At 35.6% G+C, this 72,089-nt stretch overlaps 1 protein-coding gene across 1 annotated transcript; it reads left to right on the top strand.

Annotated features, from left to right (window-relative positions):
* The first annotated feature begins 29,695 nt into the window (after positions 1 to 29,695).
* Positions 29,696 to 68,612, top strand: LOC141582945 (gamma-taxilin-like). The gene is made up of 10 exons (XM_074392398.1): positions 29,696 to 29,755; positions 46,388 to 46,682; positions 49,014 to 49,105; positions 51,569 to 51,739; positions 53,160 to 53,354; positions 55,770 to 55,889; positions 57,439 to 57,513; positions 63,518 to 63,610; positions 65,947 to 66,042; positions 67,810 to 68,612. The coding sequence occupies exons 2-10, from the start codon at positions 46,403 to 46,405 to the stop codon at positions 68,143 to 68,145; spliced, it is 1,458 nt and encodes a 485-aa protein (XP_074248499.1). The 5' UTR covers positions 29,696 to 29,755; positions 46,388 to 46,402; the 3' UTR covers positions 68,146 to 68,612.
* Positions 68,613 to 72,089: the final 3,477 nt, after the last annotated feature.

Below are 72,089 nucleotides of genomic sequence, written 5' to 3'. Positions count from 1 at the left end.
AAGCAAACACAAGTTTTAATAGCCAAATCAGTCAAGCAGAAGGAAGGATATCAGAGATTGAAGATCGACTCAATGAAATAAAAAAAGAAGTCAAGACAAAAGAAAAAAAGAGTGAAAAGAAACTAACAAAACATCTAAGAAATATAGGATTATGTTAAAAGACCTAATCTATGCTTGATCAGTGTACATGCATATGACAGGAAGAATGAATCCAAGCTGGAAAACATGCTCCAGGATATTATCCAGGAGAACTTCCCAAGCCTAGCAAGACAGTCCAACTTTCAAATCCAAGAAAAACAGAGAACTCCGCAAAGGTATTTCTCAAGAAGAGCAACCAGAAGGCACACAATACCCAGATTCACCAGTGTAGAAACGAAGGAAAAAATGCTAAGGGCAGCCAGAGAGAAAGGTCAGGTCACCCACAGAGGGAAGCCAATCACGCTGACAGCAGATCTCTCAGCAGAAAACCTACAAGCCAGAGAGAGTGGGGACCAATATTCAACATCCTTAAAAAAAGAACTGTCAACCAAAAATCTCATATCCAGCCATACATAGCTTCTTAAGTGAAGGAGAAATGAAATTCTTTATGGACAAGCAACTACTGAGAGATTTCATCACCACCAGACCTGCTCTACAAGAGTTCCTGAAAGAAACAATAAGCACAGAAAGGAACAAATACCAGCCAGTGCAAAATCATGCCAAATGGCAAAGAGTAAAAATGCAATGAAGAAAATAAGTCAACTAATGGGCAAGAAAACCAGCCAGTAACAACATAGCAGGATGAAATTCATGCTGACTATAAATGGCCTAAATGACCCAATCGAAAGACACAGACTGGTAAACTGTATAAAAAGTCAAAATCCATTGGTGTGCTGTATTCAGGAAACGCATCTCACATGCAAAGACACACGTAGACTCAAAGTAAAGACATGGAAGTAGATTTATCAAGCAAATGGAGAAAAAAGAAAAGCAGGGGTTGCAATCCTAGTCTCTGATTAAAATGAAATTCAGACCAGCAAAGATCAAAAGAGACAAAGAAGGGTATTACATAATGGTAAAAGTATCAATCCAACAAGAAGAGCTAACTGGCCGGGCGCGGTGGCTCAAGCCTGTAATCCCAGCACTTTGGGAGGCCAAGGCAGGTGGATCACGAGGTCGAGAAATCGAGACCATCCTGGTCAACATGGTGAAACCCCGTCTCTACTAAAAATACAAAAAAAAAAAAAAAAAAAAAAAAAATAGCTGGGCATGGTGGCACATGCCTGTAATCCCAGCTACTCAGGAGGCTGAGGCAGGAGAATTGCCTGAACCCAGGAGGCGTAGGCTGCGGTGAGCCGAGATCGCGCCATTGCACTCCAGCCTGGGTAACAAGAGCGAAACTCCATCTCAAAAAAAAAAAAAAAAAAAAAAAAAAAAAAAGAAGAGCTAACTGTCTTAAGTACATATGCACCGAACACAGAAGCATCCAGATAAATAAAGCAAGTTCTCAATGACCTAAAATGTTATTTAAATGCCCACAAAACAGTAGTGGGAGACTTCAATACTCCACTGTCAATATTAAACAAATTAATGAGACAGAAAATTAACAAGGACATCCAGAACTTGAATGCAGAGCTGGACCATATTGACCTAACAGATATTGACAGAATGCTCTACCCCAAATCCACAGAATATACATTTTTCTCAGCACTACATCACACTTACTCTAAAATTGACCACATATTTGGAAGCAAATTACTTCTCAGAAAATGCAAAAGAACATAACAGTCTATCAGACCACAGCACAATCAGATTAGAACTCAGGATTAAGATACATGCTCAATCCACACAAGCACTTGGAAACTGAACAACTTGCTTTTGCATGTCAACTAGTTAAACAATGAAAGGAAGGCAGAAATAGAGATGTTCTTCGAAATGAATTAGAATGAAGACACAACTTACTAGAATCTCTGGGACACTTTTAAAGAAATGTTGAGAGGGAAATTAATAGCAATAAATGCTCACATGAGAAACAAGGAAAGATCTAAAATTGACACCCTAGTTTCAAAATTGAAAGAGCTAGAGGAGGAAGAAAAAAAAAAAAAAAAACAAAAAAAAAAACCTCAAAAGCTAGCAGAAGACAAGAAATAACTAAGATCAGAGGCAAACTGAAGGAGACAAAGACACAGAAAACCCTTCAAAAAAATCAACAAATCCAGGAGCTGGTTTTTAAAAGATTAACAAAATAAACAGACTGCTAGCCAGATTTAAAAAAAGAAAAGAGAGAAGAATTCAAATAGATGCAATAAAAAGAGATAAAGGGGATATCACCACTGATCCCACAGAAATATAAACTACCATCAGAAATATAAACTACCACAGAAATATAAATTACCAATATAAAGACCAGTTTATGTGCATAGAGATGTTTGTAGTAATGAATAAATTCCTGGACACTTGTACTCTACCAAGACTAAACCTGGAGGAAGTTGAAACCCTGAGTAGCCCAAATACAAGGGCTGAAGTTGAGGTAGCAATCAATAGTCTACCAACCAAAAAATGTTCAGGTCCAGACTGAACATAGCAAAACCTAGTGCAAATGAATATCATCTTAGACACATAAAACCTACCAAGATTAACAAAAGAGAAATCAAAAATATTAACAGACCAACAGTAAGTAATGAGATGACATCAATGACAAAATGCCTGTAAACTAAGAAAATTTCAGAAGTGGATGGCTTTACTGCTAAATTCTACCAAACTTACAGTGAAAAATTAAAACCAATTTCTTTTTAAGTATTCTGAAAATTTGAAGCGATGAGAATTTTTCCTGGCTCATTCTGTGAAGACAACAATACCATAATTTACCACAACTAAAAACTAAAACTTGTCCCTAATAAGCCACAATGCAAAAGTTTTCAACATAATTTAGCAAACCAAATTTGCCAACACGTTAAAAAGATGATACACCATGAATAAGTCTATTTTATTCTACATAGGGAAGAATGTTTTAACACACCCAAGTCAATACATGTGATACATCACACCAGCAGAATGCAGAACATGAAGCATATTTTCAAGTCAATAGATTCAGAAAAAGCATATATAATATTGAACATGCCATTATGTTCAACAAATTAGGCATAGGAACAGATCTCAATATAACCCACCACTAATATGCTGAATGGTGAAAAACTACAAGCCTTTCCTCTCAAACCTGGAATAAGACAAAGATGCTCACATTTTTTATACATGTTCTATGTATTACAAGAAGTTTTAGCCAGGACAACAAGGCAAGTGAAAGATAGAAAAGACATTCATATTAGTAAAGAGACATCTTAATATTTTCCTTTTTTCAGATGATATGATGTTACACGTAAAGAAAAAAAAAACTTAAAGACTATATGAAAAACCTCTTAGAACTGATAAATAAATTTACTGAAATTGAAAGTTACAAAATCAACATACATAAACCAGTAATAATTCCTGTATATCATTAATAAACTATCTAAAAAATCAATTGAAAATCAATCCCATTTATAATAGCTATCAAAAATACTTAGAGATAAATTTAACTTAGAATATAAACATCTCTAGATGGAAGTCTGGAAAGCATTTTCTAAAGAAATTGAAAAGTGCACATACACGCGTGCACACGCACACACACACACACGCACACAAACAAATGGAACGACATCTTCTGATCAAGAAATTTATATTATTAAAGTGTCCATATATCACAAAACAGTCTACAGATTTTATACAATCCCTATAAAAATACCAATAACATTTCTCATAGAAATAGAAAAAGCAATTATATTTTTATTGGGCTACAAAATACCCCAAATATTCAAAGCAATACTAAGTACAAGAGCAAAATAGTAAGCTTCACACTACTTGACTTCTACATATATTTCAAAGCTATAATAATCAAAATAGTGTGATACTGGCACAAAAATGACAGATAATGCAATAAAACATATTCGTAGTTCACTGATTTCACAGAGGAAAGGACACCCTCTTTAATAAGTGGTTCAGAAAAAATCGTATACACATATGAATAAGCATAAAGTAATACCTCTAAATTTTACTATTTACAGAAACTAAGTCAACATGCATTAAAAACTTAAATGCAAGGCTTAAAACTATGAAATAACTAGATGACGATACGAGGAAAATACTTCAGGGCATTCATCGAGGAAAATATTTTACAGATAAGATTTCAAAAGCACAGTCTACAAAACAAAAAATAAATGAAACCATATTAAACTAAAAAGCTTCTTCACTGCAAATTTAATTATTAACAGGAGGGAGAGACAACACATAAAATGGGATTAAATATTGACAAATTATTCATCTTTCAAGAAACTAAAATTAAGGACATATAAGAAATTCAATCAACACAACAGTAAAAATATAAATAATTCCATTAACATATAGGTACAGAATCTGAATAGATGTAACTCAAAAGAGAACATACATATGGCCAGATACATGAAAAAAATTGTCAACATTAGCAATCATCAGGGAAATCCAAATCTAAATCACAATGAGATATACTCTCATCACAGTCAGAATGTCTATTATCAAAAAACAAAAATAATAAATGTATGTGCAGAAAATAAGAAAAGCATATAGAGAAAATTTAGCATGTGTACCCTGCTGTTGGCAATGTAGGTTAGCATATAGTTTATGAAAAATAATACAGAGATCTCTCATTAAACTGAAAATAGAAGTCCATTATTAGCCATCAATATCCCTAACAGGTATTTATACAGAAGAAAGGAAATCAGTACATTAAAGAGATATCTGCAGTGCAATCTTTATTGCCACATTAATCACAACAGAGAAACAAACTATTTTCATTAATAGCTGAACAGATTTAAAAATGTGATATGTATACACAGTATTATGCAGCCTTAAAAAAAAATCCTATGATCTCAACAACATGGACAGAAGTAGAGGTAAATTATGTTAAGTGAAATAAGCTTAACAGGTACAGAAAGATAAATATTATCTCTTCTCACCCATACACAGGGCTTAGAATGTTGAACTCATTGAAATATAAATTATAACTAGTGTCTGGTAAGAACGGTGAGGATAATGGAGACAGTTTGGTAATGGGTATACACATACAGTTAAGTTCTAGTGCATAATAGTATCACAAGATGACTGTAATTAACTATAATCTATTCACATATATCTAAATTGATAGAGCAGAGATTTGACATATTCCCAACAGAAATAATGATAAACATTTAAACCCTTAGTTGGTCTTTACACATTATTTGGGCATATCAAAATATCACATGTGCCTCCTCAATATGTACAATTATTATGTATCAATAAACATTTTTAGAAACAAATATATGAGAAAAGTACAAACTTTTGGTAAAAAAAAAATAAATGAGTCAAATTAATGGATATTCTATATTCAAGAAGAAGACTTAATAATGTTAAGATGTGAGTTTTTCTCAAGTTGTTCTACAGATTAAATGTATTCCTGGTAAAAATCTCAACAGGTATTTTCTGAATATTGGCAAAGTGATTCTCAAGTTTATGTGGCAGGGTAAATGATACAAAATATCCAGAATAACACTAAAATATAAAGTAGAAGATTGATATTATTAGTCTTCAAGATTTACTATAAAACTACAGTAATCAATACAACATGACACTGGTAAAAGAATAAATAATCAAAAGAACAAAATAGCCAGTCAGAGGTAAGCACATATAAAGTCAACTTGTCTTTGAGAAAGAAGCAAAGGCAACAGAAGTAATAGAGAAATAATAGTCTTTTTAACAAATAATACCAGAACTACACATCCGCATTGAAAAAATTGTTTTTTTTGGCTGAATATAAAATTCTGGGTTGAAAGTCCTTTCCTTTAAGGATGTTGAGTATCAGCCCCTGCTCTCTTCTGGCTTGCATGGTTTCTGCCAAAAGATACACTGTGGGTCTCATGGGCTTCCCTTTGTGGGTATCCTGACATTTCTCACTCACTGCCCTTAACAGTTTTTCCTTCATTTCAGTCCTGGTGAATCTGATGATTATGTGCCTAGAGGTTGCTCTTTTGTAGGAATTTCTTTGTGGTGTTCTGTGTATTTCCTGGATTTGAATACTGGCCTGCCTTGCTAGGTTGGGGAGTTCTCCTGTATAATATTCTGAACAGTGTTTTCCAGTTTGGATTCATTCTCCCCATCACATAACCAGCCAAATCAAGCTTAAGAAGTGAAGGAGAAATAAATTCTTTACAGACAAGCAATTGCTGAGAGATTTTGTCACCATAAGGCATGCCTTACAAGAGTTCCTGAAGGAAGCACTAAACATAGAAAGGAACAACCAGTACAAGCCACTGCAAAAACATGCAAAGTGGTAAACACCATTGACACAATAAAGAAACTACATCAACCAACATGCAAAACAATCAGCTAGTATCAAAATGGCAGGATCAAATTCACACATAACAATATTAACCTTAAATGTAAACTGGCAAAATGCCCCAATCAAAAGACACAGACTGGCAAATTGAATAAAAAGTCAAGACCCATCAGTGTGCTGTATTCAGGAGACCAATTTCACATGCAAAGACACACATAGGCTCAAAATAAAGGGATAGAGGAAGATTTGCCAAACAAATGGAAAGCAAAAAACAGCAGGAGTTGCAATGCTAGTCTCTCATAAAACAAACTTTAAACTAACAAAGATCAAAAGAGACAAAGAAGGGCATTACATAATGATAAAAAAGATCAATATAAGAAGAAGAGCCAATTACTGGAAATATATATGTACCCAATATAGGAGCATCCAGATACATAAAGTAAATTCTTAATGACCTACAAAGAGAGTTAGACTCGTGCACAAAAGTAACAGGAGACTTTAACACTCCACTGTCAATATTAGACAGATCAATGAGACATAAAATTAACAATCATATATAGGATTTGATCTTATATCTGGGCCAAGCAGACCTGGTAGGCATCTACAGAACTCTCCACTAAATGCCCATAAGAGAAGAGAGGAAATATCTAAAATCAATACCCTATCATAAAAATAGTAGCAAGAGCCAACAAATTCAAAAGCTAGCACAAGACAACAAGTAACTATAATCAGAACAGAACTGAAGAAGATATGGACACAAAAAACCCTTAAAAAATCAGTAAATCCAGGAGATAGTTTTTTAAAAAGATGAACAAAATAGACCACAATCCAGATGAATAAAAGAGAGAGAGAAGAATCAAAAATATGCTATGAAAATTTATAAAGAAGGTATCACCACTGATTCCACAGGAATACAAACTACAATCAAAGGTTACTACAAACAACTCTATGTACATATACCAGTAAGTCTATTAGAAATGGATAATTTTCTGTACACTTACAGGAACTCAAGACTAAACCAGGAAGAAGCTGAATCAATGAATCCCTTGTTATTCAAAAAATAACAGGTCTGAAGTAGAGGCAGCAATTAATAGCCTAACAACACCACCACCAAAAACAAAATCTATGTCCAAATGGTTTCACAGCCAAATTCCATCAGATGTACAAAGAGGAGCAGGTACCATTCCTTCTGAAACTACTCCAAACAATACAGAAAAAGGGAATACTTCCTAACTCATTTTATGAGACTGAAATCATCCTGATGCCAAAACCTGGCATAGATACAACAAAAACAACACCAAAAAAAAAAAAAAAAAAAAAAAAAAGAAAAAAGAAAAGTTCAGGCCAATATCCATAATGAATATTGATTCAAAAGTCTTCTATAAAATATTGGCAGACTGAATGCAGTGCATATCAAAAAGCATATCCATCACAATCAAGTAAGCTTCACCTTGGAGATGCAAGGCAGGTTCAACATACACAAATCTGTAAATGTAATACATCACAAAAACAGAACCAAAGACAAAAACTATATGGTTTTCTCAGTGCATGCAGAGAAAGCTTTCAAAATAATTCAACTGCCCTTTATTTTAAAACCACTCTCAAAAAACTAGGTATCGATGGAATGTGTCTCAAAATAATAAAAGTTATCTACGACAAACCCACAGCCAATATGATACTGAATGGGCAAAACCTGGAAGCATTCCCTTTGAAAACTGGCACTAGACAATTGTGCCCTCTCTCACCATTCCTATTCAACATAGTATTGGAAGTTCTAACCAGAGCAATCATGCAAGGAAAGAAAATCAAGGTAATCAATTAGAAAAAGAGGAAGGCAAATTGTCTCCAACATGATTGTATATTTGGAAGATGCCATTGTCTCAGAGCTAAATCTTCTTAAGCTGATAAACATCTTCAGCAAAATCTCAGGATTGAAAATCAATATGCAGAAATCACAAGCATTCATATACACCAATAACAGAGTGCCAAATCAGAAGAAAACTCCCATGCAGAATTGCTACAAAGAAAATAAAACATCTAGGAATACAACTAACAAAGAATATGAAGGACATCTTTAAGAAAACTACAAGCTACTACTCAAGGAAACAAGAAAGGACACAAAGAGATGAAAAAAACATTCCATGCTCATGGTTGAAAAGAATAATGCTGAAAATATGGATTCAATGCTATTCCCATCAAGCTACCATTGACCTTCTTTATGGAACTGAAAAAAAAAAACAAACAAACAAAAAAAACAAAAAAACAAAAAAACAAACAAAAAAAACACCTTAAACTTCATATAGATCCAAAAAACAGTGTGCATAGCCAAGACCACCCTAAACAAAAAGAACAAAGCTGGAGCCTTCATGATACCTGACTTGAAACTTTTCTACAAGCCTACAGTAATCAAACTAGCATGGTATAGGTACCAAAACAGAGATATGAACCAATGGAACAGAAAAGAGGCTTCAGAAGTAATGCCACCTACCTACAACCATCTGGTGTTTCACAAACCTGACAAAAACAAGCAATAGAGAAAGTTTTCCCTGTTTGATAAGTAGTGTAGTGATAACTGGCTAGCCATGTGCAGAACGCTGAAACTGGATTGCTTCCTTACACCTTATACAAAAATTAAGTGAAGATCAATTAAAGATTTAAACAGAAGACTTAACACCATAAAAACCCTAGAAGAAAACCTAGGCAATACTGTTCAGGACATAGGTATAGGCAAGGACTTCATGACTAAAGCACCAAAAGAAATGGCAACAAAAGTCAAAAGAGACAAATGGGATCTAATTAAACTTAAGCGTTTCTGCACAGCAAAGGAAACAATCATTACGGTGAATTGGCAACCAACAGAATGGGAAAAAATGATTACAATTTACCCATCTGACAAAGGACTAATATCAGGCATTTACAAAGAATTAAAACAGATTTACAAGAAAAAAACAAACAACACCACTATTTCCTTTTCAGCAGGCTTCCAAACTTTACATTAAGTAGGCTGCTTTTCCTATGGGGCTCACTGTGGGCTCACTGTGCCCATATCCTATCCATTTCCCTCCCAACCCTCCATTACACCACCTCCATCACCCACACACATACCAAGTCATTCTAGCTCTTTTTATCTCCCTGGAAGGCTTCTGGGGGAACAAGAAATCTGTCTTGTTTTAGTTAACAAATGTGTGGAAAAGAGGACATTAAGATGTCTAGACACTCTTGCAAGAACCAGAATTCAGAAGAGGGAGTTCCCAAGTTAATAGTTGCTTATTCAGATAATTGTGTATCCAGAAAGAAATATTCTCTTCTTTATCAAAGCATAAAAACACAATTTGTCCTACACTTAGAGAGAAAGAAAATTATGATAAACCAATGGAGTAGGGACAAAAGACAATACATACAAATATCTGAAATACTCAGATTTTTCCCAAACAGAAATGTAAGAGAACCTGAGTTGAAGAATTTTCTTCTGCTTTATCGATTCAGCTGTTAAAACTTGTGTATGCTCCACAAAATCCTTGTACTGTGGTTTTCAGCTCCATCATGTTGTTTATGTTCCTCTCTATGCTTGTTATTCTAGTTAACATTTCATCTAAATTTTTTCAACATTCTTCACTTCTTTGCATTGGGTTAAATGATGCTCCTTTAACTCAGAAAAATTTGTTATTACCCACATTTTGAAGCCTGCTTCTGTCAATTCTTTTTTTTTTTTTAATTGCATTTTAGGTTTTGGGGTACATGTGAAGAACATGCAAGATTGTTGCATAGGTACACATATGGCGATGTGATTTGCTGCCTTCCTCGCCTTCACCTATATCTGGCGTTTCTCCCCATGCTATCTCTTCCCAACTCCCCACCCTCTCATCCCTCCTCCATTTTCCCCCAACAGACCCCAGTGTGTAGTGCTCCCCTCCCTGTGTCCATGTGTTCTCATTGTCAATTTTAAACCCATTCTTCATTCAGCTTTGTTCCCTTGCTGGTGGTGAGTTAATGAACTTTTGGAGAAGAAGAGGTGTTCTGGGGTTGTTATAGTCTTAATGTACTATTTCTATAGTGTTAGTATAGTTTTACTTTATTCATGGCATGTATGCACATTTTCTCAAAATAGTGTAATATTTCATGATTTTTTTCCATCTGGAAAAATTCTATTTTTGTGTAAGATATATTATTCGGTACATTATTTGAAAATAGTCGTTTTTATTTCTGTAGACATTTTGTTTAAACCGTTTTTGAATTGTTGGTTTTGCAAATCACAAAAGCAATTACATTTCCCTGTCACTGGCAATTCATGTCAAACTTGTGAAGACAGTCATACCAGACCTAGGAAGATCAGCCTTGTTTTATGATCTGAAATTATTTTTCTCTGAAAAGTTAAAAAAGTCAATAGGAGAGACCCTTTTTATGAAAATTGCATGTTTACGTACAGCACACACTTCTTATAATCTACAGTTCTGAGCCTCTTCTCTTCTTCCCTGTCTTCCCTCCCTTCCCTTCCCTTTCTTCTCTCATCCTTCTTTCTTTCTCTTTCTCTTTTCTCTTTTCTTTTTTCTTTCCTTTCATTATTTCTTTCTGTCCTTCTTTCTTTTTTCTTTTTCTTTCTTTCTCTTTCCTTCTTTCTTTTTTCTACTTCTTTTTCTTCTTTGTTTTTTCTTTCTTTCTCTTCCTTCCTTCCTTTCCTTCCTTGTTTCTTTCTTTCATTTTTCTTTCTTTCTTTCCTTCTTTTTTTGTTCTTTGTTTTTCTATCTTTTTATTATTATTTTGAGACAGAATTGCACTCTCTAATGTGATCATGGTTCATTGTAGCCTCAATTTCCTGGACTGTAGTGGTCCTTCCACCTCAGCCTCCTGAGTAAGACTACAGTTGCATGCCACCACGCCCAGAAATTTTTTATATCTTTTCTACAGACATATTAATCTATTATGCTTTCAAATTCCTGGGCTCATGCAATCTGCCCACTTCAGTTTCCCAAAATGCTTGGACAACAGGTGTGAGCTACTGCCCTCAGCTAGTAGGTATTTTTTACATCTAGGTTTGTATTATTTGTCTCCTTCTACATAGTTCACTATTTCAGGAAACCTGCCTGAGAAGATAAAAGTATCATATTAATTTGATTACAGAAAGTCAATGAAAGATGATTCCACGTAAAGCATCAAATCTGTTTATTTGTGCTTCTCTCTATTTAGGCAGCTATAACAAAATTCAGGGATGACTTAAAAACAATGGAAATTTATTTTTAAAGTTCTGAAGATGAAAGTTCAATATTAAGGGAACTGATTTAGTTTCTGTTGAGTGTAGCTTTCTGGCTTTCAGATGGCCCAGGAATCTTTTTCCTGTGTGTTCATTTGGCCTTTCTTCAGGTCATCAGGTGGAGACAGATCTTCCTTCTTCTTCTTATGGAAGACGAATCCCTTGAGGTCCCCTATTCATGACCTCATGTAAACCTAATCATCCACCAAAGGCTTCATCTCTAAATAATATCACACTAAGAAATGTGGGGTGGAGTGGGGGAATTTCAACACATGAATTGGAAGAGAGAGGACACAAACATCTAATGATAATATCCTTGAAATATTTTTTGAATATCTTTAAAATTTTCCTCAGTATCCATTATTTTTATGATATTAAACTGAAATATGTATCTTTTCTTAAACAAGCCCCATTCCTCTCCTCATGTATTAAAAAAAAATGTCAATATTCAGACCACAGTGCAATCCAATTAGAACTCAGGATTAAGAAACTAACTCAGGACTGCACAACTTCATGGAAACTGAACAACTGGCTCTTTTTTTTTTTAATTGCATTTAGGTTTGGGGGTACATGTGAAGAACATGCAAGATTGTTGCAGAGGTACACACATGGCAGTGTGGTTTGCTGCCTTCCTTCCCCTCACCTGTATCTGTCATTTCTCCCCATGCTATCTTTTCCCACCTCCCCAAACCCCATCCCTCCCCCATTTCCCCCCAACGGACCCCAGCGTGTAGTGCCTCCCTCCCTGTGCCCATGTGTTCTCATTGTTCAACACCCGCCTATGAGTGAGAACATGCGGTGTTTGATTTTCTGCTCTTGTATCAGTTTGCTGAGAATGATGGTTTCCAGGTTCATCCATGTCCCTACAAGACAACGGACTCTTGAATGCTGAATGGAGAAACAGTGAAATGAAGGTAGAAATAAAGATGCTTTTTGAAATCAATGAGAATGAAAACATAATATACCAGAATCTCTGGGAGACATTTAAAGCAGTATCTAGCAGAAGATTTATAGCAATAAATGCCCACATGAGAAGCAAGAAAAAATCCAAAATTAACATACTATCATCAAAATTGAAAGACCTACAGAAGCAAGATAAGGAAAAAAAAAAAAAAACTCAAAAGCTGGCTGAAGACAAGAAATAACTAATATCTGAGTAGAACTGAAGGAGATAGAGACAGAAGAAACCCTTCAAAAAATTGATGAATGCAGAAACTGGTTTTTGGAAAAGATCAATGAAATACACAGAGTACCAGCCAGATTAATAAAAAAAGAAAAAACAGAAACATCAAATAGATGCACTAAAAAATAATAAAGAGGATATCACAACCGACTCCACAGAAATACAAGCTATCATCAGAGATTACAACAAACAACTCTGTGCACATAAACCAGTAAACCTAGAAGGAATAGACAAATTCCTGGACACTTACACCATCCCCAGCCTACACCAGGAAGAAACTGAAATCCTTGATAACAAGGGCTGAAGTTGAGGCAGGAGTTAATAGCCTGGCAACCAAGAAAAGCCAAAGTTAGTGGGTTCACAGCTGAATTCTACTAAATATACAAAGAGTAGCTGCTACTACTTTTTCTGAAACTATTATTCTAAACAATACAAAAAAAGGGAATCCTTCCAAGTCATTTCTTGAGACCAACATCATCCTGAGAGCAAAACCTGGTAGAGACTCAACTAGAAAAGAAAACTTCAGGCCAATAACATGAAGAATGTAGATACAAAAATCTTCCATAAAATACTGGCAAACGGATTACAACAGCACATCAAGAAGCTTATTCATTACAATCAAGCAGACTTCATCCTGGGGATGCACTGCTGGTTCAGCATACACAAGTCTATAAATGTAATTCCACATAAACAGAACCAAAGACGAAAACCACATCATTATCTCAATAGATGCAGAGAAGTCTTTTGACAAACCTCAGTAGCACTTTATACTAAAAACTCTCAATAAACTAGGTATCAATGGCTTGTATCTCACAATAGTAAGCTATTTATGACAAGCCCATAGCCAACATTATACTGAATGGGAAAAAAGTGTAAGTATTCCCTTTGAAATCTGGCAGTAGACAAGGATGTCCTCTCTCACCACTCCTATTCAATATAGTATTGGAAGTTCTAGCCAGAGTAATCAGGCAACAAAAAGAAACAAAGGATATTCAATTAGGAAAGAAGAAAGTCACATTGTCTCTATTTGCAAACCACATGATTTTATATTTAAAAGACCCCATCATCTCAGCATAAAATCTCCTTTCACTGACAAGCAATTTCAGCAAACTCTTAGGATACAAAATCAATGTGCAGAAATCACAATCATTCCTACACCCCAATAACAGACTTAAAAAGAGCCAAATCAACAACGAACTGCCATTCGCAATTGCTACAAAGTGAATAAAATACCTAGGAATACAACCTACAAAGGAAGTAAAGACTTTTTCAAGAAGAACTACAAGCCACTGCTCAAGGACACAAACAGATGGAGAAACATTCCATGCTCATGGTTAGGAAAAATTAATATTATAAAAATGGCCATACTTCCTAAAGTAATATAGATTCAATGCTATCCCCATCAAGTTACCTATGATGCTCTTCACAGAACTGGAAAAAAACACCTTAAACTTCACATGGAACCAAAAGAGAGCTTGCATAGCCAAGTCAATTCTAAGCAAAAAGAACAAATCGGGAGGCATCACACTACCTTACTTCAAACTATACTACAAGGTTACAGTATGACAAACCAGCCAAAAACAAGAAATTGGGAAAAGACTCCATGTTTAATAAATGGTGTTAGAAAAACTGGCTAGCCATGTACAGAAAGCAGAAACTGGACCCCTTCCTGACACCTTACACTAAAATTAACTCCAGATGGATTAAAGACTTAAACTTAAGACCTAACACCACAAAGACCCTAGAAGAAAACCTAGGCAAAACCATTAAGGACATAGCCACAGGCAAGGACTTCATGACTAAAGCACCAAAAGCACTGGCAACAAAATCCAAAATAAACAAATGGGATCTAATTAATCTCAAGAGCTTCTACACAGCAAAAGAAACAATCATTACAGTGAATGGGCAACCAACAGAATAGGAAAAAAATTTTGTAATCTAGCCATCTGACAAAGGGCTAATATCCAGAATCTACAAAGAACTGAAACAGATTTACAAGAAAAAAGCAAATCAACCCATTTAAAAGTGCTTGAAGGATATGAACAGGCACTTTTCAAAAGAAAATATATATGAGGCTAATGAACATATGAAAAAATGTTCATCACCACTGGTAATCAGAGAAATGCAAATCAAAAGCACACTGATGTACCAGCTTATGCCAGTTAGAATGACAATTATTTAAAAATCTGGAGACAACAGATGCTGGAGAGGATGTGGAGAAATAGGAACACTTTTACACTGTTGGTGGGAGTGTAAATTATTTCATCCATTGTGGAAGACAGTGTAGGCACTCCTCAAGGACCTAGAAATAGAAATTCCATTTGACCCAGCAAACCCATTACTGGGTTTATACCCAAAGGATTATAAATCCTTCTGTTATAAAGTCACACACACACGTATGTTCACTGCAGCACTGTTTACAATAGCAAAGACGTGGAGCAAATCCAAATGTTCATCAATGATAGACTGGACAAAGAAAATTTGGCACATATACACCACGGAATACTATGAAGCCATAAAAAATCATGAGTTCATGTCTTTTATAGGAACATGGATGAACCTGGAAACCATCATTCTCAGCAAACTGACACAAGAACAGAAAATCAAACACCACGGCTTCTCACTCAGAGACAGCTATTAAACAATGAGAACACATGGACACAGGGAGGGGAGCATCACATACAGGAGTCTGTTGTAGGGGACTAGGGGAGAGACAGTAGGAGGTAGGGAGTTGGGGAGGGATAACATGGGGAGAAATACCAGATATAGGTGATGGGGATGGAGGCAGCAGAACACATTGCCATGTGTGTACCTAAGCAACAAATTTGCCTGTTCTTCACATGTACCCCAGGACCTAAAGTGCAATTAAATATATATTTTAAAGAAAAGTCTTAATTCAAACTTCAAATATTTAAAATTTCATCTTAACTTAGTCTTTTCAGATCTCCTTTTCATATTATGGCTAATACTGTGTTGAGGTTAGTGCTCCCCCTCTGGATGGAATTATGAATCAAGATTTCTATTATTAACAGACTGCTCAAATGATATTTTTCAGGAGCCAGCATTCAACCTTGGGGAGAAGGTCTGGGGATAGACAAGGTCCAGGTAGAAGGATGGTGATGAAAGGTGGGTATAGTCTGAAGTACCTTTGCTCTTATTTTATGAACACTTGTCCCATTGTTTCCCAATCCAGTTCTTCAATTTTCTGGCTTCTGAGACTAATTTTACAGTTTGTAACATGAGCAGGCAAGAGGAGAAATTCTACCCTGGGAATTATGCGTAGGTAAGGGGACACGCAAAAGTAAACCTTAAATTGACTCACCAGGTGCCTTTTCTGCCCAACCACCAATCCTTACGTAGGCTTTCCGGAATTCTAGGAAGGAAAGCCTCCAGCATCTGCGGAGCTCTTCAGGAGGAGCTTCCCTCTGCCTCTGAAGTGCAGGTTCAAAGCGAGGGTTTCTACGCTTTCCTCTAGGATCGCTGTATTTCTAAACTGCTGCTAAATTTCTAATTTCACCGAAAAGCTCAGAGAAGCTAAGAGAAAGCATGCTGCTATTGTGTAAATGAAGATCAGCAGCAGCCATTGCCACTGCTCAATTTTAGTGACACGAAGCCACAGTGACAGGCAGTGGCTAGGGTGTGCTAGCATTGTGGAGGACTGCAGGAGAACAAGCAAATTTGGACAGAAATATCCTTCTGTTAGCCTTCCCTGCTCTAACTTACTGGTCTTCCAACTTCAGACATATCCTTCTACCTTTCATAAATTTCCAAAGCAGAAAGCAACACAAACCTTGAAGACCACTGCATTGTTAGCATCTTTGGACCTTTCAAGCTGTCCTAGAGTCTTCCTGTAATGACTGGCTTTCATTGTGAATACAGCTTATACATTCTTTCAATATTTCTAGCAGCTTTGGAAGTAAACATCTTCAGATTGGCATTTCAAGAGCTGGGTGCTTGATCGCAGCAGGGTACTACAACTACTACTACTAATATTGGTAATGAAAATAAAGGGTACAAAACTCAAGTTGTCCTTTCTAAGTAAGAACAAATTTTCTGAAAACCCACTGCTAGAAATAATCTTTTCAAAGGCTGTTAAAATATGGCAATATGGGCTGGCCATGGTGGCTCATGTCTGTAATTCCAGCACTTTGGGAGGCAGAGGTGGGCAGATCGCAAGCTCAGAAGTTTGAGGCCAGCCTGGCTAATATGGTGAAACCCCATCTCTACTAAAAACACAAAAATTAGCTGGGCATGGGACTACACCTGTAGTTCTCTCTACTAGTGAAGCTGAGGCAGGAGAATTGCTGGAACGTGGGAGGTGGAGGTTGCAGTAAGCCAAGATTATGCCTCTGTATTCCAGCCTGGGTGACTCACTCCATCTCAGGAAAAAAAAAAAAAAAAAAAAAAAAAAAAAAAAAAAAAAAAAAGGCAATGTTTGGAAAATAGTGCTTTATTGGAAAACCTTGAATTTGGGGGAATCTACTCTTCTGGGTTATATGATTCTGATGGTATGAAAGTGATTTTACAACAGTGTTTAGTGCAAAGAGTGATAACTGTGCAAAATAATTCATGTGCTGATACACACATGAATTATATTATCACAAAGACATCCCTTGCTAAGAGTCATTTTTGCCGTATTCCTTTAAATATTTCTTTATAGCATATAAATTCGTCCTTCTTTGGCTTCTCCTTGAATCTTCCTTGTTGCCTAATTTTGATTTATATGGTTTAAGTAAAATTATAATACATATTTATGTTTTATGTGTGAGAGAATTATAATTTTACCTTGTTTTGAAAATTCTCATTTACCACTAAGTTTAGATACTTTTGCTTCTTACCAACCCCACTTCGGAAAACCCCTACTTGCCTTGCAAGAGGAGTAGGCATTCTTTTGTCTTTAGAGCTTTGAGGAAAGTGAGTTTTTGTTTCTGTTTTTTTTGTTTTGTTTTGTTTTGTTGTTGTTGTTGTTGTTTTTAATTTTCATACTTACATACTTGCTCTTTATCACTCTTTCCTCTCCTTCTATGCACATGTAGTTAAGAGAGTTTTGGTGGCCCCCATGCTCTGCCATCAGAGCACACAGACAAGTACAGGTGCACAGCCAGGCACCAGCAGCATACCTAGAGAGTCAGTCCTGGCTGCTTTTTCTTTCTTGTCTTCTTCAACTTCTAGCCTTCTTTTTTTCATGTCATTTGTTACTTGTGTGGTCCTTTACTACAGAGAAAGGAAGGTTACCTTAAGGAAGGAACTCTTTTGCTGGGCTCAGACAACTTGAGATGATATGCATGAAAGAGCAGCCCAACTGCTTTATGTACTATACCTGAAAGAAGTACAAAAAGCTTTTGCCCAATTGGAATATACCTGCTATTTTATAGAGGGTGGGTTGGGGTCAGGGAGCTAGTCTTTCACATTCCACCAAGCTGAAAAGTGAAATTTCATACTTGCGGTCCTGGCATTTGTTCCTTAAAAGGACATCTTTGAGAAGGCATAGTTCATGCAGGCCCCAACCTTCAGAGAAGGTCCTTATCCACAAATGGGCCACTTTCCAGAGACAATTGTACTGGCTCATTTTGCTAGAGTTCTAGGGAATATTCCTGTATATATATATAAATTGTAACCAGGAACTCCTGGTTGCAATTTGCAAAGACGGTAGGCTTAATCAAAGGGCTGAGATTTCCAGGTGGCTGCTAGGGTCCTCCTACTCCTTTTTGTGATCATGGCTAACGAGGCTGTGACTGCTTCTTGTCTTTCTTTTTGGTGTCTAGCAAACTCGCAGACACAAATATGCAGCTGTGACATGGTAAAAGCCCCATAAAACTGCATACCTCAACCATATCTTGGCTTTCTGTTGAAACTGCTCTCTGTAACCCAAATGTGACAGGCAAGCAGTCCAAACCCATGCCATCTTGGCCCCTACGACTTGTAATAAGCAATTAAGGACTGTGATTTTCACCCTACCCAGACAATGTATATACAAATGCTAATCTTGACTTTTGTGAATCACTTAAGTAACAATCAGAATGTGCAAAGTCCCCTGGCCCTTGGAGAATCCGGATACCCTCACCCTCATCTTTGCCCAGGAATCCACTGGAATGTCCAGAGCCACTCACCCTCATCTCCTCCCAAGAGGTGATTTACAGAATCCACTGGCCCTCAGAACGTCTGAAGCCCCTCACCCCTATCCCTGCCCCTCACCCTCATGCCCAAGATGGTTTGACAGGTATAAAAGGTCTTGACACCCTCCTTTCAGGGCCATGGGTTGGAGAGATGTGAGTCCTCCGTGGCCACGGGCAATAAAGGCCCTGCAATTTAGCAGAATTTTGTCTTGATGTTGACTTTCTTTGCTAGCCAGTATAACATAGCTACCACAATTAGACCTGTGTGACCAGCTGAAGATGATACAACTTATTTACAATCATATGAAAAATGTATCTCTATTCAGGCCCTAGGGTTCAGTGCCTCTTGCTTACTCTCAGCCACTAGTTCCCACCATTTCAGAAAGAAAATGTGCAAGATCTCTAACTGTAAGCGTCTCTGGTTATCTGGGATAGAGTTCCAAAAGGAAGGCTGAACGCTAAGCTTTAAAGAAAGTTGTGTGAGATTTTACAGTTCATTCCATATTTTTTAGAATATCACTTCCAGTGAAGTTGAAAGGTTTGCTGAATCAGAGGTGAAAAAAAAATAGTGAAGAAATTTGAACCAAACAGATAGTCTCCTTCTGAAAGTCAGTATAGACTGAGACTCCCTGACTGCCCACTAGAATTTTTTGTAGTTTAAATTTGTCCTCCAACACCAGAAATCTGTGTTTGCTGAAGCTGCTGTGGGCAAGAACTTGTATCTACATATATATATATATATACATACATATATATTATATGTATATGTATATGAGAAAACAGCTGTTTTACTTTTCTGTTTCAGATTATTCATGTTAGGAAAAACTTTCTGTGTTTATGTATGTACATTTGTGGATATAGGGGTTGTCAAGAGGATACGAAGAACAAACAGAAGAAGAATTAATTTATCCACAGGACAAGGCTTCTCTTTCCTCTCGTCTTCTTCAAGTAGTGTGAACCAGCTTAGGAGTTAGATACTAGCCAGTAGCTATACACACTTTCTGCATCACAGTCAAATGGATCATGAGGAACATGGGGAGAAAATGAGGACTCAGAATCATAGTTGGGTGATCGAGTAGGAAGGATGCAGCATCCACTAACCAGTGCAGAAAAGAAAAACCAATAAAGTAATCCCTTGCTATCTGCAGAGGATTGATTCAAGAACCTTGCTGGATACCAGAATATATGAATATTTAGATAGCCTTAAGTTATAAAGACCCAGAAACCCGATGAAAATTGTGAATATTTGTGCTTCAGTGCTGTCAGATAAAAAAGATGGGGTCATAGTTTTGTATTGAGTTCCAACACTAGGCTACAACAGACCACATCAAACTAAAACAGAGTCACTCATGCTATGTACCATATAATTTCAGATTAATTAATCTGAAGTTTGAGAGAAGCAGATAGTTTTTGTTTGTTTGTTTGTTTGTTTGTTTGTTTTTCTGGAAACAAGAGATTACAGTCTATCTGTCTCAGTGTAATAAGGAAGCATCTTCTGTTTTATCCCTGTCAAGAAACAGACCTGAAGTAATCTCACATTAACCAGTTATTTTGTTGTTGTTTTGTAACTTTCCTCTCACTATACAAAATCCACTATTCTACTACTTTACAATGGAAACTTTCATTCAATTTTGTACAAGGAAGACTGTTCCTCCATGAATTACAAATAAAAGCCAATTACACATATACATAAATGTGTGGTAATTTTCTCTTTTGACAGTTTCAGTGGCTCATACCTGCATCTTTTCCTCAGTATGTAGAAGTATGGCACGGTGAGGGAGGGGGATGGCTTGAGGCCAGGAGTTTGAGACCATCTTGAGCAACAGGGCAAAATCCTATTTCTACAAAAACTTAAAAATTATCTGGGCATGGTGGCATATACTTTAGGCCCACCTATCTGGGAGACTGAGGTAGCATAATGACCTAAGCAAGGGTGTTTGAAGGTACAGTGAGCTGTGATCACACCACTGTAGTTCGTCATCCATCATGGGTGACAGAGTAAGTAAGACCTTGTATAAGAAAAACAGAGGAGCGAGAGAGAGAGAGAGAGAGAGAGAGAGAGAGAGAGAGAGAATAGACAGCTAACAGAACAGAGAAGTATTATAGGACAAAAAAAATGACAGAATGATAACAAACTGGGTAAACTTCAAAGCCTATTAATTTAAATTCTTTTAGCCTCTCTGTATTGTATTATTTTCCTTTGTGTATAGTGCATGCCACATGGCACATAAGAGTCTTATGAACTACTTTCAGGTGAGGTATGTCAGACAACAATTTTATAGACAGCTCTCACACAGAAAGGTTAGATGTCAGTGACTGACCTGCACGATGTCATATTTGGGGATACTAAGTCCTAAGCCCCAATACCAGTGAAAGCAAGCCAGTGGATCCTATCCCTGGGCAGAGAAGTCCTAAAGTTGGGAATGGGAAACAAAAACCAGTGCACAGTCCCAACAGAGTCTGGGCTCAAAATCTTGCATCTCTCTATCGCAATTTTAACATCTCTGCATCTATGGGGAGAGAAGCAGCATAGGCATTTTTTTCTAATATTCATTTAAGACAAAGTATTGTCTAGGCACAGTGACCCATGTCTGTAATCCCAACACTATAATCCGAGCTGGGTGGATTGCCTGATGTCAGAAGTTCAAGACCAATATCATGAAACCTGTCTCCACTAAAAATATAAAAATTAGCCAGGCATAGTGGCAGGTGGCTATAATCCTAGCTACTTAGGCGGCTGACACAGGAGAGTCACTTTAACCTGGGAGGTGAAGGTAACAGTGACCCGAGACCATACCATTGCATTCTAGGCTGGGCAACAAGAGCAAAATTCTGTCTCAAAAATAAAAATAAAAATAAAAAAGACAAAGTATTACCCTTTTCACTATCCCTGTCCTGCCTGCCAGTGTCTCCTCTCATTTAGCTGACCAACGACACAGGGATACTTCAAATATCCAGAGCAGGGTAGACTGCTTATACACAAACATACACACATACATATCAGCATCTGCCCCCAGAATAATAGAAGAGTACATAATCAGAAAGCCACTTTGAATTAATATTCTTCATAAGCACTTATTTTCGAAAATGAGTTTTGACAACACGACCTTTAACTGTTGATGTGACCATCCAACTGGTTCATCTTATCCACAGACCAGACATAATTGAGTTATCAACATAAGGGAATCACAATAGAGAAAGAAAATAAATACACATAGATGTGGATAAATCAGAGTCTGGTTTTTGTTGTTGCTGTTTTGTTTTTGTTTTTGTTTTTTGAAACAGAGTCCTGCTCTGTTGCCAGGAAGAAATGCAGTAACACAATCTTGGCTCAGTGTAACTTCCACCTCCTGGGTTGAAGTAATTCTTTTGCCTCAGCCTCTCAAGTAACTGGTACTACAGGTGTGTGTACCCACACTTGGATAATTTTCATATTTTTAGTAGAGACAGGGTTTCAACATGTTGGCCAGGATGGTCTTGATCTCCTGAACTTGTGATCTGCCAGCCTCAGCCTCCCAAAGTACCGGGATTGTAGGTGTGAACCAACTCACCTGACCTGGAGTTTTATTATTACTTAAATCAGCCTTCCTATCAACTTGAAGGCTAGGGTTTATCAAAGACATTTTGGCAGGTGGGGGCTAGGGAATGGGTGCTTCTGATTGGTTGGGTATGCAATCACAGGGATGTGCAAATGGTGCTCTTGTGCTAGTCTGCTTCTGGGAAGCAGGAACAGGACTGGCTGATTCTAGAGTCACCTGTCTAGTTGGGCCATCTGGTAGTTGAAAATGTTAAAGCTGCCCAGGTGCAGGGCTCACACCTGTAATCCAGCACTTTGACAGGCCAAGGTGGGTGAATCACAAGGTCAAGAGATCAAGACCATCCTGAGCAACATGGTGAAACCCCATCTCTACTAAAAATACAATAATTAGCTGGGCATAGTGGCACAAACCTGTAGTCCCAGCTACTTGGAAGGCTGAGGCAGGAGAATTGCTTGAATTCAGGAGGTGGAGTTTGCAGGGAGCCAAGATTGCACCACTGTACTCCTGCCTTTTGCCTGCCTGGTGTCTCACTCTCTGGAAACAGAGTGAGACTCTGTTTAAAAAAAAAAAAAAAAAAAAAAAAAAAAAAAAAAAAAAAAAAAAAAAAAAAGAGAGAGAGAGAGAGAGGGAGAGAGAGAGAGATAGAAAGAAAATGACAAAGCTTTAAGAAGTACATCAAAAGGCTAGTCATAAGTTCTACAGAAGTGATTTTATTTACAGGAGTAATTGGGGAATTTGCAACTTTTATAACTTCTAGAATAATGACTAGTAATTTATAGAGTTATAAAATAGTTCAAGACAATGAAAGGATAATTTTCTCTGATAACTAAGAAGAATATGAGCTCATCATTACTCAGTTTCCACTGAGGCATCCTTAAATCTTTTTGTTTATTCCCAGTAATCTTAAGAATTTGTAAAATTTTCACATTAGTTAAAAAACACAAAATTTGAAGTGAAGAAAACAGAAGTACAAAATATTAGATTCCCCTTTTCTCTTACATTCCTTCATGGATTTGCAAAAGGCCTGGACTTAACTTATAAAATAAATCAGCAAATGAGTACTTTTTCTAGAATAAGGGAGACCAAATATTTACTATAGTGAAATACAGAGATTAGGACCCATATGCACAGCACTTCAACATGTTCTGTCTTCTGAAACTTGTGTGAGGTACACAAGCTAGTGCTATTTTTTTGACATTAAAGATTAGGAGATTTCTCAGATTCATTTTAGTTTGCTAATAAATATTTCTTATGGAATTAGAGCTAGCAGCAAGGTGAAACTGCTTCCTTTTGTTTCCACCATTGCTGCAGGTCAATGTCATTTAGTAAATGCTGTATTCTTTTCTGAGTTCTTCCTACTGAGACCAAAATAACATTACTGTCTCAGATTTTAGGCAGCTCCTTGCACAGCACAATTTTTCAACTACAGAATTGGTCTTTTAAAATCTTCTGTTTTCTCACTTAACTGATGAATTTTGTTAAATTGTTCTTGGGGGAACAATTTTAAAGTATTTCTGCAGGCTATCCTCTGCTTATGCTGAAAGAAGGGACCTGTGAGTCTATTTAAACATAGGAGGGTCAATAAGATTAGTCGCTGGGTTGGAAGGGTTCCATGTTTAGATATTATTCCTGTGGAGAATAAGATGAGGGGTATTGGTAATTTACATAATAGTCTTTTTCTCCTAAGAATCACTTTTTTTCTCTACTATTTTATTTTAGTTTCAATTTTAGAAATTTTTGCCTGAGCAGGGTAAACTCAGCTGTATGGTACTGGATATGTCTCCCTTCTGAGTGGGGCACTATTCTGGGAGACAGAGGACATCCACACTGCAGAAGGACATCCACACTGCAGAATGCTGAAACATCAAAATCTCAAGGATAACTCAGTTTTCCCACATTTGTGGAATGAAGAGCTGTAACTGGATTAACAACATAAAAATAATAACCTTATGTAGTTACTAGCTAAGGTTGTAGTGCTAGCCCTGGGCTTTCAGGTTGCAAAATCTTGGTAGGTTTTATGCTTAGAAACTCAAGAACATCTGTCAATGTAGGCAATCATGGCTCTGCTGTCCTTTCCCTTCAGTAGCTTTTTTCTATATGTCGCACTAGATATCTGTCCTTCTAGGTATTCAGATTTCAGAGGTAAACCACAACATCACATTGCAGAGATGGTGTGTTGGTTTATCCTATCTGACATCAGTGTGAATTAGTAGGTATTTGGGAACTAAAGCTACTTTGGGGGAAGTTAAGGGTAAAAGCCCATCTCCTTACTGGCTATGAAGCACCTGGAGGCTCAGGAAAGCATTAGGTAATGTTCTCAATGTTAACTCAGGAAGTGAAGAGCAAAGACTAGCACAGTGTTAACAAGAGGTTGAATTAGTGCTCTCAGAAAAAGGAATTTTCTGTCACAGCTATCCCCATCTGTCTGCAGACTCCAATAGACAGCTCTTTTGTCGGTTCTCAGTGACAAGATAAAATACTGAGCACAGATCCCAAATCCTGCAGAGCACAGAGTACAACTCCTGAACAATCGCTATTCCTATTGTTTGGTGGGTGCACGGGCCTGATCTCTGATCTGGTTGCATGTTGAGGGGGTCTGTTGACACACTGTACCTAGAGAGAGGGGCATTGTAGTACTTTTTCTCTACTCCTCCTGTACTCAACACATGTGAGTGTATATGTGGTGGGGTAGGACTATAAGGTGAAACAAGCCTAGAGTCAACAAGCCAAAAAAAGATGCTTCTACTTGAACAGAAGAGCTAGAATTCTTTTCCAGACACTGAATTCACCGGGAAACTTTAACCACATGCTTTCAGAGACGCTGTGTAGGTGTGGCCAATGTCAGGAGGTAGTGTACCCAGTGTACCCTTCATTGTGGTCACTAGCGATTGGAATTCCTTAGTAATCGAGCTGGGAAACTGACCTTTGGAAGCCTTTTCCTTATTTCTCCTTCACACAGCAAGGACTATGCAAATATCCTTTTAGAAATTAAGGGTTGACTATTCATCCCTGTGTTTCTTAAGGTACTACATTACTTTTATTTTGGAAAGTTGAATCCAAGTTGTTTGACTTAAAACATCCCTCCAACAGTTGAGAAACAGTACAACTACAGGTATCCAGATTTCAAAGGAAGATGTAATATTAAATATTCATGTGTCACTTAACAACAGAGAAACATTCAGAGAATGGTATTCGTAGATGATTTTGTCATTGTGCAAATATCAGACTGTACTTACACAAACCTAGATAGTTTAGTAAACCACACACCTAGGATATATAATATAGCCTAATAATCTTAGGTTACAAATTTGTGTAGAATGTTACTAAAATAATTACTGTAGGCAATTAGGACACAATGATAAATATTTCGGTACCTAAACATACTTATACATAAAAAGGTGCAGTAAAGTTATCATCTTATAATATAATGCAGCCACCATTGTCTATGTAGCCCTGTTAACTGAAGTGTTATGTGGAAGACAGTATTTGCAAGACCTCATCTTGCATATAGCAAATACTAGGAAACACATACTTTGCACATCTATCAAAGCTAATAAATCAACTCTGAAATGTTGAAGTAAATAATATCAACATACAAAAGCAAGTTGTACTTCCATACATTATTAATGAATAATTAAAAAGTGAAAGCAAGAAAGCAATAGATATCATTACAAATAATAAACTAGATAAAAACAAATCTAACCAAAGAAATACAAGATTTGTACAAGAAAACTATAAAATAGGTTGGGTGTGGTGACTCCTGCCTGTAATCCCAGCACACTGGGAGGCTGAGGTGGGTAGATTAAGAGGTCAGGAGTTCAAGATCTGCCTGGCAGAGATGATGAAATCTCGTCTGTACTAAAAAAAAAAAAAAAAAAAAAAAAAAAATTAGCTAGGCCTGGTTGTGGGTGCCTGTAATTCCTGCTACTCAGGAGGCTGAGGCAGAGAATTGCTTAAACCTAGGAGGCGGAGTTTGGAGTGAGATTAAATCATGCCACTGCGCGACAGTCTGGGTGACAGAACAAGACCCTGTCTCAAAAAAGCAAAGCAAAACAAAACAAAACCAAACCCTTACAGAAAGAAAACTATAAAATAATGTTGGAAGACATTAAAAAATATTAAAAATATATAAATAAAATTAAAAAAAAGAAAAAAGCATCTGCATTTGTGGATTGAAAAATTTAGTAACATTAGAATGCTAATACTCCCCAAACTAATCTACAATTTCAATGTGACCTATGTCAATATTGCGAACAGCTTTTGTTTGTCTTATTTTCCCAGAAATAAACAGATAACATGAAAATTCATATAAAGTTTTAAGAAACCCAGAAAGCAAAATCAATCTAGAAAATAAGCTGGAGGACTCATACTTCCCAATTTCCAAAATGGCTACAAAATGACAATAAGAAAAACAGGGTGGTACTGGTGTAAGGATAGGCAGATAGATGGATAGTGTAAAATTCAAAGTCTAGAGATGAGTGCTCACATCTATTTGAGCTGACTTTCAACAAAGGTTAGAAAATCATTCAATGATTCAATGCAGGAAAGAACAGTTTTAACCAAATGGTGTTAGGATAATAAATACCAACAACTAATGAATAAAGTTGGATCCTTCCAAATTAATTTAAAATGGTTCAAAGTTATAAATGTAAGAACTAAAATTATGAAACTTTCAGAAGAATAAATAGTGGTAAATCGTCATGTACTAGGATCAGACAATGGCTTCTGATATATGGCATCAAAAGTACAAGTGCAGAATAAAAACTGGATTCATGGAACTTAAGAACTTTTACAAGGCAATGAATACCATGAAGAAAGTAAAAAGAAAAGTCAGAGAATGAAAGAAAGTATTTTCAAACCATATCTACCAAGGGACTTATATTAGAATGCATAAGGAAATCTTAAATGTCAATAGAAAAAGACCAATAACTTGAATTTTAAAAAGGCAAGGTATTCCAATAGGCATTTTCCCAAAGAAGATATATAAATGATGAATATGCATACAAAAGGATGCTTAATGTCATTAACCATCAAGGAAATTCATATCAAAACTATAACAAATACACAATTATGATTTTGTCAATTAAAAATGATTATAAAGTATAAAGCTACAACAAGATAGACTCATTAAAATGGCTAATCCAAAAGATGGGGGGAAAATATGGTAAATATGTTGTGAAATTAGAATCTGTGTATGTTGCTGGTAGGAATATAAAATTGTGCAGCTGCTGTGAAAAACATTTGTCAGTTCTTCAAGTTAAACATCAAATTACTACACGATCCAGCAGTTCCAAACAATTCAAAATAGGTACTCAAACAAATATTTGCATATGAATGTTCAAAGCACCATTATTCAAAATAGCCAACAAGTAGAAACAACTCAAATGTTTATTGATGGACAAGCAAACAAAATGTAAATCCAATCAATGGAATGTTAGAGCTGTAAGAGAAATGAAGTCCAGTTGTCTCTGGTATCCAGGGAGATTGGTTCCAGGTACCCTCATTTCTAAGATAACAAAATACATGGTTGATCATCTTCATGATATAAAATGTGAAGCCTGAATAACATAGCAGACACCTGTCAACCAAAAAAAGGTATAAAATTTAGCTTGCCATGATGGCTAGCTAGTAGTCCAAGCATCTATGCTGAGGTGGAAGAATTGTGTAAGCCCCAGAAAGGTGGTTGTGAATTGAGATTGTATCTTCACTATCATTGTATCGTCTGTCGTTCAGCATGGACAAAAGGGTCAGATCCTGTTTTTCTCCTCCCCCATAGAAAGGTGTAGTATTTGCATGTAACCTATGCACCTTCTTCTGTGTATTTTAAATCATATATATATATATATTACTTATACTATCTAATACAATGAAAATGCTATGTAAATAGTTATTATATTTTTACAGAATAAGGACAAGAAAAAATGTACATGTTTGGCACAGATACAACTATTTGTTTCGTTTTTTTTTTAATTTTTTTTTTATCTGTGGTTGGTTGACTCTACAGATGTCTAAGAATTCAGAACCCCCTAATACACAAGGTTGATTATACTGATATGCTACAACTTTGGAAATAAAGCTGTCATGATGAGCAAAAAAAGTTACAATAAAGGCCACTCTCATCAGTATTACATTCCCAAAACTGTTTAGAAAAGGCACATTTATAAATAAAGAAGATCAGCAGTTGCCAATGTGTAGGTGGAAAGAATAGGAATTGATTTCTAATGATTATCTTTGTGATGGGAATTATATAATAATGCTAGTTAAACTACCTGACGGATATGGTAAAAAATAGTGAATTGTACATTTAAAAACGGGGCATTGCATGGTGTCTGAATTATCCTGATCCCCTAAGTTTTGATGACTGAAACTGGAATTTTATCGAAAAGAAATAGATGATATTTTTTCAGGGAATTCTCCCTCGCCTCCAGTGCTAACTGTTCACATAAAGGAAAATAAATGGATTTAACAAACGTATAAACGTAAGAAAGAAAGTACAGCAGAGAAAGTGGAGTTCATTTAAAGGATATTTGGTGCAAAATAGCTGCGGAGAGTTGCTTGAAGCCTGGGTGAAGAATCAGCGGGAAACAGTACTTTGTCTCCTTTACAGTGGACAGGCTGTAGTCTGGTTCGGCGTCAAAGTCTAAAAGCATATTCTGAAAACCACTGCAACTACCTTTTAAAGTCATGTACTTTTTATCCCTACATCACTGATGGCTAGGCACAGCAGGTGACATCCTCATAGGATGAAGCAACAGCAGACAACTTTATCTGTAATGTCACGTGTTGTTGATTTCGTACATTCTGTTAACAAAAGAATATCGTTTAGAATAAAAATCTACACTTTCCCAGCACGGTAATGAGTATCTTACTATATGAGAACACCTCTCTGGAAACTACAAATCCCAGTTGGCAGCACTCGCAAGAAATACTCTCTTTCCGGGAATGCTGCATTACACTCCAATACTGAGACGGTCCAGAGAGCCGTAGCTGCTCAGCCTGCTGGTACTTGTAGTTTTTTTTTTTTTTTTTAATTTTTTTTTCTTTAGCAGGCATGGGATCTGGCAGCCACTTCGCACTCTTCAGCTCGGGATTTAATGTTCCCCACCCTCTGGCGCTCCCCAAGAGAGGGTGGGAGGGTTAGCAAGAGTGGATGGTGGAGGTCATCCTCTTCCGGTCACGTGGGACACCTGGCATGAAGCGATTGGTTGCCAGAGTTCTAGGATAAGGCGTTAGGCCCGCGAGCTTCCGTGATGCTACTCTGCGGGGGTTTGCTGCTGAAGTCACCTCGTGGCGAAGTAGGGGAAAGAGGTAATACCGGGAAGAGGGAGCGGCGGTCGTCCAACATGATTGATGCCAAACAGGGCAGAAATCAACTCAGCTCTGGGGTGGGTTCCTGTTGAGGGGCAGAGAATGGCAGAGGGTGCACCCTGGTTTCAGCGGGCAGCTATGCAGCCCCAGGGACGCGCTTGATATGAAAAGCCACGTGTGCCCAGCACCGCGGGGACCAACGCACTAGGTGTTTCCTCTCCGGTCCCCGCCGTCACCGTACTCCCGATTTTGGTCACCGCCGTCTAGGGCTTACCTGGGACACAGGCTAGTTCTCCCATCAAGCTAGCGAGCAAGACTTGTTGGAGTGTGCTACACCAGTGCAGGTGAAGCTGTTACGCAGTGTGAAAACGCGGCTTTGTAATTGGGGTTGCGCTTTGCACCCTCTGCCTGCAGTCTCCGTTCCCTCTTAGCCACAGGGCCTGATGGTACGCGGCCGCAGCCAGTCGCTGAGACCTTTTGGGCTCTAGAGGTTCAGTTCTTGGCGCTACCTGCACGCTTAAATGTCCAGCCAAGGATGAGAGGTGATGCCAGAGGACCTCTATCTAAATTGGGGACTATTATGACAACTTTTATTGCAAAATATATATTTTTCTATTTCTCCCTTCTTTATCTTTCTCTGTCCTTGTGTACCCCAAAGCAGAAACTTAAGTGCAGGGTCGTTGATCTCTCAATCCTAGGGACACAGGAGCATTTTCTTTTTGTCTTACTTTACTCATTTATTTCCTTTGAATACCCCAAAATCAAGACCGCATTTAAAACACTTGAAATCCTTTTTCTTCTGATGTTCCAGATGCCCGAAAGATTAGGAAACTTTACACAAGGAATGCGCTGCAACGTATACAACTTTCATGACCCTGAAATTCAGAACTGCAAAGAAACAATCTAAGAACGTTGAAACTCCTTTGTTTTTTCTTCTTTTTGGACACTGCAGCATTCAGCGTCCTAACCCAACACTTAAAGTTATTTCATTATGCATTTCAATACTCAAAAAATCATGCTTTTGTGAAGTGATCAAATATTTTATATTTGTTTCATAAGGTTCAAAAAGCAGGAAAAAAGATTCAATTTTTTTTTCTTTCTTTTTTTTTTTTTTTTTTTTTTTAGCAAATTTATGTTTACTTAACATTTACAGTACGTTTACACTTGAGCAAAATTCGGTTTTGAAGACTTGCTTAGGGTCTTTTTATTTATTTATTTTTTTCTTTTGGTTTGTGCATGAAAATTTATTTCAATTTCTTTCTCTCTCTGTTTCTCCCTCATCTCCTTTTTGAATTCTAACAGAAAGGTCCAGTACTTGAAGAATTACGAAAGAAACTCTTGCCTGAACTTACTGTAGGGATTCAGCATTGTCATTTTGGTCACATCACTTATCTTCAGTATTTGCTTCCCCCAAGAGAGAACTATAGTAAAAAAGCATTGCGATTTAGTAAGTTCAGTAAGTTCCTGTTTATGCTCCTTGGAATGAGAACAAAAGTTTTGAAATAGAAACAAAGGTTTAATCAAGTAGCATTTTTGATGACCCAGTTAAAAGCAGTTGATGACGCTTTGAAGAGCAGAGCTCTAGTTAAGAGTTGGTTGTGAAAAATCAGAATGTACTTCTGTTTCTGTCTTACTTTTCTTTACTTAACTCATATTTCTTTCTTCTTTGCTCATGTTTCTGGCCATATTTTTATTTGAGGTTTCTTTCTTTTGTTATTCAATTAACTGAGATGGAATTGAAATACATTGCTAAATGTTTTTTAAATTTTTATTTTTGTAATTGCTGAATATTTTCTATCTCCAAATTTATTTTTAGGTTACCTCTTTATCTTTAGTTTTTTCTTTCCTCTATATCACTGACTAGGAAATAAAAATTTCTTATTTTTAACTGTACCTCTGCCTCTCTTTTCCAGGAAGCAGAAATAATATTTGTGTTGTTTTAAAATCTTAAATGAATTACAAAGAAAAATGACTCTGCCATTCTTTGGTTAGTTATGACACTTAAGTCAGAAAAAAGAGGATATAGGCTTTTTTAGGTTTTGTTATTCTAGTGCTGACTTTCTGTCCCTTCAGTTTTGTCTGTTTTTGCTTAATATGTTTTGGGTTTAAGTTCATATAAATTAATATTTGTTATATCTACTTGATAGTGCCCTTTGTCTCTTTAAAAATATATTAAAGTTTACTTTCTGTAATATTAGCGTAACTGTCTTAGTTCTCTTTTGCTTATTATTTTGATGGAATATATTTTTTGTTCTTACAGTCACAATCAACTGTAATAGTTTGAATTTGTTTATTGTTTATGATAAACTAGTTTGAATCTTAGATTCAGTAGTGTACAGAAACTTTGCTCCTTTAAAGCTCTTCATTCTGCCTTCTGATTGTCACGTTATATCTTTATATACTTTGTATCAATATCATAGATTATTTTATAAATTTATAAAATTATTGTTTTATAAATTTATCTTTTAAATCATAGAAAACGTAAAATCCTCAAATTTAGTATTGGCTTCTGTATTTACCTACTTAATTATCTTTGTCACTGTAGTTTATTTTTCTCTATTGGTTTGAATTATTGTCTAGTGCCCTTTTATTTCTGAATACAGGCCTCTTTTGCATTTTTTTCTGTAGGGCAGATTTGTTAGTAGTATGCTCTTTAAGCTTTTATGTATCTGGAAATATTTTAGTTTCTTCTTTATTTTGAAGGATAGTCTTTGAAGTTTTTCTACTTAACAGATCCTTTAGCTTCTTGGATGTGTAAATTAATAATTTTCATCAAACATAAAGTTGTTTGTGGCTACTCTATAGCTATCCTTTCCCACCCCTTTGTCTCCTCTTCCTGTTGTGTGTAGTAGGCATATCTGTGTATGTTGGTGAGTATCAAAGGTCTTTTAAGCTCTGTTGATTTTTTATTTATCTTTTGTTTTGTGTTCCTGAGATTATATAGTTTCACTTGACTTAGCTTTCCATTTGTTTATTCTTCTGCCTGCTCAAGTCTGCTGTTGAGAATTTCTAGTAAAATTTTTATTTAGTTGTACTTTTCAGCTTCAGAATTTCATTTGGTTGCCATGTTATTATTTTGTTCATTTATTGTATTCTTGATTTTCTTTAGCTCTTGGTTCATGGTTTCCCCTGTGGCTCTCTTAATATATTTGTGATGGTTTATGAAACCATTAGTAAGTCTAAAAGCTGGGATTCCTCCAGGATATTTTACCTTTTTTTTTTTTTTTTTTTTTTTTAATTTCTGTGAATACCCATAACTTTGCAGGTTTATTTTTTCTTTTCTTTTCTTTCTTTCTTTCTTTCTTTCCTTTCTTTCTTTCTTTCTTTTTTTTTTTTTTTTGTATGACTTATAATTTTTTTTTTTAAGTGAAGGCTTTGAATATTACCATATGGTAACTCTCAAATAAAACAAAATCAGATTTAGACATTATGGAGATTATGGCAATAGAGAAAACCATAAATGCATGAGGCCTACGCATCTTAAAATCAAATATTTTTCTTTCATAGGGAGGTATAAGCAGGCTTAGTAGAAACTTAAGGACAAATTGAACAAGCAAAAGGGGTGAACAGAGAGCAGGAAGTGTATCTCACATAGTAAACCAGGGTGTCTGTGGTCTGTTTTAGTGCATGACCAGGGGCAAGATAAAATGTGGGTCCTGTAGATGAGAGAAGAGCCTAACTAATGTTAGGTCAAAAGAAGGCATAGATATTCTTTGGCCTTGTCTTGAAGTGGGGAATACTTAGTCATAACACTGGCAATCAGATTCTGTCTACTCACCAGCATTTGTGGTTGCTGCTTTTTGTGGTTTTGTTAGCGATTTTTTGGATTTGCTTAGTGACCAAACTATTTTTGTGAAGACTGTTGTGTGAAGTCTCTACATTAGCTTGTGGTCAACCAGTGAGTTAAATTTTATGAAAAGCCTGTAGCAAACAAAAACAGCAGTAAAAACTTTTAGTCTTTGTAGATTGGTTGTAGATTTTGCTTAGCTGGGCAATTTAAAACCTAAGGTGTACAATTGGCCCTCTGTGTAGGTTTCACATTTGTGGGATCAACAAACTGGATTTAAAATATTTGAAAACATAAAATAAATGGTTGCATTTGCACTGAACATGTAGACTTTTTTCTTGACATTTCCCTTAAATGATACAGGATAACAACTCTTTACATGGTATTTACATTATATTAGTTATTTGGAGTATTCTAGAGTTAAAGTATATGGAAGGATGTGTGTAAGTTATGTTTAAATACTATACCATTTTATATAAGGGGCTTGAGAATTCTTAGATTTTGGTATTTGCTGGTGGTATGGGATGGGAGTCTTCCTGGAACCGAGGAATTCCCCATAGGATGATGGTGCCTTGTTGTATGCATCCTGACAGTCAGCTAGAGGAGAAAGTGTTGAGTTTTCTGAGTGTGCATCCTGCTCTGGACACACATATATCTTTGTAGGTCCCATGGTGTTTGTCTATTCTTTAAAAACCCTAACTTTTTTGTGTATCTCTTTCCCAGCCTCTTATTTCCCCATCAGGCTTTTTTGTCTACTTACTACTTTCTTTGTTTACTCCATACTTCTAGTGGCAGTAGCTTCAACAAACAACACCAGCAGGTCACAGCAACCCTGAGGTGAAGGTACTGTGGCCTTCTCCTCAAGAAACACCAGACAAGTTAATTCCACTGCCACACTCTTTAAGAGCAAAGTTTATATTCCCCACTCCAGCAGTTCACACCAGAACTGCTAGCTGCTTTCCTAATGGTTATCCTAAAGGTGGAGATTAGGGATTTTAGGCAGATAAATTAAAATGCCGCAGATCTCTTTTTGAAATGTAGTATTATTTTTTTAATCTCCTCATTATTGTAATTTCTGATTAGATTCTAGAGTTTCAAAGTACTGTATTTGGAAAATTTTTGCTTATATAAGGTAAGTTTTAACCTAATGTCCAAATTACATCTTTTTGTCACTTTCCTCTGTCTCTTCCCATTTTTTTCTTGATCTTAATGTGATAATAAAATCACTTTTAGATAATATACTATCTATAACATCAAGACATAAAAAGTATTATATAAATTTTATATGCTATTAAAAGCAGTGCATGTGAACTATATTAAAATTTCACCAGGTAGTATATTCAAAAGAAAAAAAAATGTTCATTGATATTAATATCAACTCAGACGCTGGGATTATTTTTTTATTATTCGCCCCATTTTCTAATTGAATTTATGCTGGTACTTAAAACTGTGTTAAGTTTTGTAAGTTGATGAGAAAGACATAAAATATCAAATGTTGTTTCTCTGTACCACCAAGATAATTTTATTAATCTTTATTGCCTTGGATTTTTATCTGAATGTAATAATAAAATGTCCTTCAGCAATCTTTACTCTCGTACACTTCTCCCCCTTTAATATATCATGATAATATTTGTTTGCTAAGATGATATATTTTGTGTTGTCATACAAGACAGCATTGTTTGGTGGAGAGCTCATTCTAGAAATTGTGCTATTAGTTTGGAAGAGAGCTTCTCTTTTAAGAATTAAAGTATGAACCACATTAAAAGTGATAATGTGTATGTGGTAGTTAAAACAATATGCTCCAAATCACCAAATGATACTTATGTCCTAATCTCTGATACCTGCAAATATGTTGCACTGCTTGGCAAAACCTGATTTGCAGATGTTACAAAGTAGTATGTCAAGATAGGTTGATTATCTTGGACTATGTAGCGGAAGAGTGTAATTAATCACAGGAGTCCTTGTTCGAGAAAGTCAGCAGAATATCTCAGAAAAAAAGACATGTCCTAGGACTATATATGTTTTATAAATATTTTAAAATTTAAAAAAAATTGAAAAAAGAACTTATAGCCCCCTCCAACCCCTCCAAAAAAAGAAATAAGGAGCTCCCAAAGAAAGAAAGAGGAAGGAGAGAAAGCAAGAGAGCAGTCTGAAGATGTTTTGCTGCTGGTTTTAAACATGGAGGCCTAAAACTAAACCAAATAATGGAGGTAACTTCTGGAAATTGAAAAAGGCAAAACAAAATCTCCTGTGAAATAATAAATGTATATTTTATTTTACCCCTTTTCTTAACATACAGTTCCTAAAACCCTTGTAGATGGTATGCTAGAAGAATTTTTTCTTCTAATATTTAGTCTTCGACCCCCAGTTTCTGGCTTACAGCTCCCAAGACCTTTGCAATTTTCTGAGTAATAAAAATATTTGACATATAGCTCCTAAATCCCTTGGAATTTCCTGGTGATACGAGAATATTTTTCTAATATTGATGGATTCTTAGCACGAGGATGAGAGCTGGGTGCCAGGGAAACCGACCTTATGATTATAGGCTTGAGACTTTTCAGTCTTATTGTAAGTTACCCAAGGAGGGCACAGGGGCTGAAGGTTTAGTAATGTAGTCAATCATGGCTATGCAATGAAGCCTTCATAAAAAACTAGTTAATGACATTTGTAGAACTTACAGATAGCTTGACATGTCAAGGGTCTTGAAGATTCCTGAAACAAGGAAGCCTCATGCTCTTTATGACATACTTCACTATTTGCATCTATTCTGTCTGACTCTTCATATATATCCTTTGTAATATCCTTTATAATAAACCTGTAAGTATAAGTAAGTAAGTATTTCTCTGAATTCTGTGAACCACTCTAGCAAATTAGTTGAGCCTAAGGATGAGGTTAAGGGAAATATGGTTCACAAAATGAGTCCTCTGACAAACATCTAAACTTGGGGCAGACTTGTGGGACTGACCACTTAATGTGTGGGAACTTTTATTTTCTTTAGATGACTAGTGACCAAAATTAAGTTGAACCCTATTCTACCCATTTGTTGTCTGCTGAAGAATTGGCTATTGATGGAAAGAAATCCTCACATATTGGTGAACGGAGGTGAAATATTCTGTATTGAAAGTTTAGAAAAGCATACTTAGGCCAGGTATGGTGGCACACTCTGCTTTGGGAGGCCAAGGTGGGCAGATCACGAGGTCGAGAGATGGAGACCATCCTGGCCGACATGGTGAAATCTTTACTGTATTAAATACAAAATTTAGCTGAACATGGTGGCACATGCCTGTAGTCTCAGCTACTCAGGAGGCTGAGGTAGGAGAATAGCTTGAATCCCAAAGGGAGAGGTTACAGTGACCTGAGATCGTGCCACTGCACTCCCTCCTGACAACAGAGCAAGTCTGTCTCAAAAACAGAAACAAAAGCAAAACAAAACAAAAAAACAAGAAAAGCACAAGTGGAAGAGATTTACAGTTTGGTTGTTTTTTTTCCTATCAGTAATAGTATTAACATAACGTTAAAATGATGTGGGTAACAATACAAAGGTTGATGTTTCTTAGCTTATCATGATTGATTTCACTGGAGCTGGGAAAGTATAGCTTCATAAAATTGTGAAAAATGTGTTTCACTTAAGTAATCCATAAAAGTAGAAAACCACTGGACATCTAGAAATCTATGACTTGATGATGCTAATTGAGTGACACAATTGTTGACCTTTGGCAAAACAGGTCAGGCAAAAACATATTTCATTGTGTTTTGGCATTGCAGTCTTCCTTTAGATTTCCTGATTCTTTTGCTGATAAGATTGGCATTTAGATTTACAGAAGTATCTGCACTTGCAAGTAATCATTTTATTAAGGTTTTAGGAGTACTTGTAACCCCTTTTGGTTTTATAGATAAAATAGTCATAGGTATTAAATATAAACACAATGCCGTTGTGCATGCTTTAAAAGGCAAACAATATATGTGATCTAAGATAAATATAACTTTTTGAGAATCTACCAGTGGTGTACAAAATATGAAGCTAAACGTGACTATAATAATTTACCATTTCCGAAACTCTTTTACTAATTCTAGGTTTCTTTAGATTTCCTCACTTCTAAGTTTAGCAATGGCTATTTCTCTTCCTGTTTACCTTGAAGTATCTCTGTGTATTTATGTACTTCAGCAATCATGCTGTTAACAGGTAGTACTTGTACTAACTCCTAGGATGTTATTTTGCTGGGATTTTATATTCTTCATCAGAACTCCATTATTACTCTGCTCTGGAAAGATCATACTCTTTGGAATGTTGTATTTATAGATAATAATTTATTTTCAGGTTTCCATGGTCTTTGATTTATATCCCTGGATAAACTGTAATTGGCTCATCATTGAGACTGTCAATCATCCATGCCTATAAGTTATTTTTCTAGATTAAATGAAAAAGTAGATTAAATGCTGTTCCAGCTGGCTTCATGACAGTGAGCCAAACAATGAAGGCCAAAGGAAAATGCTTTATATGAATTCCCTGTCACCAGTCATTTTCATTATGATAATTGATACACCAACCATTTATCAATTGGAGATTTATGTTTTGATATGGTTGGCCAAGAAGAAAGTGAAACCTTTTGTGTTTCCCTGGATTTGCTTGACAATAGGTGCCAATATCTGGACTTTCTTAGGTGGTATCTTTTCTTTACCTCTTTATATAAACTCTGCTGTACTCAGGCAGCACTTAGGAATACTTTTAGTTAAAAAGTATTGAACCATAATGTGGAATCAGTGTACTGCGTTATATTAAAATTTAGTCACCTTTTTTATGTTTTAAGTGAATTGCATACTTTTCAATAATTTTGTAAGATTTGTCATTTGGAAATAATGGTTCACTGAATTGTGCACAACTTTAAAATTAAAAATTTAGATTTGTTAATATTAGTTGTTACACTGATCAGAAAACTCTTTAAAGAGTGGGAAGCTGCCAGGCTGGTGGCAGATTGAAACTTTCCAAAATTCTAATTTTCACTAAAGATTGATTTTTATCATTGCAATAAACAACTGTATAATTTATCCTACCATGCTTATTTGGTTCATTTTCTGTAAAATGTCTGCCAAATACCCTAATCAAGATAGTTATAGGAACTATGAAGGATCAGATATTTGGAAACTTAATAAATTTGCCATAATTTATGGCTGACAGAACTATTTTTTTTCTTTTTCTTTATTGTACTGTAAGTTCTGGGATATATGTGGAGAACATGCAGATTTGTTATTTAGGTATACACATGCCATGGTGGTTTGGCATCATCCATCACCCCATCATATACATTAGGTATTTCTCCTAATGCTATCCGCTTCCTAGCTCCTTCTCCCCTGACAGTCCACAGTGTGTGATGTTCTGCTTTCTGTTTCCATAAGTTCTCATTGTTTAATTTCCATTTAAGAGTGAGAACATGTGGTGTTTGGCTTTCTGTTTTTGCCTTAGTTTGCAGAGTATGATGGTTTCTAGTGACATTTATGTTCCTTCAAGGAACATGAAATCATCCTTTTTATGGCTGCATAGTATTCTATGGTATATATATGCCGTATTTTCTTAAATCAGTCTATCACTGATGGGCATTTGGGTTGGTTCCAAGTCTTTGCTACTGTAAACAATGCTGCAGTACATATATGTGTGCATGTGTCTTTATGATTAAATGATTTATAATCCTTCAGATATATATCCAGTAATGGGATTGCTGGGTCAACTGGTATTTCTAGTTCTAGATTCTTGAAGAATTGCCACACTGTCTTCCACAATGGTGGAACAAATTTACACTCCCACCAACAGGGTAAAAGCATTCCTGTTTCTCCAAATCTCCAGTATCTGTTGTCTCCAGAATTTTTAATGATTGCCATTTTAACTGGCATGAGATGGTAACTCAATTTCTTTTTAATTTGCATTTCTCTAATGACCAGTGCTGATGAGCTTTTTTTGATACGCTTGTTGGCTGCATAAATGTCTTCTTTTGAGAAGTGTCTGTTCATATCCTTCACCCACTTTTTGATGGGGTTGTTTTTTTTGTTGTTGTTGTTTGTTTGTTTTCTGTAAATTTGTTTATGTTCTTTGTAGATTCTGGATATTAGCCCTTTGTCAGATGGGTAGGTTGCAAAAATTTTCTCCCGTTCTGTAGATTGCCTTTTCACTCTGATGATAGTTTCTTTTGCTGTGCAGAAGCTCTTTAGTTAGATCCCATTTGTCATTTTGGCTTTTGTTGCCATGGCCTTTCAGTGTTTTAGTCATGAAGTCCTTGCCCATACGTGTGTCCTGAATTTGCCTAGGTTTTCTTCTAGAATTTTTATGGTGTTTGATTTTAATAAATCTTAAATTCACCTGGAGTTAATTTTTCTATAAGGTGTAAGGAATGAGTATAGTTTTAGCTTTCTGCATATGGCTAGCCAGTTTTCCCAGCACCTTTTATTAAATAGCAGTTCTTTTCCCATTGCTTGTTTGTCAGGTTTGTCAAAGATCAGATGGTTGTAAATGTGTGGAATTACTTCTGAGGCCTCTGTTATGTCCCATTGGTCTATATATCTGTTTTTGTACCAGTACCATGCTGTTTTTATTACTGTAGCCTTGTAGTATAGTTTGAAGTCCATTAGTGTGATGCCTCCAAGTTTGTTCTTTTTGCTTACAATGGTCTTGGCTATGCGAGTTCTTTTGTGGTTCCTTATTAAGGTGTTTTTTTCCAATTTTGTGAAGAAAGTCATGCATAGTTTGATGGAGATAGCATTTGAATCTATAAATTTGGGCAGTGTGGTAATTTTCATGATACTGATTCTTCCTAACCATGGGCATGGAATGTTTTTCTATTTGTTTGTGTCCCCTCTTAGTTTCTTGAGCTGTGGTTTGTAGTTCTCCTTGAAAGGGTCCTTCACATCACCTTGTAAACTGTATTCCTAAATATGTAATTCTCATTGTACCAATTGTGAATGGGAGTTCACTCATGATTTTGCTCTCTGTTTGTCTGTTATGGATGTATAGGAATGCTTGTGATTTTCCTAAATTAATTTTGTATCTTGAGTCTTTGCTGATGTTGCTTATCAGCTTAAGGAGATTGGGGGCTGAGACAACAGGGTGTTCTAAATATACATCTGCAAATAGAGACAATTTGACTTCCTCTCTACCTATTTGAGTACGCTTTATTTCTTTGTCTTGCCTGATTGTCCTGGCCAAAATTTTCAGTACTATGTTGAATAGGAGTGGTGAAGACAGCATCCTTGTCTTTTGCCAGCTTTCAAAGGGAATGCTTCTAGTTTCTGCCCTTTTAGTATGATACTGGCTATGAGTTTGTCATAAATAGATGTTATTATTTTGATATATGTTCCATCAGTATCCAGCTTCTGGAGAGTTTTTAGCATGAACGGTTGTTGAATATTGATGAAGGCCATCTCTGAATTTATTGAGACAATCATGTTTGTTTTCTCTTTGGTTCAGTTTATGTGATGGATTATGTTTATTGATTTGCATATGTGGAACCAGCCTTGCATCCCAGGGATAAAGCCAGTTTGACTGTGATGAATAAGCTTTTTGATGTGCTGTTAGATTTGGCTTGCCAGTATTTTTTTGAGAATTTTTTCATCAGTGTTCATCAGGGATATTGGACTAAATTTTCTTTTTAGTTGTGTCTCTGCCAGGTTTTAGTATCAGGATGATGTTGGGCTCATAAAATGCATTAGGGAGGATTCCCTCTTTTTCTATTTCCTGGAATAATTTCAGAAGGAAGGGTACCAGCTCCTCTTTGTACCTCTGGAAGAACTTGACTGTCAAAACTTGTGGTCCTGGACTTTTTTTGATTGGTAGACTATTAATGACTATATCAATTTCAGACCTTGTTATTAAGACTAATAACAGAGATTTGAGTTCTTCCTGGTTTAATCTTGAAAGGATGAAAGTGTACAGAAGTTTATCTATCTCTTCTAGATTTTCTGGCTTATTTGCTTCGAGATGTTTATAGTATTCTATGTTGGTAATTCGTAATTCAGTGGGATCTGTGGTGATATTGCCTTTTTCATGTTTTAATAAATCTATTTGATTCTTCCCTTTTTTCTTCATTTGTCAGGCTAGTGGTCTGTTTTGTTGATCTTTTCAAAAAACCAGCTCCTGGATTCTATTTTTTTTTTTTTTTGAAGTTTTTTTTTGTGTGTGTGTCTGTCTCCTTCAGTTCTGCTTTGATCTTTGTTATTTTTATCTTCTCCTGGCTTTTGAATTTGCATGTTTTCTTGGTTCTCTATTTCTTTTAATTGTGATGTTCGGGTGTCGATTTTAGATCTTTCCGTGCTTTCTCTGTTGTGCATTTAGTGCTATAAATTTCCCTTTACACACTGCTTTAAATGTGTCCCAGAGATTCTGGTACATTTCTGTCGTCATTCTCATGTTTTCAAAGAACATTTTTATTTCTGCCTTCATTTTGTTATTTATCCAGCAGTCATTTAGGAGTAGCTTGTTTAGTTTCCTTGCAGTTGTGCAGTTTTGAGTGGGTTTCTTAATCCTGAGTTCTAATTTGATTGCACTGTGGTCCTGAGAGACGATTTGTTATGATGTCTGTTCTTTGGCATTTGCTGAGGCCTCTTTTACTTCCAATTATGTGATCACCTTTAGAATAGGTGCAGTGTGGTGCTGAGAAGAATGTACATTCTCTGGAATTGAGGTGGAGAGTTCTACAGATGTCTATTATGTCCATTTGATCCATCTGTGAGTTCAAGACCTGGATATCCTTGTTAATTTTCTGTCTTGTTAATCTAATAGCAAAAGTGGGATGATAAAGTCTCCCACTATTATTGTGTGAAGTCCGAGTTTCTTTGTAGGTCTTTGAGAACTTCCTTTATGTCTCTGGGTCCTCCTTTTTTGGATGCATGTATATTTAGGATGTGATTCTGAGAATATATATTCTGTGGATTTGGGGTGTAGAGATCTGCAGATGTCTGTTAGCCGAGAAGAATGTATAGTCTATGGATTTGGGGAAGAGAGTTCTGCCGATGTCTATCAGGTCCACTTGGTTCAGACCTTAGTTCAAGTCCTCAATATCCTTTTTAATTTTCTGTTTCATTGATTTGTTTAATATTGACACTGGGATATTAAAGTCTCCTACTATTATTGTGTGTGAGTTTTGTAGGTCCCTAAGAACTTGATTTCTGAATGGGTGCTCCTGCATTGGATACCTATATATTTAGGATAGTTAGCTCTTCTTGTTGCATTGATCCCTTTACCATTATGTAATGCCCTTACTTGTCTCTTTTGATTTTTAATTGTTTAAAGTCTGTTTCATCAGAGACTAGGATTGCAAGCACTGGTTTTGTTTTTGGTTTTGGTTTTTGTTTTTTTTGCTTTCCATTTGCTTGGTAAATTTTCCTCTCTCCTTTTATTTTGAGTCTATGTGGATCTTCTTTTCTTTTTTTGACATTGAGTCTCAATGAGTCACCTAGGGTAGAGTACAGTGGTGCAATCTTGGCTCACTGCAACCTCTGCCTCCTGGGTTGGAGCATTTGACCTGCATCAGCCTCCCGAGTAGCTGGAATTACAAGTGCGCACCACTGCCCCCAGATAATTTTTTTATTTATAAGAGACAGGATTTAACCATGTTGGCCAGGCTGGTCTTGAACTCCTCACCTAAGATGAACCACCCACCTCAGCCTTCTAGAGTGTTGGGATTATAGGCATAAACCACCACACCCAGAAGATATTGGCAGAACTATTGAAACAATAGATTTTAACAATGGCATCTGCCACTGTATCCACATTTGCACTTTTGTCCTGAACCTTAATTCCTGTAGGGTGATCTGTTGAGAACCAGACAGTATCTACAAAAGGGAAGACAAATCATGAACTTACAGAACTTGAATAATTTTACATTGGGCAATGTGGTAGACAGAATAGTGGCTGCCCAAACATGACTATGTTTTAAGTCCCGAAACACTCATGCTTTTAATGGTGAATTATCATGTTGGGAAAAGGTACTATTGTAGATGTCATTTAAAGTTAGGGATTTGAGGAAAGATATATTATGTAGGGTTGTCTGGATGTCCCCAGTGAAATCACAAGAATCTTTATAGATGAAAAAAGCAGGCAGAAGAGTCAGAACTAGAGAGATGGCATTATGCATAGGACTGGACTTGTCATTCCTAGTTTTGAAGATAGAGGAAGTAGAGATCTAAGAAATGCAGGGAACCTCTATCTAATATTAATAAATCTCATTTTCTAATATTGTAAGCTTGTGGAGAGGCTAGGGCACAGATTCTCCCAAAGAGTCTTCAGAAAGAATATAAGGTAATGAGATAAACCACTAAGCTTATTATAAGCCACATAGGTAGTAAGCAGACCTACTCTTTGCTTATAGATGTTAATGTATTTTTATTTATTTTTTCTAAGTCTTCTTGCTATACAAGCATCCTTGAAAAAATAGTTTGGAACAAAGGTCGTCTGTATCTCTGTTCATAACATAGAAATACCATACTGACTGCTGTTTAATTTTCCCTTGATTATACATCTTCATTGGCCTTGGTGTTTAATCTGACCAGCAAAGGCTAGGACCAGATCTGTTAAGTTTATCTCATAAGTTAACTAGTTAAAATCTCAAACATATTTCACTTTTTTAACTGAGTGACTCCCATTGTAGAGATAACTACTTCAATGTGCATGTACATGAGTCAGTTTTCCCTCTTCAGGGTTCCAACAAATGGGCAAAGATATGCTCATTGTGCAGAGCACTTCACAGTTGTTTATATGGTTACATAATCTACTGTGTTTTCTTAAACACTTGAAGAACTGTTATAACTACATCTGAGTTGGCAGTCAAAATGTTTTCTAATGTTAATCTAATGCCTGGCTTCCTCCGTGGGACACAAATGTGGTATGTCTGCAAATAAAGTGTTTATGATTTTTGAGGTCTTCCTAATGGGACCTGTATCAGTGTTAAGGTGGCCACAGGGTTACTGTGCTTTAGAATGGCTTCTTGTCTGGCTGTTATGCTAGCCCACCTTGTGTCACACACAGAAACGGCCAATTGTCTAAGTGGTCTCAGGTCCTGCAAAAAAAGACTCAGTTTAATTATTCACTTGTCTGTTACTGAAATGACTAAGTGATGACTAGAAGAGTAGGGGAAGGCATCCAGAGATAATTAATATGAGTTTTATTTGGGAGATTCAGTAGTGGGGCATACACTAATGTTTTCATTTAAATGGCAATCAAATCATCTGAGTTGAATGGCTCTGAATGCAAATTTAGTAGGCTTACTCTCTTTAGAAGTGATACACAAAAGTGTGTCTTTGTGCATGTGTGTGTGTGTATATGTGTAAGGCTTCAGGAACAGATTTAAAAGATGGAGTAATTAATGTCCTGTTCTTACACTTTAGTCTTAATATGTTACTTCCCTTCTACTTGGGTTTTTCTGCTGCCACAGTCAGTATTTCCAGAAACTTTAACTTTGACTTCTGTTCATTTGTCCGTTACAGTACATGTATTGTCCAGAAGTGTGAGATGACAGATGGATGAGAGTTTTTATAAACCTTTCAGAGCTCCATTATGTTCTCCTCTGTTGCTTGTGTGGAGCATCTTTGTGCTCAGTATCCTTATAATTTAGATTAAGTCAGTCTCACAGGGGAAACCAGTTAGGTGGATCCCCTAATCCCATTCTGCACCTTGATTTGTCAGGGAAAAAAAGAAGAAATATGCCGGGTAGTCAAGGGTAGAATGCTGTATTTTCAAAGTGGTTTTATATTAATATAATATTTCATCCTTTTTGCCCCCCCTCTAATCTCACAAATAAAACTCATATTAATTATTTTTGGATGTCTTTTCTCACTCCTCTAGACATCGTTTAGTCATTCCGGGAACACACAGATGCTATCATTACTTGGCGAAACTGAGAGGGCATGGTCCCTTTGGGGGTTAGCTATTTTCAATGTCCCAACTTCCCTTTGGGACACTGGGACACAGGCAGAGACTCAGAAGTTCTCCATGGATTAGCAATTCATTCACCACAGCTCCACAATATGACAAGGGAGCTATGTATGGACTTTGGTTTCATTTAGGAACAGGGTAATTTGACCCCATGCCTAACCATTCTTCTCATTAAAGTAGCAGAAGTCATGTTACAAACAGTATTGATTCACTCAATATTCATTCCTTTAATGCTTTTTGTTGACACTTCCTGAAAGCAGCCCCAGCTCTCCATCTGGCAAAACAAAGGCAACTTTATGCACAGCTTTCTCAGGGAGACCTTAGACAAGTTTAAACCTAGGTTCACTGTTATAAGGTCCTCATTGCTCACTCTGGCACTAGCAATTTTCACCAGAAGTCCTGCAGGCTACCATTATCTTAGGGAGTGTGGATGTTAGGCAGCAAATGAAAAATCTTACAGTTCTCTATTATGGAAAAACCAACTTTTTTATTCATTAAGGTTCCCCTGTGTTGAAAAGTTTTTAAAAGATTGTAGAAATCTGAAAAAGTTGATCATGACAAATTTGCCAGCTCTCGCTGTTCTGTGGAGAATTGAGCCTTGGATTATCTTATGCTACTATTATATGATAGTAACTTGTAATGATTTAATTGTAATATCTTTGTACTTTGCAATTAGGTCACCTCTCTGTGAAACTTACAAAGTACCGTATTTACTTTAGATTGTTAAGAAGTAGTGCTATTTTTAAAACAACACTTTGAAAAGAAAAAGAAACTGTCGGGTTCTATGACCTGGTTGTTGATTGTCAGGTATGCAAAAAGTAGTAAAGCATAATGGGATGGAAAATTGTACTTTTTAGCAGTACTTACTTTTCTTAATAACATTTGATTTAACTCTTTCCTCAACCTTTTTGCTCACTCTCTGTCCGTCTAGATTGTGAATAGCATAATGGAACAAGCTGGAATTTGTGGTTTAAGAGAGGAAGCAGGTGTGTTGTGTAACTCAGTATCAAACGATATTCTTCAACATCAACACTCAAACCATGGTGGCACAAGTAATAAGCATTTACTGGAAGACAAAGAAGTTGACTTTATAGCAAAGAACAGGGGTGGGGTGAGCCCAGTACACTGCACACAAAAGTCAAGAAAGCAGCCTCCTGAGCAAGAAACAGTCCCTCCCTGTGGTCAACAAGATTTGGAATGCAACAGGAACAAAGAAAAAGTCTTAGGTAATGACCTCTGCTCTGTGACTGGATGTTATCACATACTAGTATTTTGGTTTTATGTTTGTTGCAGCACAAGTGATTATGACCTTGGCCTGTTTGGAGCTAGATGTTGCCAAGGAGACCTGTTTCTTCAGTTCGTTTAGCCAACCTAACATCTGCAGTTATGTGAAGAGAGCAGAAATAGCAAAATATGAAGTCCAGTTATAAGAACCTTAGTTATTTCTCTGTGTAGCAAGAACCGGTGTTTTAAGAAATTTTGGAGAGATTTTGATAAAATTATATTTGATTTATATTGCTTTTTGTACATTTGAAAATAATTGAACCAATAATTAGTATGAAAACAACATGTATGTGAATTTTGCTTAAAAGATAATTCACTGAAATTTAAAGAGGATATAATGTTACCTGTAATTTAGAAAGAGTTAAATAAAAGTGATTTTTAGAAGTTGGTTTATCCCTTCTATTCCGTTAGTGTAACAGTTAGGATTAAGACTATGATCTGTCACACAGTTCATGACTGAAATCTGAAATACCTTATTAGTTGCCCTCAATGTTTCATCCTTTTTGTACTAACATTTACATTAATAAGTGACTTTTATATATGACTATAAACTTAGAATTTTTCTTCCAACTTCATTTTCTGTTATTCTGGAAGATTAAAAACTGTATAATAATACATAAAGTAATTGTAATTCCTTGCAAATAAGATAGATATCTTCAAAATTGATAGCCCCATGTATATATGTAAAATATAGCTTGAGGTTAAACTCTTAAAATAGTTTAAAATGAAAATCTTTACGAAAATGCAGGTTATATTACAGTTGTTTCTTCTACATACACATTCAATAACAATATTTATTTATTTATTTTCTACAGAGACAGGATCTTGCCCTATCACCCAGGCGGGAGTGCAGTGATACAGTCATGGCTCTTGACAGCCTTGAACTCCCAGGCTCATGATCATCTCACTTCAGACTCTAGAGTACTGGGACTACAGGCACACACTACCACACATGGCTAATTTTTTATTTTTATTTTTTGTAAAGCAGGGTCTCATTATATTGCCCAAGCTGGTCTTAGTATACTGTCCTGTAGCAGTCCTCTGGCCTTGGCTTTTCCAAGTGTCAGGATTACAGGTGAGCTACTTAACTTGCTCAGCTTTTCTTTCTTACTTGGCTTTGGTGTGAATGAGAACAGAATTTAGTACTAAAATTTTTTTTTTTTTTTTTTTTTTGAGACGGAGTTTCGCTCTTGTTACCCAGGCTGGAGTGCAATGGCGCCATCTCAGCTCACCACAACCTCCACCTCCTGGGTTCAGGCAATTCTCCTGCCTCAGCTTCCCGAGCAGCTGGGATTACAGGCACACGCCACCATGCCCAGCTAATTTTTTTGTAATTTTTAGTAGAGACAGGGTTTCACCATGTTGACTAAGATGGTCTTGATCTCTTGACCTCATGATCCACCCACCTCGGCCTCCCAAAGTGCTGGGATTACAAGCGTGAGCCACTGCGCCCAGCTAGTACTAAAATTTTATGTGCAGAAAAAGGTATTATTTGGAATCAGCCTGTTTTCCTTCCCTCAAACATACTCACGAAAGTATACCAGAAGTAAAGGTTTTCTAAAGCTTATTTTTTAAAGAACTGTGTTATATATGAGATAGAGAACAAATCAAAAGGCACCTATCCCCGTTTTTACCAGTAGAACATTATTATGTATTTTGAGGCACCGTTTAACCCTTTCTCTTGCAGCTACTTGCTTCTCCATTCCAATGTTATTGTAGTACTCTTTGAAAACTTTTCCTCAAGGGAAGAGCTGTTTGGACTTCCTTTTTTTATGAACTAAACTTGACACCTAGAATATGCTTAATAGATCATCCCAATCATAACTTGTTTAAATTGTTTGTAGCAAAAATTACGTTATAAAACATTATGTGCATCTTAGTGCATAGCAACTAACCATCCTTGTATAGTTGTACTTGACTATCAGGAAACTTTATTCTTTGCCCTTTTAAATATCTTAACTTGGAATATTAGTGTCTAAATAGTGGTTAGGCAAGAGTTGTTCTTAAGCTTGCAGTAATTATCCTTCAGTTTGTTTAAGGGCTAAATAGCTAGTAGTGGTGCTCGGTAAATGAAGAAATCTGTGCAGTTAGAGGAAGTACCTGCTAAATCACAATTGTTTAAAAGTTTCCTGAATTTAATAGGTAAATCTGTTTTTAATTAGAGCTGTAATATTTTACTGTGGATGTCTCAATATAGACATTTACATGGAATTTACAGATTGGATTGATTTCAGCCTTCTTCTGGTACTTGTCTTAATCTTATTAATCATCAGGAAAAGAAGTTTTATTATTGATGCAAGCCCTAAACATTCTTTCAACTCCAGAGGAGAAGCTGGCAGCTCTCTGTAAGAAATATGCTGATCTTGTGAGTATTTATTCAATGGAGCAAGGATCACATAAAATATAATAAAATATATGTGTGCTTGATAAGATTTTAAAATGTAATTTTGATGTATCTTTAAATATAAAATGACATTTGTCTCAAAATTGAAGAAAATAATTTTCTTTACTACTTATTATTGGTATGTGTGTGATGTCATCTTGTAAAATGATATATAGAACATTATAATACTTTTTGAAATATGAAATAAATTTCCTAAAATTCAGTCAGCTTTAGTTCTACATCAGCACTTTTTTTAATATACTTAAGATGTGTGACAATTGGAAGAAAATCGCTTCTGTATTTAAAATTTCCTAAAGGAATTCTGCAATTCTGCACAAGCTCTAGCTATTGTTGATTAATATTGTGAGTTAGTGCCAGGCACTGTGGCTCACGCCTGTAATACCATCACTTTGGGAGGCCGAGGCAGGTGGATCACAAGTCAAGAGATCGAGACCATTCTGGCCAACATGATGAAACCCCATTAGCTGGGCATGGTGGCACATGCCTGTTGTCCCAGCTACGTAGGAGGCTGGGGCAAGAGAATCGCTTGAACTAAGGAGGTAGAGATTGCAGTGAGCCAAGATTGCACCACTACACTCTATTCTGGGCAACAGAGCAAGACTCCATCACACAAACACACACGCAAAAATGTGAGTTAGATAAAATTGTTTAGTAAAATTGTACTGTGTCTCAGGAAATATTTTATTTAATATCTACTGTATACCAAATATTGTTCCTTTTTCCATCTTCCAGAGAAGTTCACCTCATTAAAGTGTTTGTTTTGACCTATATGATTTCAAATAAAATTCTTTTTTGGAGATTATGGAAACATTCTCAACAGGGAAACCCTTCTAACCTTTGTAAAGCAAATAATGAGAAAGATGTAGAACTTTTTAAAGAATCATGAGAAATTTTTATAATTAATGTAAATGCTAAATTTCTGTTTTGTGAAACATTTTTGGGAATTATCACTGATGGTTTTGTACGTTTTTGAATAATGGTAAGGAAGCAATTTCATAACTTAAATGCACAAAACAAATATTTAGCTAATAATCAGCTCTAAGAATAAAGCTGCAACAATAATACTTACTATTTTCTAAAGTGGTCTGTATTTACTTCACTTAGCTGGAATCTTCAGGTGCCACCAACTTGTCATCACTTTGGCATCTTCTGATATTTTGAGAAGCAGGAATCCCTGAGCGTAAAAGCAAATAACTTAGAACTGTCCAAAAGCAATAATGCAGAAAATAAGACTGTTGATTGCTGTGTTCAGGAAATGAATGTTTCCATTAGATATAAAAGGCAGTCTTAATTTTTATATCAATGTGAAGAAAATCATAGAAGAAATGCTAGAAAAAGAAGATAGACACAAAGAAGATAAAAGATTGACAAAATTCTGGTAGAAAAAGCAGTGTACTAGAAGGTTAGGAGATTTCCTACCACCAATCAGCGAGGAAAGATTTAGAGAAGAAAGAGCAAATTGACTGCATGTAGTGTAGCTTGGTGGACTAGTGTGATTCTCAAACACACAGAAATTACACAAGGATTGTCAAATTGCAGATTCTGATTTAGTAGATCTGAAAAAGAGCGCTTTTTAAAATTGGCCATGGTAGAGGTGGGAGTTACTAAAATACTGCATTGTTTATTCATTTATTTATTTTAAAGTCTTGCACCGTCATTCAGGCTGGTGTGCTGTGGTGCAAGCACAATTCACTACAGCCTTGGACTCCTGTGGTGAAGCAATTTTTCTATATCAGCCTCCTGAGTACTTGGCACTACAAGTATGCACGAGCATGCATGGCTAATTTTTTAAAAAATTTTGTACAGATGGAGTTTTGGTATGTTTCCCAGCCGATCGTGAACTCTGGGGCTCAAGTGATCATCCTACCTCAACTTGCCATAGTGTTGAGTGAGATTATAGTCATGAACCACCATCCCAGGCCAATAAAGGTGTTCTTAATAGGTGTAAGAATATTGCCTGAAAGGATGGTTTGATAGGTTTCTTGATATGTAATTCTCTCTTGAAATGTTTGCCTTGCCAATGTTTTATTTTTCATAAAACCTTTACTCAATTATCAGGAAGGTCACTGTGTTTTCTGGTAGTATAAAATGGAATCATTTATTATAATCTAAAACTGAATTTACTGATTAATCTTGACCATTGCATCTTGTGTTCTAATTTTGGTAGCTGTTTCAGTAAAGTAGCTCTTGTAGAACAGTAAAACTAAATTGTTTTAGTTTGAAAGAAGTTTTTCATTAAAAAGTTGTTTTTACTAATAAAAAATGGAGGTTAAGATTACCTTTCTTGCTACATAAAATTATTTATATACTTTCCTGTTATTAGAAAAGATAGGAACATAAAATGTTCCACGGCTGTAATTGCAGTTTAGAGCTGTAACTCATTCTTACTGTACTTTCTAAATGTAAAGTGGTTATTAATTTTAGCTGGAGGAAAGGAGGAATGTTCAGAGGCAAATGAAAATTCTGCAGAAAAAGCAAGCTCACATTATCAAAGAGAAAGTTCATCTGCAGAGTGAACACAGCAAGACCCTCTTGGCAAGAAGCAAGCTAGAGTCACTTTGCAGGGAACTTCAGCGTCAAAATAAGACATTAAAGGTTAGTTGGTTTATTTTACTGGGTTTCAGGAACTACTTAGGCTGCTTTTATAATCGCCTTGTATCTGCTTGAAATAAATTCATGTTCTACTTCTTTTAATGGGAATTAATTACTATAATGGCTGTCAGTTAACTGGCTCACGTACACTTGTGCTAGTACATCGAATTCCTAAGCAGAGGACTTTGTGGAGTTCTCAAAACAGAAATACCTTTTCTGTTTGGCTTGAGCTGGTGCTACCTGTGAGGTAATTCTGAATTTAAGACCTTTTTCTATGTAAATTTTAGTTTCAGATTTGAGGATAATTTCTACCTTAGTGTACTATATACTTGATCTTAACAGTCTAGATGACATTGATTTTATGTTCACAGCTCTCCTGATTAAAAAGCTCAAAGATGCCAGATTTTTCGCTGACCTTACTGTAGCTGATTACTCTGTCCTCTTTTGGTAATGAGTGAAAATATTGACTGAAATGAAGAAACCAGTAGCCATAGTCAGTGTGAGTGTGAGAAGGAAAAACACATTGTAGAGCTCTACTATAAAAGTTACCAGGATAGATTGCTAAACTACATTCCACCATCTTTGGCTATTTGGATGCTAAATACTTTTAGAATACTACTTAAAACTAGGCTGATTATAGTGGAAGAGGGAGGAAGTGTGACAGTTTTTCCTCAATAACGGAAGTAAAAAGCAGAAATCTTGGAAAGAATTTCCCACCCATCAGAATAATTTATCTGACTCTGTGGTATTGCTGGGGATGGGGTGTATAGTTGCAATATTAATTGGATGGAACTGTATCACCTTCATCACAGTAACGTCTCAAAAACATAGGACAGCTCATGACATAGGGTCTTACCTATAAGGTTTTTTCCCCTTGAGTTTGAAACCTTGGATTTAAATATAATAAAACTAGATAGCACTGTCAACATTTAGACTGGAGTGATAACTATTTAGACAGATCTTTGGAAACTGTAACCTAGTATGATTTTGAAAGTAAACTTTGTAAAGTAATGATTTAGTTTGTCTCTTCCCCCTTAGAAAATGAAAAATGTGCCTCAGAGAGTAAGCTGCAAGACCTTCAGGTTGATGTAGGATGATATACTGCCTAACCAGTGAAGGTGACATTTGGGGAAATAACGTGGAAGAAACTGTGGAGAAGCACCTTACTTACATATAATAATATAGTGAATATATGGATTATCAGATAATACTTATTTAATAGCAAGGCATTTGCTTTTCTCTATCTACTTAGAAAAAGCTGCTTGCTTTTAAATTAGAGCTTTCTGATCATAAGGGGGAGGAGTTATAGTTTAAAAGCAATACCTCATGGCAGCAATAAATGAACTCACATAGAAATAGGTTCTTTTTTGAGAGTTTTATCTATAGGTCTATACTTTTAACATACATTATTTTGGATAATAAGAAAGAACATATGCAGCAGAGAAAAAAGGAGGAAGAAGGTCTTAAAGAAGCTACCGCACATTTCCAAATTACTTTAACTGAAATCCAAGCCCAGCTGGAACAGCACGAAATACACAATACCAAACTCCAGGAGGAGAACATTGAACTGGGAGAGAAACTGAACAAGCTCACAGACCAATATGCACTGAGGGAAGAGGTAAATAACATTTGGTTTGTTTATAGATAGCTGTTCACAAGTGGCAAAAGCTTCACCATACTATAAAATAATAATTATTTCACAGGCCAGCATTTTAGAACTTCTGTGTATGCACAGTGGAAATTACATGTTTATTAGGAAAAGAGTAGGAACAAGTAAACAGAATGACTAAATTGGAGCATCACTTGGCCCAATGTCAGTGGATTTAGTAGGTGAAGTGACTTCCAGGAGATATGTACCACTTGTCTCCCAAATGATACTACCAGATTGTGATTATAGTACAGATTTTTTTTTTTCTCTTATCCCATCTAATACAGATTTGTTCTCAAAATACTCTGTATCTCAGATTTTTATGACAATCTGTACAACATATAGCACCATTGCACTCTACTATACTATACTGAGTACAAAAATTGTGCTATTTGTGAGAATAAATAAGTTACTAATTACTCATCACCTAGTTGTATTGATTGTGTAATAAGTGAAGTAAAAAGGTTGCTAGAAGATTCATAGTTGCTGAATTTGGTCATTGGTGTTATTTTACAAATTGATGTGGAAGTTGTATGATGTCTAAATGAAAAGCAAATAGGTGATAACCTGCTTATTTAAGTGTTTTTTTTTAAACTTTTAGATGTCAAATAGATAGGGTGATTTTATTTTCAAAGGATGCATCCCCTTTATTATGCCTGAAGCTAGTAAAATACATGTTGAATTCTTTGCTAAATAGATAAAAATTGCAAATAAAAAGAATATGACAACTTAAATGCATTAAAACAATACATATTGTATTATGTATATCAAATATTTAGTTTAATTTACACATTTCCATGCTACTTTTGAAAACATTTTTGTTTAAGATTTTGAGTATCTTTTAAACCATCTTTTTCTGTGTTTCAGCAAGGTTTCAAATTTATTAGGGAAATTGTTAATTTATAGTAGAATATATCACTTGGCTTCAGTAATTATTTACTTTTGTTTCTAGCAACTCTTGTTTTTTAAAGCCAATCCAAGATGTTATATCACTATATTTATTATTATTGGAATGTACATCATGAAGTGATTCTTTTTAAGCCATAAGCACAGTACTATTTTTACACCAAAAAATTAAACAATTATTATGTAATTACACATGTTGTCACTTTATAGTTCAAATGTCTTGTTACTTCTCTTTTTCTTAGGATTATTTATATCAAGATCAAAATAGGGTTCATAACATTTTATTGTTTTATTATATCTCAAATCTTTCTAGTATACAGACTTCTCATCCTTTTTTGCTCCTTGGAATGCATTTATTAAAGAAATTTTTTCGGCCTATATAGTGAACTTTTGAACATTAAATTTGTTTTATAAATCCCTCAGCTTTCTTTAAAACGACTCTTTAAATTCTGTTGTTTTTAGTAATGGTATTAAAAATGATTGTATTTTTTATATTTATTATTTTACTATTTAAAATTTATATTATTTTAACTGTATTAAACTCTCCAAATTTGCTATAGAAGTAGCAGATGGGTAGAGTACATATGTTCAACTTGTACTAGCTATACATCTTGTTTAGATATTAGATTTTTTCTTTTGTCAGAAAATAATTGAATAGTGATAATATCAGTTGCCTTTTAAGACATATTAACTGTTGCAGTCTCCTCAAAACTTAATTTGGATACATTATTTTCACCTAGCATTTCTTCCTTCACATGGAGTCTTCATGTGTGAAGGAATTTTATGAGTTTATTGTACATATGTAAACACTTAATAATGTAGTTTTAAAATAATAACAGGCTTTTATCAAATGTTTAATATGTGCCAGGCATCAAGCACCTTACACAGTTTAATGCTTGCAATAGATTTGCACAGCAACTCTGCAAGTTAGGTATAGTCATCTACCTTTGCAGATAAAGGAACTATTTCACCAGAAGAGTTTGTCCTGGAATATACAATCAACTAGGATTTGCTCTAGGCCATTTTTATCATTTTATCAGGCTACCTACAATTAAGGAATTTCAGAAGATTTTGTGGAAAAAAAAAATGTCCAGGAATTATGTATATAACAAATGAATTGGATATTTTGATCCCTTTATCCATCTTTTTCTTGATAAAAATATCAGCCTTTTTTTTTTCCCCCCCTTATAAGGAAGCAGCAGGAAATATAATGATGATGATGAGGACAGCCCATGTCTGATAGGGTGGGGCATGGGACAGCATTTAGAAGGCTATGCTCTTTCCAGTTTGGAATAGTTTGCAAAATGATATTTCGTAGCCAGTAATGCAGTGATAGGGACAGATGGCACCAGTGTTCTTAGCTACAGTGGTAGCAGCAGAAAAGAAGGGTAAGCAGGGTTCTAGAAATTTGTGTTATATTTTCTCCCCATTGTATTTTTTTCTTTGGTAAGTGATGGAAGAAATTCTGTTTTCTCATAGCAAATTAATAAAGCATTTAAACATAAAGAATTACAACAACAGTGTGTGGATGCCAGACTTCGACAAACAGCAGAGCTGATAAAAGAAGCTGATGGAAGATACCAGAGAGAGAGAGAGTTTGTAAGTTCTACTTCTTGGGGGAAAAATGCCAAAATTATAGCCAAAGTCATTTAGAACAAACTCTTCATTTAACATGGTGACAAGGCATGCATTTTTTTTTACTCTCTGGATTTGGGATATGTGAAAAAGAGAGTATGTATGTGTGTGTCTATGTGTCTGTCAAAATACATCAAGCTTTTTATTTCTGATGAAATTTTTATATGAACTTACTGGAGATAAGCTTAAATTAATGGAAAAACAATATAATCTTGATTTCTGTATAGTGGTCACCAACTTAAAGAATTGTGTCAGTTATTAGGCAAGATAGGTCTTGAGAGTTAGGGACAGTTAAATTTTATACCAAGCTTACTGAACATGAGTCTCCTATCTAGTATTACATTTTTTAAAAAATGAGCATCTTAAAAATTGGTAGATGATTACTTTGATTTATTATAGTCTAGTATAATTTTCTGGTAACATTTGAAAAATAATCTATATCTAGTCAGCATTGTTGGTAGAATTGGTATTGATATTTTGTCTGTCCATAATTGAGAACTTGGAAAAAAATGTTGAGTTTATGTGTTTACTCATACAAATGAACTATATGCTAAAATGGAAATGGAACTACATATATGCAAATGGAACTATATTCTATAAATGAAAAGTGTGGCAAATGATTTTAATAATGTGGAATATTAATTTTCTTCATTCAAGAAATGTAGGCCCTGAGTAGAGCATGTTATGAATATTTAGTTCATTAGTGTTTTTCTCATTTAAGCCTCACCGAGCCTATGCTAGATGAGTCTAGAGTTTAGAGAGATCAATTTTTTACACAGCATGGACCTTCATTGCAAGCTGACAAATATCAAGTGTACAACTAATGAAACAATTGCACATTTCAACTTGAGGTATAAATTGTGTATATACCTACGTATATTCATAGGTATATACACAATTTTGTATATTGTATATTCAGTGGTTTAAGGCTTATTTACATAATGTGTGACATTTTAACTCAGAAAATCAGTGTCTTAATTCCACAGCTGCTTACTAAGCATCTTCATTATCTATATTTCTGGAAAACTTACATATTAACTACCCTCTTTTCTTCTCTTAGCTGTTCCTTGCTTGTGGTTGTAAAAAATGATCAGAATCTAGATCTGTATTTTTACTGCTTTGCTATATATTCTTTTAACCTTTTCTTGTCTCCTACAGAGTTGAGGGACTTTCTAAATGACCTAGATAATGTCAAGATTCCTAGCTATGTTTTCTGTTTATAAGTGTAGATGTCTAGTTATTCTCATGTAAAACCCAAAATTTCAACACTGAGTATTGTAAACTTTATTATGCTTCTATGGAACTTTTTCTCCTTAAGAAATTATTACTACATTTCTAAGTGTTTACTAGTAGAGCAGATTAAAGTTACAGGTAGTTAGATATTGAGATAATTGGATTGACCTGTCATTGTTGCCAGGATAATTAGTGGAAGATTAATTCTATTTGGTTGTTAGACATTTTAATCATGTTTATGATTTTTTTAGTATTCTATCAGAATGTTTCTGTTTTCTAGTTATTAAAAGAAGCAACAGAATCGAGGCACAAATATGAAGAAATGAAACAACAACAAGTACAACTGAAAGAGCAGGTAACTTGACAACAGAGAATAGCAGAATTTATGTCTCTTTGTTCCCAACCACAGACTAGAATAGAGATTTGATTACTCTATTCTAGTAATCAAACAGAGTAATTTTGATTACTAGAATAGAGTATCAAATCAAATTTCCCAATGTCCTCTTGGGAAATTTCTCTTCTTTTAGGGTGATCCATTCATTCTGATTAGCCTTGAGGTGTTTTTTGTTGTTGTTGTTGTTTGTTTGTTTTGTTTTGTTTTTGTTTCATTTTGGCATCTTAAATGATTTTTATTCATTTTGGCACTCCTAGTTCCAGGTTGATTGTGATGGCTGGTCAGCCTGTTTTGAGGGTCTGCTTTCCTTTCTCCCAGATATTTTCTCTAGAGGCTTTAGAATCTTGTCTTAGGGGTAGCTGCATGCAATTTTAAAATATTACACATGGTCAGACAGTCTTACTTCCACATAATATTTGTGTGTGTGTGCTCTTTAAAAAAAATAGTGGGGCTGTGAATGGTTTTGCCTAGGAATGGGCAAGGACTTCATGACTAAAACACCAAAAGCAATGATAACAAAAGCCAAAATAGACAAATGGAATCTAATTAAACTAAAGAACTTCTGCACAACAAAAGAAACTATCATTAGAGAGAACAGGCAACCAATAGAATGGGAAAAAATTTTAGCAGTCGACCCATCTGACAAAGGGCTAATATCCAGAATCCACAAAAAACTTAAATTTACAAGACAAAAACAACCCCATCAAAAAGTGGGCAAAGGATATAAACAGACACTTGTCAAAAGAAGACATTTATGCAGCCCACAAATGTCAAAAAAAAACTTATCATCACTGGTCATTAGAGAAATGGAAATCAAAACCATATTGAGATGCCATCTCACACCATTTAGAATGGCAATCATTAAAAAAATTTGGAGACAGATGCTGGAGAGGATGTGGAGAAATAGGAATGCTTTTACACTGTTGGTGGGAGTTCATTGCAAAAGACAGAGTGGGGATTCTTCAAGGATCTAGAAATAGAAATACCAGCTGATCCAGCAGTATCATTGCTGGGTATACACCCAAAGGAATGTAAAGTATTCTATTATAAAGACACATGCACATATCTGTTTGTTGAAGCACTGTTCACAATAGCAAAGTCTTGAACCACCCCAAATGCCCATCAGTGATAGACTGGATAAAGAAAATGTGGCACATACAAACTATGCAGTACTATGCAACCATAAAAAAAGATGAAATTCATGTCTTTTGCAGGGACATGGATAAAGCTGGAAACCATCATTCTCAGCAAACTGATGTAAGAACAAAAAAAACAAACACTGTTTGTTCTCATTCATAAGTGGGTGTTGAACCTAAGAACATATGGACACAGGGAGGAAAACATGGCACAACACCAGGCCTTGTTAGGAAACACCTAGTGGGAAACTAGGGGAGGTGCAGAAGGGGATAAGAGGATAGGGGAGGGATAGCATTAGGAAAACTACCTAATGTAGATGACGGAGTGATGGATGCAGCAATCCACCATAGGACATGTTACCTCTGTAACAAACGTACATTCTGTGCATGTAACACAGAACTTAAAGCATAATAATAAAATATGTAAATAAATAAATAAAATTAGAAATGCATAAAAGATGAGATTCTCTTTATTTTTCAGTCTAGACACCCATTAGTCTTTGTATGCTGTTTGGCTTTTATACAAAGGAGATGCTGTGTGTTCATATCTTTTTATTTTTTTAATTCATTTATTTTTTTTTATTTTATTGCATTTTAGGTTTTGGGGTACATGTGAAGAACATGCAAGGTTGTTGCATAGGTACACACGTGGCAGTGTGATTTGATGCCTTCTTCCCCATAACCTCTATCTGGCATTTCTCCCCATGCTGTCTCTCCCCAGTTCCCCACCCCCTGCTGTCCCTCCACTATTTCCCCCAACAGACCCCAGTGTGTAGTGCTCCCCTCCCGTTGTCCATGTGTTCTCATTGTTCAACAGCTGCCTATGAGTGAGAACATGCGGTGTTTGATTTTCTGTTCTTGTGTCAGTTTGCTGAGAATGATGGTTTCCAGGTTCATCCATGTCCCTACAAAGGACATGAACTCATCGTTTTTGATGGCTGCATAGTATTCCATGGTGTATATGTGCCACATTTTCCTTGTCCAGTCTATCATCGATGGGCATATGGGTTGGTTCCAGGTCTTTGCTATTGTGAACAGTGCTGCAATGAACATTCCTGTGCACCAGTCCTTATAGTAGAATGATTTTATAATTCTTTGGATATATACCCAGTAATGGGATTGCTGGGTCAAATGGAATTTCTATGTCTAGGTCCTTGAGGAATTGCCACACTGTCTTCCACAGTGCTTGAACTAATTTACACTCCCACTGACAGTGTAAAATTGTTCCTATTTCTCCACATCCTCTCCAGCATCTGTTGTGTCCGGATTTTTTAATGATCGCCATTCTAACTGGCGTGAGATGGTATCTCAATGTAGTTTTGGTTTGCATTTCTCTAATGACCAGTGATGATGAGCATTTTTTTCATATGTTTGTTGGCCTCATGTATGTCTTCTTTTGTAAAGTGTCTGTTCATATCTTTTGCCGACTTTTGAATGGACTTGAACGTTTTTTTCTTGCAAACCTGTTTTAGTTGTTTGTAAATTCTGGCTATCAGCCCTTTGTCAGATGGGTAAACTGCAAAAATTTTTTCCCATTCTGTTGGTTGCTGATTCACTCTAATGAGTGTTTCTTTTGCCCTGCAGAAGCTGTGGAGTTTGATTAGGTCCCATTTGTCTATTTTGGCTTTTGTTGCCAATGCTTTTGGTGTTTTGGTCATGAAGTTCTTGCCTACGCCTATGTCCTGAATGGTTTTGCCTAGATTGTCTTCTAGGGTTTTTATGGTGTTAGGTCTTATGTTAAAGTATTTAATGCATCTAGAGTTAATTTTAGTGTGAGGTGTCAGGAAGGGGTCCAGTTTCTGCTTTTTGCACATTGCTAGCCAGTTTTTTCAACACCATTTATTAAACAGGGAAACCTTTTCCCATTGCTTGTTTTCTTCAGGTTTGTCAAAGATCAGATGGTTGTAGACATGTTGTGTTGCCTCCGAGGCCTCTGTTCTGTTCCATTAGTCTATATCTCGGTTTTAGTATTAACCTGGTTTTTATAGGCAGGAGTAGTTAGATGTTTATTTATGTAATCATTCTTGTAATGCTAAAATACACTAACATTGAGACTGCATACAACTTCATGAGTACCACTTTGGAATGATGTTTATCTCTGGGATCATTGTACATGTAGCAATATTAGGTAAAGCAAGCTAGTTGATAGTGGAAATTTAGGGTTGAGTATCAGAAGTCTTTTGAATTTTCTACTATGTAGAAATTTTAAACCCCTTTTTATAGTCAGTTGTCTATGTAAATTGATGTGAAGACGTTAAAAAATTTCTAGCTGGCTTTGGAAGATGTTCCTGAATGTAGAAGTCACTGATAATGTTGAAAAAGAAGTCACCAGCAGACGCTTACTAAATTCCCAGCCTGTTCTTTTTCTCTCACTAGTAAGTTTCTATTTCCTATGATTTATATCCATAGAATCCTCTTGTTTAGCTACTATTTTGTTTCCTTTACTATCACCTTTTTTTGTGGTACCTAAATGTGAGTGTTTTTCTCTAGAGTGTCTTATTCTCTGCTGTTAAACGATGTCATTTCTCAGGAGTTGTTGGTGATACTCAAAGTCTTTGTAATCCCTTGATGCGCTGTTTTATAATCTAGCCATAGACGTAGGCTCAGGTCCTATGACAGCTGCCACTTACTGGCTATCCACTCTGGGCTACCCACTTGAACTTTCAGATGTGACAGTCTTTACCTGGATGTTTCACCTTTAGTAAATGGACCCTGCCCAAACTGCTAATTTCTAATGTCCCTCAAGAACAAGAACAACTCCCTCACTTCCTGAACCACTACTCTTGCCCCTAACTCCAGACCAGTAGCCTCAGAGGCCTGGTAAGTGCCTGCTAACAAATTGTGTGTGTTCATTAGGTTGCTCTATATTTTTTAATTGATAAAGAATAGATGTACATATTTTGGAGGTACATGTGATATTTTATACCTCTATACAACATGGGTGAAAATAGGAAGACATTAGGTTAAGTGACATAAGCTAGATACAAGATGAGAAATATCATATATCCTTATAAGTAGGTGCTAAAAAAGCAATCACTGGGAAGTCAAGTGCAGATTAAAACCAAACATTGGAATGAATGGTAGTAGAAAAATGTAATGAAGAGAGGCCAGCTAATGGGTGTAAACATAGAAATAGAAGGAATAATTTCTAATGATCTAATGCTTTAATAAGTTAACAACAATGTACTCTTTTTTTTTTGAGATGGAGTTTCGCCCTTGTTACCCAGGCTGGAGTGCAATGGCGCGATCTGGGCTCACCGCAACCTCTGCCTCCTGGGTTCAGGCAATTCTCCTGCCTCAGCCTCCTGAGTAGCTGGGATTACAGGCACGCGCCACCACGCCCAGCTAATTTTTTGCACTTTTAGTAGAGACGGGGTTTCACCATGTTGACCAGGATGGTCTCGATCTCTCGACCTCATGATCCACCCGCCTCGGCCTCCCAAAGTGCTGGGATTACAGGCTTGAGCCACCGCGCCCGGCCAACAATGTACTCTTTATTTCAAAATAAGAAGGGACTGGAAATGCTCCTAACACATAGAAGTGTTAATATTCAAGATAATAGACATACTCTTGACTGTTAATTGATCATTATATATTATATGCCAGTTCCCCTACATTTATCTCTGCTTTTTCTCTTTATCCTGGTCTATGCCCTTTTCTTTGTATAAGCATGATTTGACTGCCATATAACTCTCTCTTCTAGTCTAATATCACTGGTAACTTTGCTATCTTCAACACCCCTTCCTCTTTCACACACAGACAGAGCTTGCTTCTAAGTTCCATTTCTATGGTCATCCCTCTGCCTATGAGTCAGTTGGGTGCTATCATTCTCTGAATTGTCTTATTCGAGTGGTTCTGTTTAATATTTTTAATACAACCTTGGGGAAAGTTGAAAGATGTTGTTTGTGAATATTATTTATTCTTTTTTACCTTTTCCTGAGCAAAACAGTTTATTATTCTGGGCCTGTTTCCTGAAGATAATGTACTGCTTAAGCTTCTAAAGGATTTCTTTCTGGTCTAAAATGAAATCATTCAGTTCACTCTTGAACCCTAGGTTAGGCCTTACATATATAAAGCTTTTCTTAAAATGTAGATTGCTTGGAAGCCCACTGTTATGACTCCTAACATGCTTTCACCCCTACTTTGCTGAAACACTGTTGTAAGTATGAGAAAAGGGTAAATAAATATAATGTTCTTCATGGCTTGCTGGTTAGTGTTATTCCTCCAGCTAGAATTTTTAAAAAGTCTAAGATGATAATAGGGTTAAAAAAATTGCTTTTCAATCTCTTTTAGGTTATCTTTTTCTTAGCTGTACCTGTACTCATTTTCTCCCCTATCAAACCATTTGGCTTTGGTTTATTTTTCTGTATATGTAAAGGAAAGTGGTTGCCTTAATATTAAACTAATATCTAGATACTCTCAAGGAAACTAAATACTCCAAATGGGTACTCTTTTTACAAGGAAATCTTTTCAAATGTAAGGAGACTCAGTAATACCCAAAGCATTATGGTTATATGAAATTCACAGCTATGACACTATGGTTCAGTTTTAATTACAGTTAGAGTGGAGCTAATAAGTGATTTTACATTTTAACATTTATAGTTACAGATTATTAAGACAATGAAGTTTCAGTGCCTTTCAGTGGGTTATAAAAATTTCAGGAATATATTCTGTAGTCCAGGGATTGGGTGTGTGCATCTGTTGTTGTTTCAGTAATTTATCAAAACTGATGTTTAATTATGTTATTTTGAAAGTTACTGTGTTCTTTTAAAATCTTTTGGGGTTTTAAGTTGCTTTTCCGAAACTCTACATGATCATTTTTCCTATAGCTTTTCCTTTATATGGATAAGTTTGAAGAATTCCAGACTACCATGGCAAAAACCAATGAACTCTTTACAGCCTTCAAGCAGGAAACTGAAAAGGTATTTATATATTTTAAATAGAATATTATTAATTTATATAACAGGCTATTTTAAGCATAACTATGGCCAGACATGGTGGCTCATACCTGTAATCCCAGCATTTTGGGAGGCTTGGGTAAGAGGATTGCCTGAGGAGAGGAGTTTAAGACCAGCCTCGGTACCATAGCTCTACATGGAAAAAAAAATACTTGGTTAGGTGTAGTGATGTACATTTGTAATCCCAGCTACTTGGGAGGCTGATGTAGAAAAATTAAGGCCAGGAGGTTGAGGCTACAGTGAGCCATGATCACTGTATTTCAGCCAGGGTGAAAGAGGTAGACCCAGTCTCTGAAAGAAAACAAAAACAAAAGCGTAATTGCTACTTATATGAGTTTATATTAATCTGATATTATCTGTTTCTTTAAACTTTCACCAACTTAGTCAGGCATTTTACCCTGAAATTTCCCCAGAATACTAGATATCTTGATATTCTGAGATTTCTATTATAATTAAAAGATAACTCTTCCATTAAGGACAGTTTATTTGTAGGTGATTTTTATTTTATCACCTCTGTTAAGTACTCAGTTCTTTCACATAGCCTTATATAAATTAAAAATTTACATTAAATTATTTTAAAAATCCAGGCCAAGAAAAGTAATAATATATCTTGGTAGAAATAGCTTTATTTCTGAGGACCTAGCTAAACCTGAAAATCTTTACTCTTTGAAATTTAAAATATATATACACACAATATACTAGATGTATTCTTAATATTAAATTTAAACTAGTTGTTAAAGTTAGTTGTAGAAAATGTTCTGGGTTATTCTAGTTCAGAATACAGGTTAAAATAGCAATTTTAAAGAGCATTATTCACTATCTCCCAAAATAAACACATAGCACTGCGGGTTGGAGCATGAACTCTGAAACTGAGATAGATCTCTTACTTCAACTTTGTAATTTCCTTAGTATAAGTCATTTACCTTGGTATTTATCTGAGTTGAAATTTTTCAAAATGTGCCGATTGGTGATAGTACCATACTAGAGTCTGGGAAATTCATAAACATTCCATATATATTAGTCATGATTATTATTAGAGCTTATGTAGTTGAGTTTAGTTAGACTTTTTAATCTAGTAACTTTTGTGTTATAAATGACCAATAAATTGTTTAACGTTACTATATCTTTTCTCTCATTGTAAAAAGTAAAAAGAGCAAAAACAGCTCATATACTTCACTGAAGTCAGTGCTTGATTGTGTTAAATACTGAAACTACTTCCTTCATTTGTTTTTAGACTGAGTACTTTGGAGACTTGATTTAGTAGTAGATTAATTCTGCCTGCCCATCCTTTCAGTTGTGACTACAGTAGAAGATTGTTAAGCATAGTGAAGTGTTACATGTATTGTAGCATATACTTACTATCAAAGAAAGGAGAGGCTGTAAAATTACACCTTTTCTTAGTGGGTGTAAAGATTACTGTTGTTCAACAGTTAGCTTAGATCTTCTGGTGCTCTTCCCATGGGGTTTGTATGAGTTTGACTTGTGATACAGTTTTGTATGTAAACCCGAAGCACCAGGTATCGATTGGCTCTATCTTATCCTTATTTTCCCTAACATTACCTGGCTCATTACCAGGTAATGAGTTATATTATTATATTATGTATTTGGAACAGAGCTTATTGAAGGATAAAACTAAATTTTATCAGTTTCTGGGAATTTGATTCTTCTAGTACAGTTTCTTCCTCCACTTATTTTTAGACCATTTTGGTTTTTAGCAAAATCTGAAATAAAACAATCTTGTGAATTAAAAGAATTAAGTGAAGCTGAGGATTCAGAAATTTTAATACTTCTTTCCCAATCACTTACCTAAATTACACTACCTCTAGTTCTTACATTGATTTGCTTTCAGATTCTTGTGCTGCTTTGGAGCTGATAGTGTATCCTTCCAAGGATGAAATGGATTAGTTTGTCATTTCTCCTGAAAACTCTTGAACATTTTTTCATGTGCTTAGGGAGTAGGTGGTCTCAGGTCTGCTTTCCACAGCTGAAATGAACTACATGCCAGTCTGAACTGAGAGAGTATAGCTTCAATGTGCTAATTCCCTTGAAATAATGGACATCAAATTTGTTTTCTTTTAATATGAAACCTCTGGGTTGGTTACTGCTGCTTTTATGGTAGGAGCTTCTGAGACAAGCTTTACTAACACAAAATATATAACACTCTTATAAAGACAATATAGATATCAACTGTTGGAGAATAGTGCATTAATGGAGAAAGGGAACAACATTATAAAGTGATTTCTGTGGTAGATCAAGAAATGAAACTTAGAATTTAAATTTATAATCATGTTGATTCACAGCTGACAAAGAAAATTAAAAAACTGGAAAAAGAAATGGTAATGTGGTGTACCAAATGGGAAAATAATAATAACATACTTCTGCAAATGGCTGAAGAGGTAAGAAGATTTTACATGACTAAATAATGGGTACCTACCTATTTCAGTACTTACTCTAAATCATCATTTAGCCTTAACTAAATATCCCCTGTATGTCTTTACCTTCTGAAGGTGTGCCTAATAACTACAAGTTTTATTTATATGTTTTATTTCCTGCAGTGAATTAGATTTTCTTATATATGATAAACATCTTTCCCTCAACATAGTTATTACCTCAAAATTTTATTGTAGACAACTTTATCATATCTAGATTTTACTTTCCTTTATAGGAAAGTTGACCTTACACAAACTGAGTCTTCTTAAACTGTCTTCCCTGTTCCCTTGTAGCTTTTTGCTTCATTATATTCTGGTGTTGCCCACTAATTTGTGATTCTAAACATGCAAACAATGCTGACATTGCTAGTTTAACTAATAAGACTTTGAAAGTCACTTGCTCTGCTTTTAGAAAAGATAGCTTTATTCAGATTTCCCCTGAGAACATGAACTGGTACTTCACTTGGTTTACCACTTTGATTTATGCATTTCCAAAAGGCAACTAAGTACATTTTACCAAGTTTGCTGTAAATACAGCTGAGATGTATACCATTTGCAGTCACTTAAGTTTTCACTTTTGTAAACTTGATTGGATTAATTTATAACATTTCATAAGAAAATGTTGGAATATTCTTTTGTGAAAAATGGTTGAAAGGAAGAAAAATCCATGTAAAAACAATTTTAATGAACTCATACTGTTGGCATTTTTTAAAACATTTTCTCAAGTTATTTTTATTATACCAATTATAATATTTATAGCAATAATTATTTAATAGTAGATATAATGTTTAATGAACTGATTTAGTTAGATTTTGCAATTAACAGTCATCTTATTAGACTTCACTAATGAGAATAAGTGGCCAAAAATTACTTACATTTGGGTAGAAAATCTTCAAGCAAATGAAAATAGCATCTTCCCTTAATAGTTGGACTTAATTTTAATTTTAATTTTAATTTTGTTTTGTGATGGAGTCTTGCCCTGTTGCCCAGGGTAGAATACAGTGGCATGATCTCAGCACACAGCAACCTCTCCTCCTTCACTCAAGTGATTCTTCTACCTCAACCTTCCAAGTAGCTGGCATTACAGATGCATACCACCACACCCAGCTAATTTTTATACTTATAGTAGAGATGGGGTTTCACCGTGTTGGTCAGGATAGTTTTGGACTCCCAACCTTGGATCTACACACCTCAGCCTCCAAAAGTGCTTTGATTACAGGTGTGAGCCACTGCATCTGGCCATGTTACATACTTTAAATATATATTTAGCTCTTTACTGAAGAGCTTATTAGATTATAGAAAATAACCATAATATGGTTTATTATCCTAGTTAACATTGACAGTTGTCAGGTTAAATTTTTTTTTTCAGAGAGTAGATGTACATTCCCTTGGTAAATTACTTTATATAAAAAAGGTGAATTAACAATTATAACATTATGCTTCTATAGGAAAACTTCTGTGGGCATTTTTTATTAAAAGCCTTAATTTTGTCCATATTTCACTAAGTCAACTTAATACTTAAAATGTATATTTTGATTGCTTTAAGGAAATATGACAAAGGTAGTTTTTTATTGCATCATGCAAGAATAGTTTTAAATATTTAAAATAGCACATTAGATAGTGAGATTTAAGAGGTGATAAAGCAACTTTTTTATTGTGTCTCAGTTTACACAATTTTGCATACCATCACCTAATTGATATTTAATATGATACATAAATCTTCTTTTCTTACAGAAAACTATTCATGATAAAAATTATCAGGTCTTTCAAATAAAATTGGAGCGGTTAGAGAAGCTGCACAAGGCTCTTCAAATAGAAAGGAATGAGCTCAGTGAGAAAGTAGAAGTTCTGAAAGGGCAGGTCTCTGTGAAAGTAGCAGATATAGATTTAGCAGTGCCTGTCATGCATTCCTGTGCTGCCCTGGATTCTTCCATTGTGCTGAACACTTCCTCCAGAAGAACCCCAGGAGTCCACTTGGAGGCTGAGCCCAAAGGAATGAATGAAGTGAAATGCTACTCAAAAGTTCTCTCCAGAGGATCTCTTCTACGTGTTGATTTAGATGAAGTATGATCATTGTACTGATGGATATATTTTGTGAACACATTTCTCTGTTACTTTTAACTGTTGGTTTGCTAATGAATATGTCCTCTACTTTTTCTATTGTATCTGTATTTTTTTAGAACTAGTGGACAATGTAGTACAGAAAGCTGCTTTCCAAACCGCCTCATTTTCCACCTTTGTTGGAATGCAAATTTTCATTGCCTTGTCCTTTCAATGTATATGTGTGTGTATTCATTACCTTAAGTTATCTGAATTTGAGGCTTTTTTTAAAAATGATTTCCTCATGTATAATCAAATACTAATTTAAACTCTGTAGCCCATAATTTATATGGAAAAAAACTAAATGCTGAGTAAAACTCCCATGGATTAAGAAACAAGCATATTTGATTCAGATCAGTTTTTTGACAATATTTATATGACTTGCCAAATTGATTGACTGTAAGCTTTGAATTCCTCAAAATTGGCAGGATATGTATGTATATATATATTATATATGTTTATATATATGTTTATATATAAACACATATATATGTTTATATATGTATACACAAACACACACACACACACAAACACACACAGATTATTTAAGCACTAATGTTGTGAGAAAACAGTAGCATATGCAGGCAAATCACTGGACCAATAAGTTTAATGTTTATGTAACTGAAAATGGTTCCGCTTTAGTTTCAGGTTACAATTAATGTTTAAAGAAAAAAAAATAGTATTTAGATCTCTGCACTTGGAATGATAATACACTTGGAATGGGAAATTTTAAACTATTGAGTTTATTTCTCAATTTTTCTTTTATTTCAGTTTCTAATATAAGTAGTTTTACATATATTTTGTCATCAAAATATAAGTAGTTTTACATATATTTTGTCATCAGATTTGTAGTCTTAACAGAAGTAGAAGTGGAAAATTTCCATGTACTTAGCCATATAGTACTTGGGAAAAAGTCTGGGATGTGAATCACTTATATGTTTCCCCTAGTGACTCTGATAGTCAAGGGGCCAGATAACAGAGGAAAGTTAAGTTAACATTAAATTTCACAAATTTTATTACTCTGCCAAAATGAGGAAAACAGAAATACCCACCTTCCCCTACCCACTTCCCAGCCTTTTATAAATATTCCATTCAGCTACAAAATGAAATACTGGACCCACTTCTTTTAGAGGAAATGAAGATGTCTTATATACCCAACAGTCATATTTTATCAGATCTCTACTGGATGTAAGTTGTTAATGTTATACTCAGGCAATTTTTAAGGATGTGACACTTGTGGTACTTGCTTTGTGTGGAAGATAAATTTAGGGCAGAAAGCAGTGTACTTAGGAAGAAATACACTTAAATTATCTTAATTTGACAGTTTTTAATGATCTCATATGAAATTAAACACTAATTTAAACTCTGTGGCCCATAATATATATGTAAAAGAAAATATAAACCTGATTAATATTATCAAGTCATTTAAATGTTATGTAAAACTCCAGTAGATTAAGAAATAAGCATAGCATATTTGATTCAGATAAGTTTTTTGACAATATATGGCTTGTCAAATTGATATGACCATAAACCCTATGTCTGTTGTTTTTGGCACACTTTATGTCAGATATCCTGTGTTGTGTTATAATGTTAAGAAGATCTGAATTGCATTTTGGAAATACTTGGTTTCCTTTCAAAATTACTACTCTGGCTAGCAGTGGAAACAACAACAACAAGAAAATCTAATGGAACCCTTTGCAGAAGAATTCCCCTTTGCAGAAGAATTCCCTTGTAAATTGCCCTGCATCTTCAGTATTATACAATGTTCTGGAATGGCAGTTGGCAAACTTCTCTGTTGCCTAAGGTTCCTTTCTTCCTATAGCTGCAGAGTAGTACATGCCCCAAAATATGTATATATAGAATCTGACTCTGTTTATTGGCCCTGTTTATGAATACTGTAGCTGACCAGGAAAACATTTAAATGTTGAGATCACTTATACTGCTTTGTTGTATCATTCTGGAGTTATAATATGTATAGTGGCAGTGGATTCCAACCTATAGAAAAACTTGAGTCTAGAATGACAGAATGTGTCATCTTCAGTTATATATTATTACATTTATTATGACACCAGTATTTCTAAGTTCATTGAACTGTTTTTATTACACCTGATTATCATAGTTCAATTTTTGTCTATTGCAAAATTATCTACCTCTTTCAAACTGTAAATGAATATAACTGTGAAAAAAATGATGCAGTACTGACAAACACATTGCTTTATTTTTATCTCCTGTCTTTTTAAGGACAGGGTTTATAAGAGGTAACTCTCCTTTGCTTTTCAAGACTTCTGTAGAGTTATGGTTTTTTTTTAACCTAATATGAATCTGACTTTATCTACTCAAGTTTGTTCAGGTTAAATAAAGATGTAATGGTTAATGTAATAGCCTCTGTTGTGTATTCTTTACAATGAATATGACCAGAACTGTGTAACAATCAAGTTCAAAGATAACTGTTGGAAAAGTTGCTATTCTCAGATCTTAAAATGTAGTTGATTGCACAATTTAAAGATTCAAAAGATGGATTATTCTCTGGTTTGTTGGCAAAATTAATTTATTTCAGTCAGACCTATGTAGCATGGGCACTGCCAAACCCGTCTTTCAAGTAGGTGATGTTAAGATTTCTGCAGTTTAACTTCTGGCAAGGCTTTTGAGAATCATAGTGACCAAGAATTTTTCTAGTATCAATTGATGTTAGCCTATTCAAATTTACTGGGAACTGAATAGATATAAACAGCAGGGGATACTTGTATAAAGAATTTCAGTGTGTTACTAAATTAGTTGTGGGTGAGCAGAAGTTAATATAACCCTAAATAAACAAGTAGATCCTTTTATTTTTTAGAGCAGAGATCCCCAACACCCAAACCAGTAGTGAACCTGTGCTGTTATGAATCAGGATGTACAGCAGGAGGTGAGCAGCAAGTGAGCAAGTGAAGTTCCATCTTTATTTATGGCCACTCTCCATTGCAGGACTCCACCCCATGACAGATTAGCAAAAGTATTAGATTACCATTGGAGCACTAACCCTGTTGTGAACTATGCATGCCAGGATCTATCTTGCATGCTCCTTTTAAGAATCTAATGCCTGATGATCTGTCCCCCAAGATGAGACTATCTAGTTGCAGGAAAACAAGCTCAGCTGTGTAATTGTTTCATTATGTGTTACAATGTAGTAATAATAGAAATAAAGTGCAAAACAAATATGCATTTGAATCATTCCCCAAGCCATCCTCTTTCTTCTAGCCCCTCAACTGCCCCATCTATGGAAAAATTTTCTTCTAGGAAAGTAATACCTGATGCCAAAAATGTTAGGAACTACTGTTCTAGACAAACAATTCTGAGGGAAAGCTCCTTGCGTCACTTTTAAAATAGATCAAGAAGTAATGTCATGAAAAATAGAAATAGGGAGAGCCAAGAATCAGTTTCTATTGAAACAGCCATTAAATGGACAAAAATGTCAACTGTTTTGGAACTCTGGAATTCTAATACAAACAGAGAAACTGAGGTATTGCTTAGTTTAGAAGCCAGAGACTGCTAAAGTACTATAAGCATTGTGGCATTTAACTACCTGCTTACTTTCGCACATTCTCCAGCTTAGTTGTAATTGTGGAGACAGCAGCCCCATAATACTTGTATAGCTTAATGCCTTTTTTCTTTTCTTTTTGTTATACTTTAAGTGCTGGGGTACATGTGCAGGTTTGTTACATAGGTATACACGTGCCATGGTGGTTTGTTGTATCCATCCCCCAGCCATCTACAGTAGCTATTTCTCCTAACATTATCCCTCCTCAATCCCCTCAACACTATTCTTTTCCTACCCCTTGATAGGCCCCCATGTGTGATGTTCCCCTCCCTGTGTTCATATGTACTAATTGTTCAACACCTGTTTATAAGTGAGAACATGGTGGTGTTTCGTTTTT

Source organism: Saimiri boliviensis, chromosome Y (assembly GCF_048565385.1).
Source record: "Saimiri boliviensis isolate mSaiBol1 chromosome Y, mSaiBol1.pri, whole genome shotgun sequence".
Classification (NCBI taxonomy): Eukaryota; Metazoa; Chordata; class Mammalia; order Primates; family Cebidae; genus Saimiri; species Saimiri boliviensis.
The sequence above is the reverse complement of the archived record's forward strand: the minus strand, read 5'-3'. Positions and strand labels throughout refer to the sequence as shown.

Bases quoted from the DNA above. Each gene is read 5' to 3' on its own strand.
- LOC141582945 (XM_074392398.1), top strand. From the start codon at position 46,403: ATGGAACAAGCTGGAATTTGTGGTTTAAGAGAGGAAGCAGGTGTGTTG. The intron at 53,355-55,769 runs GTAAATAACATT...GTTTTCTCATAG, and splicing joins AATATGCACTGAGGGAAGAG to CAAATTAATAAAGCATTTAA. The intron at 66,043-67,809 runs GTAAGAAGATTT...CTTTTCTTACAG, and splicing joins TTCTGCAAATGGCTGAAGAG to AAAACTATTCATGATAAAAA.